Source organism: Trichoderma ghanense (genome assembly GCF_004382785.1).
Source record: "Trichoderma ghanense strain CCMA-1212 chromosome Unknown scaffold_5, whole genome shotgun sequence".
Taxonomy (NCBI): domain Eukaryota; kingdom Fungi; phylum Ascomycota; class Sordariomycetes; order Hypocreales; family Hypocreaceae; genus Trichoderma; species Trichoderma ghanense.
The window spans coordinates 1,385,560-1,451,712 of record NW_027395668.1 but is presented as its reverse complement, the minus strand read 5'-3'; the positions used below and the strand labels follow the sequence as shown (position 1 = coordinate 1,451,712).

The 66,153-nt window shown below is 54.9% G+C and overlaps 22 protein-coding genes across 22 annotated transcripts in view; 9 read left to right on the top strand and 13 right to left on the bottom strand.

Moving 5' to 3' along the window:
- Positions 1–1,180, bottom strand: part of CCMA1212_005466 (uncharacterized protein) — a gene marked incomplete at both ends in the record, with an annotated part of 2,484 nt that extends 1,304 nt beyond the window's left edge. The window contains 3 exons of the mRNA XM_073702723.1: positions 1–636; positions 740–923; positions 1,136–1,180. The exon at positions 1–636 is cut by the window's left edge and continues 1,304 nt beyond it. Coding sequence (XP_073558845.1) covers positions 1–636; positions 740–923; positions 1,136–1,180 — 865 coding nt within the window. The remainder of the gene's footprint in view (positions 637–739; positions 924–1,135) is intronic.
- Positions 1,181–9,121: 7,941 nt separating this feature from the next.
- CCMA1212_005464 (uncharacterized protein) lies at positions 9,122–9,565 on the top strand (the record flags this gene model as incomplete). Its single annotated transcript, XM_073702722.1, has 1 exon — positions 9,122–9,565. One exon carries the CDS (start codon positions 9,122–9,124, stop codon positions 9,563–9,565), a length of 444 nt encoding a protein of 147 aa, XP_073558887.1.
- Positions 9,566–13,257: 3,692 nt separating this feature from the next.
- CCMA1212_005463 (uncharacterized protein) lies at positions 13,258–14,715 on the bottom strand (the record flags this gene model as incomplete). The annotated part of the gene is made up of 3 exons (XM_073702721.1): positions 13,258–13,402; positions 14,250–14,506; positions 14,656–14,715. The coding sequence occupies 3 exons, from the start codon at positions 14,713–14,715 to the stop codon at positions 13,258–13,260; spliced, it is 462 nt and encodes a 153-aa protein (XP_073558891.1).
- A 2,593-nt stretch (positions 14,716–17,308) lies between these two features.
- CCMA1212_005462 (Dihydroxyacetone kinase) lies at positions 17,309–19,081 on the bottom strand (the record flags this gene model as incomplete). The annotated part of the gene is made up of 1 exon (XM_073702720.1): positions 17,309–19,081. The coding sequence occupies one exon, from the start codon at positions 19,079–19,081 to the stop codon at positions 17,309–17,311; it is 1,773 nt and encodes a 590-aa protein (XP_073558892.1).
- An 823-nt stretch (positions 19,082–19,904) lies between these two features.
- On the top strand, positions 19,905–20,535 carry CCMA1212_005461 (D-erythrulose-4-phosphate isomerase 1; the record flags this gene model as incomplete). The annotated part of the gene is made up of 2 exons (XM_073702719.1): positions 19,905–19,940; positions 20,110–20,535. The coding sequence occupies 2 exons, from the start codon at positions 19,905–19,907 to the stop codon at positions 20,533–20,535; spliced, it is 462 nt and encodes a 153-aa protein (XP_073558889.1).
- Positions 20,536–21,267: 732 nt separating this feature from the next.
- On the top strand, positions 21,268–22,041 carry CCMA1212_005460 (Putative triosephosphate isomerase; the record flags this gene model as incomplete). The annotated part of the gene is made up of 1 exon (XM_073702718.1): positions 21,268–22,041. One exon carries the CDS (start codon positions 21,268–21,270, stop codon positions 22,039–22,041), a length of 774 nt encoding a protein of 257 aa, XP_073558890.1.
- A 756-nt stretch (positions 22,042–22,797) lies between these two features.
- On the top strand, positions 22,798–24,140 carry CCMA1212_005459 (Thiamine thiazole synthase; the record flags this gene model as incomplete). Its single annotated transcript, XM_073702717.1, has 3 exons — positions 22,798–22,802; positions 23,091–23,977; positions 24,046–24,140. The coding sequence occupies 3 exons, from the start codon at positions 22,798–22,800 to the stop codon at positions 24,138–24,140; spliced, it is 987 nt and encodes a 328-aa protein (XP_073559204.1).
- A 259-nt stretch (positions 24,141–24,399) lies between these two features.
- Positions 24,400–24,813, bottom strand: CCMA1212_005458 (uncharacterized protein; the record flags this gene model as incomplete). The annotated part of the gene is made up of 1 exon (XM_073702716.1): positions 24,400–24,813. One exon carries the CDS (start codon positions 24,811–24,813, stop codon positions 24,400–24,402), a length of 414 nt encoding a protein of 137 aa, XP_073559203.1.
- Positions 24,814–26,318: 1,505 nt separating this feature from the next.
- CCMA1212_005457 (Allantoin permease) lies at positions 26,319–32,588 on the top strand (the record flags this gene model as incomplete). Its single annotated transcript, XM_073702715.1, is given in 12 exon segments — positions 26,319–26,487; positions 26,630–26,696; positions 26,803–26,889; positions 26,952–27,023; positions 27,104–27,168; positions 27,240–28,274; positions 28,362–28,622; positions 29,328–29,452; positions 30,403–31,761; positions 31,833–32,052; positions 32,069–32,234; positions 32,323–32,588. 12 exon segments carry the CDS (start codon positions 26,419–26,421, stop codon positions 32,586–32,588), a joined length of 3,792 nt encoding a protein of 1,263 aa, XP_073559202.1. The 5' UTR covers positions 26,319–26,418.
- On the bottom strand, positions 32,373–32,809 carry CCMA1212_005456 (uncharacterized protein; the record flags this gene model as incomplete). The annotated part of the gene is made up of 2 exons (XM_073702714.1): positions 32,373–32,568; positions 32,805–32,809. The coding sequence occupies 2 exons, from the start codon at positions 32,807–32,809 to the stop codon at positions 32,373–32,375; spliced, it is 201 nt and encodes a 66-aa protein (XP_073559201.1).
- Positions 32,810–33,104: 295 nt separating this feature from the next.
- On the bottom strand, positions 33,105–35,698 carry CCMA1212_005455 (uncharacterized protein; the record flags this gene model as incomplete). Its single annotated transcript, XM_073702713.1, has 5 exons — positions 33,105–34,239; positions 34,296–34,459; positions 34,521–34,610; positions 34,678–35,389; positions 35,559–35,698. The coding sequence occupies 5 exons, from the start codon at positions 35,696–35,698 to the stop codon at positions 33,105–33,107; spliced, it is 2,241 nt and encodes a 746-aa protein (XP_073559200.1).
- Positions 35,699–37,324: 1,626 nt separating this feature from the next.
- CCMA1212_005454 (Isoflavone reductase-like protein P3) lies at positions 37,325–38,233 on the top strand (the record flags this gene model as incomplete). Its single annotated transcript, XM_073702712.1, has 1 exon — positions 37,325–38,233. One exon carries the CDS (start codon positions 37,325–37,327, stop codon positions 38,231–38,233), a length of 909 nt encoding a protein of 302 aa, XP_073559199.1.
- A 396-nt stretch (positions 38,234–38,629) lies between these two features.
- CCMA1212_005453 (uncharacterized protein) lies at positions 38,630–39,431 on the top strand (the record flags this gene model as incomplete). The annotated part of the gene is made up of 2 exons (XM_073702711.1): positions 38,630–38,755; positions 38,811–39,431. The coding sequence occupies 2 exons, from the start codon at positions 38,630–38,632 to the stop codon at positions 39,429–39,431; spliced, it is 747 nt and encodes a 248-aa protein (XP_073559198.1).
- Positions 39,432–39,690: 259 nt separating this feature from the next.
- On the bottom strand, positions 39,691–40,044 carry CCMA1212_005452 (uncharacterized protein; the record flags this gene model as incomplete). Its single annotated transcript, XM_073702710.1, has 1 exon — positions 39,691–40,044. The coding sequence occupies one exon, from the start codon at positions 40,042–40,044 to the stop codon at positions 39,691–39,693; it is 354 nt and encodes a 117-aa protein (XP_073559197.1).
- A 515-nt stretch (positions 40,045–40,559) lies between these two features.
- CCMA1212_005451 (uncharacterized protein) lies at positions 40,560–41,231 on the bottom strand (the record flags this gene model as incomplete). Its single annotated transcript, XM_073702709.1, has 1 exon — positions 40,560–41,231. The coding sequence occupies one exon, from the start codon at positions 41,229–41,231 to the stop codon at positions 40,560–40,562; it is 672 nt and encodes a 223-aa protein (XP_073559196.1).
- A 700-nt stretch (positions 41,232–41,931) lies between these two features.
- On the bottom strand, positions 41,932–43,494 carry CCMA1212_005450 (Aspartic protease pep1; the record flags this gene model as incomplete). The annotated part of the gene is made up of 2 exons (XM_073702708.1): positions 41,932–42,059; positions 42,126–43,494. The coding sequence occupies 2 exons, from the start codon at positions 43,492–43,494 to the stop codon at positions 41,932–41,934; spliced, it is 1,497 nt and encodes a 498-aa protein (XP_073559195.1).
- A 2,178-nt stretch (positions 43,495–45,672) lies between these two features.
- CCMA1212_005449 (uncharacterized protein) lies at positions 45,673–47,103 on the bottom strand (the record flags this gene model as incomplete). Its single annotated transcript, XM_073702707.1, has 2 exons — positions 45,673–46,922; positions 46,974–47,103. The coding sequence occupies 2 exons, from the start codon at positions 47,101–47,103 to the stop codon at positions 45,673–45,675; spliced, it is 1,380 nt and encodes a 459-aa protein (XP_073558865.1).
- A 1,112-nt stretch (positions 47,104–48,215) lies between these two features.
- On the bottom strand, positions 48,216–54,019 carry CCMA1212_005448 (Tripeptidyl-peptidase sed2; the record flags this gene model as incomplete). The annotated part of the gene is made up of 3 exons (XM_073702706.1): positions 52,289–54,019; positions 51,074–51,239; positions 48,216–51,014 (listed from the first exon to the last, which is right to left on the bottom strand). The coding sequence occupies exons 1-3, from the start codon at positions 54,007–54,009 to the stop codon at positions 48,216–48,218; spliced, it is 4,686 nt and encodes a 1,561-aa protein (XP_073558866.1). The 5' UTR covers positions 54,010–54,019.
- A 1,747-nt stretch (positions 54,020–55,766) lies between these two features.
- CCMA1212_005447 (uncharacterized protein) lies at positions 55,767–56,495 on the bottom strand (the record flags this gene model as incomplete). Its single annotated transcript, XM_073702705.1, has 1 exon — positions 55,767–56,495. The coding sequence occupies one exon, from the start codon at positions 56,493–56,495 to the stop codon at positions 55,767–55,769; it is 729 nt and encodes a 242-aa protein (XP_073558861.1).
- A 2,237-nt stretch (positions 56,496–58,732) lies between these two features.
- Positions 58,733–59,868, bottom strand: CCMA1212_005446 (uncharacterized protein; the record flags this gene model as incomplete). The annotated part of the gene is made up of 3 exons (XM_073702704.1): positions 58,733–58,938; positions 59,007–59,736; positions 59,863–59,868. The coding sequence occupies 3 exons, from the start codon at positions 59,866–59,868 to the stop codon at positions 58,733–58,735; spliced, it is 942 nt and encodes a 313-aa protein (XP_073558862.1).
- Positions 59,869–61,185: 1,317 nt separating this feature from the next.
- CCMA1212_005445 (uncharacterized protein) lies at positions 61,186–61,823 on the top strand (the record flags this gene model as incomplete). The annotated part of the gene is made up of 2 exons (XM_073702703.1): positions 61,186–61,236; positions 61,311–61,823. The coding sequence occupies 2 exons, from the start codon at positions 61,186–61,188 to the stop codon at positions 61,821–61,823; spliced, it is 564 nt and encodes a 187-aa protein (XP_073558863.1).
- A 3,951-nt stretch (positions 61,824–65,774) lies between these two features.
- CCMA1212_005444 (uncharacterized protein) overlaps positions 65,775–66,153 on the top strand; it is a gene marked incomplete at both ends in the record, with an annotated part of 1,359 nt that continues 980 nt past the window's right edge. Inside the window, 2 exons of the mRNA XM_073702702.1 lie at positions 65,775–65,782; positions 65,976–66,121. Of these exons, the coding sequence (XP_073558864.1) occupies positions 65,775–65,782; positions 65,976–66,121 (154 nt within the window). The remainder of the gene's footprint in view (positions 65,783–65,975; positions 66,122–66,153) is intronic.

Here is a 66,153-nt window from a genome sequence, read left to right as displayed (position 1 = left end):
GAGAGAATGCGTTGCCGTACTGGCTCTGCTGCTGCGGATACTCATATGTATTTGTAGCCGCTGAAGACGCCGCCTCGGTCTTCGGTGAGGGACTCACCTGATCCAGGTCGGCAGCAGGTGTCGTAGTGTCATCCTTGGGTAGCTTGTCTGTCCGCGTGATGTCGTCCTCGGACCCTTCCAGGTACTGGAAAGTCCCTACAAACGTCGTCCGCGACATGTCGCCTCCCGCAAGGGCTTCGACGACAAATGACAGTGGCACGCTGTGGTTGCTGCCTGTGACCACCGGCTGCGGCGCGTCCACACTGCACGAGTATACAAACCCGCTGCTGTCCAGCGGATCGCGGGTCAGGCTAACAGGGCACTTCATCGTCCCGAACAGCATAAAGGGCTGCGTGGAAGAGAGACTGAAGAGATCCTCAGACGACGAGATCTTCAAGTGGACCTTGGTACCTGGGATGCCTGCCAGGGGTTCGCAAGAGACAACGCTGAGGCCGGGCGGCATGTACTGAGCGACACCGTTGTTGCTAGCATATGCCTGCTGGTTCATCTGGGCGAACTTTTCCGTCTGCTGAGCTGAGAAGGACTGGGTAGAGTACGGTCCATAGCTGGCGTCTTGATATCGCGTAGTATCATAGCCTATCCAGATGCCATGGTGGCGGACTTGTCAGCTCGTGCTCACCAGCGTTCCTTGCACCCTTTTCGCATTGCCTTGGGGGAGAAAACATCACTGAGCACTCACCATTCATGGAAGGTAGCTGAGCTTTGCTATAGGCAGCCATGTTGAACTCGCTCGGCGGGGTGTCCCGGTTTAGACCCCCCCTTTGTGCTGCCTGAACAGCTTCCTCGTACCTAAGAGTCAGGGTTTCTGGCGACCCAAACTCGTCGTCAACGTCGACAATGATGGGTTTGTTTACGAAGCCCGGCTTTGGATTCGTCTGCTGTTAGCCTCGTTCTTCTCCTCTTGTGTCAAGAACAGTCTCAACAAATGGACTTTGCCTGTTTCTCGGTGCGTACAACCCAACACAGACAAGAGTAGCGGGATCGAGTTGAGTCAAAAGACAATCAATTTCTCGTCTTCTTTGTTTTCTGGAAAGGAAACGGTTGATATTGGAACAAGGTCTAGGACGCGACTCACCTCGAAGAGTCTGTAGGATGGAGACTGGAACTTGGTAGTAGACATGAAGTTGAAAGAGGGAGCAAAAGGCGGTTGAAGAGGGATTGATTAAAGAAAGAAATAGAAACCGCAGGCCCTCTTGTCTTAGCTAAGGGACGCGTGGGAGTAGAGCAATGTTTTAAACCAGGTCTTGACGAGGAGGTATCGGCGAGGACCACGGCAGCCCCTTCCTTCGCGTAGCTTGGGGTCGGAGATTTGATATGCGACAACACGCAGAGGCAAGGTTGAAGTAAGGGCCTATGCCTCTTGACTGAACGTGACTTGTAGATTAAAGCTGCCTCGTGAGTGACTTGTTGTTTTTTCTCCGGTCCAAGGGGGTGGAGTGCAAGTGAGACAGTCGCTGGGTCCGAAATTCTTACTGGAATATCAGGAGATGTGAGCAATGGCGGAGAGGTCGTCCGATCCTACACAGCACCAGTCGCATTCCAAAAAAGAAAAGAAGAAGGTGGATCAGGTATGCTGCGAGGGAGAAGGTTGCCTTCCCTTTCCCGCGGTATGCCTGCAAGGTCCAAGGGCTAATGATCGAGAGGCTGGGTGGCCGTGACCAGGGTGTTGTCAAATCCCGAGGAGAGCGATGACCAAACTTGCAGACGCAACAAGAGAGGTTTCTCCTTGATACGAAGAGCTGATGGTAGCCTCCGTTCGTTCCTAGTGGAGGCTGTTGGCGTGCAAGCCGTTGAGCAAATTGCAGGTGACGAACAGGACCTCGTCATGAGTTTCACTAGAGTTCGATCGAAACGAGTCAGCATTCTTCGCATCCAGTGGTAGGGCGATTCCTGGCATTGGCGATCAACGTGAGCTGGGACATGCATAGCGATGCGCCAACGCAAGGGAGAATGACACCGAGACTGGCCATCGGAACGATCAAACATACAGGCGGCAGCGTGTGAGTTGACGGGGCTTTGGAAGAGTATGAATGACAGGCACCGATGCGAGCCTCCAGCAACAGTGGAACCACCGTAGCCAGGCTATCGGAGCTGGTTTGCGGCCGAGGGGATGAGAACTCTCAGTGGTATTCAACTGCGAAGTTCAGACTTGCCGAGCAGTCGCAGCGATAAGAACAGAGGGAGGTGTGAGCATAAGCGTGATGGAGCCAGTAGAGGCCAAGGCGGGCGAGAGTGGTATGCAAAGAAGGGCGAGGTGCACATGCAGGTAAGATTCGAGAGAGTCAAGGTCTCAGGCTTCAACATAAATACTGCTGTCAAGTGGGAGAGAGGGGGTGGGGGGGGGGGGGGGACGCGAGAGGAGTGTCTTTTGAAGACCAGATGGTGTCTGCTAGTCGTCTTCTCCACGGCACTCGATCGGGCTCCAGACAAGCAAGATGATCAGGGCGACGTGAAGGTGAACAGGGGACAACGGAAGGGGAGATGGGGGACTTTGCGAGGCTGATTAGTCAATCAAGGACGGGTTGCAGGGCCAGGTTGTTCCCACAGAGGACAGTCTCCCTTGGGCGGGCACGTCAGAGCGAGGTGCCACTCCAGGGAGAGGGGAGAGAGACTGACGGGGCTGTAATCTCTTCGTTCTGATCCCTTGGGAACGCCCGTTATCGCCAAGCCCAGCGTCAGAGCGGCCTGACAGCAGCAGCGGCAAGGGCAGGCCACTTTGAGCGGAGATGGCACTGACGCCAGCGGACCAGGCCTGTCCGAAGAGGGACAGAGCAGCTCGGATCGGATCTGACAACCATCGCATCTGGGCAGGGCGTCATGAACGGCGGCCGACCGCGGCCTCTGTGGGCCCGAGCGAGAGAAAGAAGAAGCACGCGCATCCGGGGATGGCAGGGATGGAGGAGAGCCCTGGCCGAAAGGGACCATAGCCGCGCCTCTCAGTCCTGGGCCCTTGGTATGCCAGATTTGCATGTCCAAGAGGGCGAAGCCGACAAGGATGAAGGAGCAATAGACCAAAGCGGGCGGGCAAGGGAGAGGGGGTGTAGTGCAAATATGCCAGATGGGAGAAGCGGAGCTCGGCGATGATGGCGAAGAGGAGGGGGGCCCATACAAGCACAGTACCCATATGCCGACAAAAGGCCAAGGAGAAGACGGCTAACTGTGGGAGTGCCCCAAACGGGGGTTCGGCACTGGTTTTCTTCTCTCCCCGGTGCTGCTGGCTTCTGGTGCTGTAACTGAACACTTCAGATGCCGCAGCCCGCAATTTGCTTACTTCCTCTTCCACTGTAATAAGGCATTGTAGTATCCGATCATATGCCAAGGCCATGATGTTGGAGGTCGGGAGGGTATTACGCAGCAGGACTCGGGCCACCCGGGCCAAGGCCGCGGCATTGCCGCCCCTTGCTGAACAACAGCAACAAAGCACAAAAAGCAATGTAGAAGGATAGCAGCAAGAATAAAAGTAGCCAGCTCACCTCACGATGTGCGGATGCCAGGAGTTCTCTCTAGCACTCTCTCGCTCTTTTCCCTTGCTCCCCCTCTAGCTCTGAAAGTGGCCCTGTATCGTATCAGCCGTCGAGTGAGTTGAGCTGCGTGTAAGTGCCCGGCAGCCAATGCCAATCCCAATGCCGTGAACTTCAATTAAGCTACCACCGGTACGGGTATACACTGCGGGCTCGCCCTCTGGCGTCGTCTCGTCTGAGTCTCGTCTCGTCTTGCCCCTGCGGGTGTGGCTGTATCCGTCTATCTTAGCTCTTGTCCTGGCCCTTGACGTGGTCAGCACGAGCCAGTGATTGGGTGCTCCTCGTGCTACTCCGCGAGAGCAACACGACCGCTTGGTCGGGCTTTGGCGGCGGCGGGCCACCGGTAAGTGGTGGGCCTCGGCTGCACCGCAGGGGGCCTTGCATCGCAGCATTGCAGCACCGGCTGGCAATGAAGGGGATCAGCAGTCGGGAGATCCACTGAGATCAGAGCCAGGGGGTGTGTCGAGGCCAGGCCAAGCTTAGCGCCCAAATGCCACCTGAAGACCGGCGCAGCGGGTGACAAGGACAGGGGCCCCGAGAGGGTTCAAGCGCCTCAGCTGGCTAGGGAAGTCCCCTGACGGCTCATGCTAGGAGACGGCCCCGTAGGTACCGTACCTGTACCTTCTTGGACACGGCAGCCACCGGGAGGCTGAGTTGGACTCTCCCCATCGAGGGCCTGCTGCTTGTGCGCTCAACAAGGGAGGCATGGGGGGGCAAAAGGGGAGACCGGAGGAGGTTCCGGGTCTCTTGGAAACAACCAAAAAGGAAATAAAAAGAAAACAAAGCAGCAACAACACTACCACTTACCCGTCTGTAAGGTGCTATTACTCCAGACTCCCTTGCAGGCTCGAGTCACCGTTCGCAAGGACAAAGTAAACAATCCCCTGACTGATGCTCCCCGGAATTGAGGTAATCTGGATGTCGGCCTGAGCTAGGCAGAGCGGTCGGCAGCGTGCAAGGAGCTTGCAATATTCGGACAGGGAATCGAGCAATATCGACGTGGCGTGTAATTGCAGCGATCGGAGACTGTCTAGGGCAGATCAAAGCCAGCTCAGGGCTTGGGGAGATTTCGTATGCCAAGGTCGGCGATCTTTGCGGCAACAGGCTTCAGCCGCCTGCTTTCTGGTATCGCCGTCGTCGGCTGACGATAATTGCTTCTTTCCCTGGTCGTATCCATTCCAGTCAGCGGCTCATCACGACGTGCGGACGTGCGGGTGAGATCTGTCATCGTGAAATCTCCATCGCTTCAGCGGCAACAGCAGGGGTCAGTGGACAGTGACAGACATGGGTGCACGCACCCCCACCGCCAGCATGACATCCGTCCAGAAAATCGCTGCCTGCTTCCACTGCATTTTCTACAACTTGTTTCAAACAGCACAGACCAAATCAGACGATAGAGGCGGGGGAGGGCGACCGGTCAGGACCAGGTGCATGATGCCCCATCAGATACCCCAGCCAGAAAGAAGGGCAAAAGATTACTAGTAAATGAAGAATGTGAGGGGCAGCCCAGAAGGCAAGGCTGATTGTCGTCCCTGTCCTCATGAGGCTTTGGTCATCTCCTCATGATACCGCAAATGCATTGGTTGGGCAGCTCGCCCGCTCTCATGGTTCGTTTCTCCCGCCCTTATCACCGACGCGGCGGTGGAAGGTCCATCAGCGGGCCAACGTAGCGTCGCAGTGGTTGAAATGGTAGAAAAGCTTGAGAGAAAAGATCGAGAATAAGGATTCTGATTTGCTTGAGACAACGAAGGAGGGAAGAAGCACACCCACTGTCTCTCAAGGAGAAGAGCTAAGAGAAAAGAAAAAAAAAGAGGTTACCTTTTAGACGTAGTATACAGCTAAGAACACTATCCCTGTGGGTTCGATGGCCGTTCGTCCTCGAGGTCGTATCTACTCCAGCAGTCTTGACTGATATCTGGCGAATATGATCCCTCTAGAGTATCATGTGGTTCCCTTGCTGTCCCTTTATCATCATATCAATAATATTAGTATGATGCGTTGTAGTATCAATCATCTTCGCCGACGGTCATGTCTCACCTCTCTCTTGCTCGTTGAAGCCGTGTCTCCTTGCTGAAGCCTTCAGATGTATGGTCGCCTAATTACACGACTTAGAAGCACATCAAGAGTCGGTATGATTGTAGCATTAGAGAGACGTAGATGATCGTCAGAATGAGAGAAGCACTTCCAGATGCAATTTTGAGATTGTCCGGCAACGAACTTCTTATACTCGCAGCTCTCTTGACCTTGCGGCACCAGATCTAACCGCGAACAAAGGAAAACGAGCGTGTGGTATAAGCTAGGCGGTTCCCCACAGGTTGATTCAGGTACGTCTAAGCCATTAGTATCGACGACTGACGATGATACAGAGTATGAGATACACCGTCCATACATGATCTCCAACGCCGGGGGCCGTCAGATCCAGCAGGAGGTGGGATGGGTGCAACGCGGCGGCAGACTTTGTCCATCGTGTACCTACCGTGTGCGATGTACAAACCGAGAGGACGACTCTTCCGCGAGAGGCGTGGCAGCGTTTACCTGTTGTTCTGAGCCCGCACTCCAACGAGAGCAATGGTAGCGGACTCTAAACCACCGCTGTGAGAGTGTGTGCAGAGCGTAGTCGGCTTTGACTACTGGTGCTGCGACCCATGGTGGAGGGGTGGCAAGCGGATTGGCATCCGAGAAAATGAGGCCGCGGCAGGGATCAGATAAGGTTCGGTCCCGCGCGACGACGGTCTCGCGCTCCCGTGGAGAGCAGTCGGTGAAGAATCTCCCGAGGAAGACATCGTATAGCAACTGTGAAGGGGAGGCGCCCAGGCACAGCGCATGTATTGCTGAGCACAAGTATGCGCCACCTCGGCTCTTGAGGACGGGTTAGCAGGTGGCATTTTGGGGTAATTCCGGACGAATGGCAGACGGATCTGGGGGAGAACAGAGCTGGCCATGCTGAGTGCTTAGCTGCTTGAGGAATTGGCAGCAGAATTCGATGTCGGATTTCGGTCAGCCTCTAGAGCGTGAACCCGGGTCAAAGTCCGAGGACACTCGCCCTATCAGTCAGTCAGTCAGTCAGATCATCTTAGAAGTTCAGCCGTGAGCCAGTGGTTCTCCTCAGGGCGGCAGTTGGAGCTCGAGCCGTCTCTCCACCCAGTTAGTTAGGGGGAGTGCGTGAAAGCAGCGCTGCATTAAGGAGGGGTGTCTGCGCAACACAGAGATCGACACAGGGGGGGCCGGGGACTCGGGCACCTCCAGTTACAGGGGTTTTCTCTTACTGTACAGCAGGCCGTCGTCTTCACCTAGCCGAACGGACGGCGCAAGGCTTGCATGGCTTGTCCTTGGTCGCGACTTTTGTGGTTGAACAGCGCTGGCGGAGAAAAGAGGAATTGACATAGAACTGATGAGGAATGGCAGAAGTGAGGAGAGAACAGAGAGGAGGCAAAGAGTCGCAGGGTTTTTCCGTTTTCGGAAGATGACAGGTAGGCAAGGGCGGCTTGTAACAGGCACCCAGCGCTTACAGCGAGGAGACTCCAGGTTAGCAGCGTGGTGATGGGGGATGGCAGGTACCGTGCTGGTACCGCACTACTTGCACCTTCGGAACATCTTGAAAGCTGGCAAGATGCCGACAAACTGAGGGCAATTCATTAACCAGTACCTCCCGACATGTATATCATCGTGATGATGTACATGTATCTACTAAGTAGAAAGGTGCAATCTCCAACATCATCATGATGTGTTGAAGATGTCTCACGGTGATGGTATCATGTGTGTACACACGAGTCCTTTCGCGGTGAATGAGATGCCACGCGTCTGTGTAAGTACCTAGTAAATGCTCCATCCTTCCCGCAATAATGTTCACAGCTTCACAAGGATCCTCATCATGGCGAGTGCCCCGTATAAGTGGCCTGTACAGGCATGAGCATGCTTGGGACATGAGCCCAAAGTGGCGGCTTTGCATCCGCGTCCACCACTCAACCCAGACACGACCACAATTCCGAGTACGACACCCCCCTCCCCCCCCCCTTTCTTCCCCTCTCAAGCAGACGGCCGCGACGATGAAGCAGATACCCGAAAGAGGCGGGGGCTACAGGCCTCTCGGTCTCTGGCGCCTGTCCTCTCAACCATGCCTCAATCTGGTAAAAACCTCGCCGTCTGACACTCTCTGCTTCTGATCGCGCCTTGTGTATCCCCAGAGGGTGCGCCAACCCCCTCCCAGAACCGCTCCCTGATGCTACGACGACTGCTCCTTTCACGATCTCATTGGTATGCCCCGACTCACTTGCAGGACGCCTTGCTTGGAGCAGAAGTAAGGATGTGGCACCTGGATGCTCCCGAGGCCCATCCTCACGACTTCTCCACTCCTCCCGAAAAACCTCCCGCGACAGAAGAAAAGACATACGTTTGCTGCCAATCATGCCCACCCAGTTCCTATCTCACAACGTCCATTTGTCTAACCCTCCACGAGGCAGTGCGAGCAGTTACAGCGGCCTTCTCTGTCCCGCCATGGCACAGGAGAAGTCGTTTGGGTGGGCGGCCTCAGCTGGGAACTGCTCGCTCTCCATGGTGAAAAAGGAACGTCATGCTTGAGAGCGTAACACACTGCTGCGTGGCCATGCGAGGTATCTCTTGCTAACCCCGAATCTCTCTGAGGATGTCTGATAGTGAATGTGTGTACCGAGAGTGTGGTGCGCTAGCACTCCCGTCAGTTACTATACCGAGGAGAAGACTATTCAAGTCTATTCGACGGTGAAAGGATCGAAATTTCACATACATTCCATGAAATAGAACGCATGAGGCTGAGAAGCTCGACGGGCTCATTCCTGCAAAACTGATCTGTGTTTGACCTTGGTTGGGCGGCCCAAATTGATGTGCTAAAGGACGGGGTTGCTCAGCTGGGAGCGTGCTAGCATATGCTCTATTGCCCGGTAGCCCCATGCCTGCAGCCATCGCATTACACCTGAAATACATTTGTTCTGGCCAACTCGCCATTAAAGAAAGCAGCATTATGCCGCATGTAGACTGCCCCAAGCTGGCAATTATGCCACTACTAAGCTCCCAAAACCGTGAACCGGCCTATGACACTGTCGAAACTCTCCATCTGCCGGAGCATATTGACGAGCTATATCATAGAGTCGTGTAGGTGTGATTCAGAGCAACTAATGACACTGTCGCCGGCCATTGAACTTGTCGTCACAGCTCGTATGCGCTTGATATTCTATACCAGTCGTTTACACCGATAGCTACCTATGTGCGTGTAAACCATAGTGGGTTCAGATCATTCTTGGATGGCCTTCATCTCAGATAGCATTCTCTCTACCGTTCTTCCTTCTTTTTTTTTTTCCTGGATTCTCACTCTCCAAATTTTCAATCCATATGAAATTTCAGAAAAAGTCTTCTGTAGGACCCTCCCAACACATACTGCGGTGACAGAACGAATCCCAGCTCCCTCGTATCACCACCCTTCCCCTTCAGCGACCACAGCATGGGCCCCAGAACAGGCTTGCTATTCATATCACGGCAGCCAAACCCAAAGTCCTCGAGGCGAAGGCATGGATGAGGAAATCTCAACATGGATGAGGCTCTTCCCCCTTCTACAGATCATGCACATTGAAGTCGTACGCACATCTTTGTACGCAGATCTCGCGCGTTCCCTAGCGCTTCACTGTCTTATTGGCACGCTGGCCGTCCTGCCGTGGCACCTTGGCCGTGGGCTCCGTCGTCCCTCCAGCGGTGCGCTCCCAATGGGATGGGCAAGCTGGTGTCGTACCGGCGCGCCGGGTCGGACAGTGCCTGTTGCTGTTCGGCGCTGGGGGGAGCGGATCGCTAGGGAGCTGAAAAGGGGCGTTGCTGGTACTAGTATTATGGAAGAGGGCGATGGTGGTAGCACTGGATCGCGAGAGGCGGGCCAGTCTGAACCAGCGCGAGTGAACCGTCACACCCGAGAGATGATTTACAATGTCGCCTCCACGCCAGGCTGGAGGGTGTCGTCGTGAGCTTGGGGGCGTTTACACTAGCCGGCTGAGGACACAAACCTCGTCGGCAACTTCTCAATCGCCGTGCGCGACTTGTCCTCGTTCAGAGAATTGCATGTGCTTTGTTTCTCAGCTCCAGCTGCGATTCAGAAGGAAAACATGGGGATTGCTTGCGCTACTGACCACGCCTAGGAAGAATCGAGATTTGCGGTAGGATTCGCCTGATCCCTGCCGCCGTAATTCCAGTTTCGAGGACCCTTGCATCGATATGATGGGGATTATCGCTGTGGTGGGTGGTCAACCAGGGTATATTAGTCAATGGTTCAGGGGGTGGATGCTTTGTCCATAGCTGTTCAGGTCCTGCCCAAGCTGAAGTCAAGGGAGCTGAACAGAACGGCTTGGAGAGAGCATGCATGGACAAGTGAGCATTTGCTAGCCACGAGGCAACGATCAATGGAAAGATGCAACCCCTGTTAGTCATACCTGACTCGACGACCCCCGGGTTCTAGCTGAAGAGGAGGAAGAGTTCCGAAACGCGCGATGAGGGAAGCAACTGCCTGTTGACGTGTGAATGGCACACGGCCTGATGGAGATGACGCCCCGAAGCCGCATGTGCATGTACATAACGGTATGAATCCACTACCCTTCTCAAGCTCAATGACAAATTCTAGCATTCGTCATGTGCCGCTGGCCTCATTTCTCTACTACTGAGGAGATACCTCTAGCCTAGTATTCTGCCAGGGGATACCTCTGTCTCTCTTCACTTTCTCTGCTCACACGCTCCACAACCTTCAATCAACCACCGGTTTCCCTATTAGGAAATCTCTTCACGGGCGTACTCGTATCATCAAAATCCTCCGTGTCTGAAACCACAGACGAGAGCGACTAAATAGTTGATTCAAACTGTCGCAGCCCCAACCGAACAGCCGGGGAGAAATGGCTTCTAAAGGGGGGGGCAGAGGCGCAGCCTACACATCTTGCAACCTCACATTACTAGTTCTAGATTAAGGAACCGCAGAGAGAAAAAGTGGCAGAGTATGAAGAGACAAAACGAGTCACAACAACAAAAACAGTCATCGTCATACGGCATAGTGGTCGTCTTTGGCGATGAACAAGCTGGTGGTGGTGACCCCGATGCTTCGACTCGCTCTTTTAACCGAAGACCCGTTCGGCGACCAAAATGCAGATAGACGGAGCACCCATGAAGCATGCCCTGTTGTCAGCTGTGGTCTTCGCAGCGACTTGTCGCGATTCGGCCTTCCCACGTGCCGGCGCGAGAGAAAGATTGCGCTTAGATCAAAGGTGCTAGTCATGATCCCGGTACCTTGCCGGGGGGGAGTGTCCCGTCTACTGGACACGAGGTTACTCGTAACATGGCTTACCTTGTACGCAGCAACTCGTTCGTGTCTACTTCGCTCTCGCTCTCTCTCTCTGTCGTCCGGGTGTTCAGTCGCATGCAGGCCCAAGTTCCTGCGGCCTCACGAAAGTCTTGCCCAACCCAAACTTCGCTTTCATACATCATCTCCTGCACCCGTGGCTTTTGCCTCGATCCTGCAGCATCGCTCCCGTAGCCAAAACAGGTTCAACAACCTTACATTGCATCCCGCTTCACCCGCTCCCTTTCACTCTATTTGGCGAGGCTCTATCGATACAGCGACGAGACACTCGTGGCCCTCGCTTGCAATACTTCGTCAGACTTTGAGCGTGCGTTGTGGTGGCTGGAGGCTGTGTGACGGTAACCCTGCCTGTAGTTGTAAAGAATTATTGGCTGAGCAGCAGATGCCACCGCTCCCGTTGGTTTGCATCAACCGCATCTTACAGGCATTTGGTGCTTGGTGCCCAGAGTAATTTGCTAGGCTTATATAGAGAATATCATGATTTTTCAGCATCGTATGTCTATGGAGTCTGGGCTTTTTCTACCTTTGAAATATGTTGTCGCTCGTTGTCGACGATCCCGTCACTTACATGATAATGGTAAGACGAAGCCTAGGTCTGGCCAAGTACGAGAAGCTCGTTCCATTATACGCAGACTCTACAGCAGTAAACTACCGTAATGCCGTCCAACATCTTGCTCGCTTCGAATGTCGCATCGTGACGAGAGGCTTGCAGGCTTTAACCGATGGCGCAGAGGGGGAGAGGGCGCAACCCACACCAAACCAAGGCAGACACCACCAGCCCTCCTCTTCTATGCATCCGCTCCTTCAAACCCGGCTACGTGTACCTACATGGGAGATGAAGTGATATGGAAACGATCCTGCTGCGTCCCGTCTGGAGGTTGAAACGGCGGCCACGATTTGCTTCCTCGCTCCATGCATCGTTCCTATTGGCAACGCCCGGCTGGCTAACGCAGCCTAGGCCTGGCCCCCTGCGGCCCTAGACGCAGGATGTGTGCGCAACCAGACGCTCGGAAAGGCTTATAGCCGGTAAGATTGATGGTGTCGACGTACGAAGCACGGATGGAGTCTATGCATTGGACGAGGTGCTGGTGGATGCAAGCCATGGGGGGCGAGATATACGAAGCAGCAGGCGGAACGGTTCTGCTCGAGGTATGTGGGGAATGGCAGGGCTGCTACCAGGTATCCGGGCGGAATCCGAGACCCAAGGTGCCTTTTGATATCAGCATTGAGAGTAATCAAGTTGATTGGAAGCTGTTCTTGACTGTACGTATGTGCATGTACGACGAATGCCGAAGCGGCTCTGGTCCGAGTCTGGGGATGGCGAAAGCTGGGTATATGTGGTAGATTATGAGAGCCACTCCCTATCTTGTACCTGCACTTCACTCTATATTACATTTCAGATTGTATACCTATCAGTATGAACACGTTCTTAGGCTCAATGGCTCATTACCTGCTGCTACCAACAAACGTTTTGACGAGTTACCTTACTCAAGCCAACCTCGCATGTATATTAACCCTAAAACGGTCACATCGCTTACTTCTTCGTCAGAACCAGGATAGTGGATCATGAGAACTTCCCGCTACTTCAGGGTAGCCCGGAGGCAACTTGAGGGCCGATATGCCTGCCATCACGTCCAGGTTGACCGCCCACTACTCCGTAGTTGGAGTTAGGACGACATTTTCCTTCGCAGTAACAACTTGTCCAAGAGAGACAGCCATCTAACCTGACCATTGACACTCCCCCGAGCCAGGAATTGGTGCAAAATGGCAATTCACGCCTCACGCTCCCCTCCTACAGTGTTGTTGCTTGTGAACAGGGTAGGCACTTTGAATCTCATCCGCAATCATCTGCGATACGCGAGAACATTAGACTCATGGGCTTATTCTGGACTAGTTCTTATCCCAGGTATCTTGTTCATCGTTCTCTTCGAGTAGAGACCATCCAATGCCCCTGACGAGGACAAGCTCTATACCCTCCATAATCGGCCAACACTGCGACGAAGGATTCCTACGCACAAATCATGGCTAATAAGGCAGTTGTCCTCAGCATCCATAAATCATCCGCCTGTACAAGGAGATGGAACCCCACAAAGTATGCTGGAATGAGTCCAGGAGGGGTGCGAACGGCCACAGCAAAAGGCTGCGAATGAACTGCTGCGAATGACATTCGTCATATATCACATCGAGGTAAACGAGAAGTGACATTTGAAAGAACAAGGTACGGAAGATATCGATTCGTGCCGGCCTTTTGCACACTCCCGGTCCAGCATCGGCCGCAGCCGCGATGCCCGCTTGCTCGATCATCTCAAGGCAATCTCACCCGCCGACCAAGATCGCCGCTGCAACAGTGACGGTGAAGGCATCGGCACCTGTGATGGACCGCCTCTTGGAGGCATCCCGGTTGAAGAAGAGGGATCGGATCGTGATTGACGGAGCATGGGTAGTGAAGCGTGACTGCATTCTGCAGGGTAATATTGCACACATAGGTACATATCAATCCAACCCATGATCTTCCGCACTACATCTCGTCAACTATGAGCCCTGATATTACTACATACCACAGAAGAGGCTATGATTGGCATCGCTGCAAGTATCATCCATTACCGTTATGAACAGGCACGGATACCTAGTAGACGCGCACACATTGGCCCAGAAGTAATGCAGGGAGAGAGAGAGAGGGCGCGACTGTGCCCATTCTTTTCTGCAGGGAGACGACAGATAGTCCAAAGTACCATCGGAGCAGTTTGGGCACGGATCTGCTGTAGGGTTTCGGTCACACACATGCAGATACAGAGATGTCCGCGGAGCCCAAGCCGCGAGAGCCGAGATGCCCTGGCTGTATGATCTCAAGAGTAGGACAGAGTGGGCATCTCATGTAGGGAGCAAACAATGAGATGCGGGTATGTAGAAGATGAAGACGGAGACGAAGATGTTCGGAAGGCTCCGCCAGATTTACGTGTGGCACAAGTCGAAAGGAAATACCTACTTCCAGCGATCAGGGTATCGTCCGGATATCGGCGAAAGTACAGGCTGTCCCTCATGCAGTCCTGACCACGGGGCGAGTGTCATCTACCTTACCTTGTCAGTCAGTCCCCTCCGAATGGACAGTTCAGCCGCCCCGGTGATAGCCTTGGATCCAATCATGGGATCTCTTCCCATTTGCGCCAACCAAGCATCCCGGATTCCATTCCGGAGGAGAGTGATTGGACACCGTACATGGGGGCGTGGGAAGACAGGATCTGGGTGGTATTTGTCATCGCTCTTCTTCCATATGCCTTGGTATAACCTACAAGCGCGAGCACCATCACCGGATGCACTTGGACGAGAATGGGTGCTCTGCAGGGACGAGGGTAGGATTCTCTGCGTCATTGGCACGACTTGCCAGTACCTGGAAACAATCTACAGGGCAGTTGAAGAGCATGACGAGCACCAAGAGTGCTTGTTCCGGAGCGCATATCGCCCCCAAATATCGGCGGTAGGCAAGGAAAGGGGGGCAAAGCTGTCGGCCGCCGCTCGTCGGCCGTGGGAAGAAGCAGAGGTAAAGGATGCCTGATGGTACCATCAACTGCGCATTTTGCGGATATGGAGTGCTTTAACGCCGATGCAAAATAGGGCTTTCGCTGTCCCGAGCTTTCATTGCTTCCCACGCTGGACCCTTGGCATCGCTGGCTTTTGAGACGGAATCGCGGAGAAGAACTGCCAGGGTAAACGTACGATGCGAAAGGGAACCTTTGCAGGAGGCGGCACAGAGCATGATCGCCTGTACTGGTACATCTTGCCGTGTCAAGATTGTCTACGTCAAGATTGTATCGCTACACATGATTCCCCGTTCGAGTACACTTGACAGGGGGGCCTCTCCGGTGAGGCGCGGACACGCGCACGATCTTTCTCGCCGTGATCTGTGGGAAAGCTGGGCCGGCTGACGCTCGTGGCGGCAGAGAGGCTTGCGCAATCCCTGCCGACCTGCGGATGACGACAAGGGGAGCCGGCTATACAGTAGCGCAGGTTGCTCTTCGATGTTGGGACCAGGCCATTGGTATCCGGGCTGGATACGATGGATGACTTTTCCGCATCTCTGCCGGGGCCTGATGATATTGAACTAGCAGGGGTGGACAAGGCCAGATGAATGAATGGGCAAGGGGGGAAGAGGGGGCGTGTTATTTGATCCACTTCAGCGGCTGGGGGATGAGGGGGGGCGTGTAACAATCGGCACTCTTAATTTCTCTGCTTTTCACCTTGACCCCCCTTTAGATGAAGGGAGGGAGAGTATAGAGGAAGAGATGAAGAGGGTCCGGAGGGTATCCAAGGCCGAGCCTCAAGGGGAAAAGCGATAGTTGACTCGTACTAGTGCTAGTAATGTCTTGCCCTACGGCGGCAGAGGCCGCGTCTGAGTGAGACACGGAACTGTCAAACAAGGCAGCCGGACGAAGGGACTTTGTCTCAGAGCCGCGGGCGTATACGGCTCTTACAGACGGCGGCTGAGGGGGGGAGAATCAGTTGGGAAATGCTGAGACTGTTGAGTTGAGGAACATCCCGAATTGGCTCTTGAGCGTCCGTGTTTGGAACGTCCAGCCAGACACTAAGCCCGGGGTAGGCTGTTGACAATCCTTCTTTTTGTCCTTTGGGACAGCCTCTCCTCTGCCTGTTTCGCCTGCCATGGCTTGAGGGGGGACAGAGTCAGATAGAGGGGACAATCTTGCATGCTGTGAAGAGCAATCCGGCGGTGAATGAACGTACGAATAGCATGCGGTGATCTGAGCTACCAATGAAGTCCCAACTTGCATGCCATTTGATCGGAAGAAGCAGTGCGGATACGTCGGTGCGGCCCGGGGGATTCTGGACATGCTTGCTAGGACGCGGACAAGGTGACATTTCACAAAGGGAGCAACCATGACCATGTGACTATGCTACTCAATGACAACAGAGCAGATCCAATGCTGTCACTATCACATACAGGCACTTTTCATGGTTCGGCTGCAGCCTAGCCTGCGGCAAGGAAGAATCAATCTCTTGCCTTGCACTCGCAACGAGCGATGACGGGATTAGCAAAAGAAGCGGCTCAACCCCCCGTCAGCTATTGCCACCTGGCCAGGACCTTTTGATACCTTGTCTGATTAGGAGAGATTGACGAAAAGGAATATGAAGCATTCCGAATTGGCTGCCACCGATGGTATACCTCAATTTATGCTCGCACGGACGTCTAGATGACCAGGAAAATGGCTCCTCTCGGAGAAGAGAAGGGTATTCAAACCCCTCTTCTTCTGATGTGACATATTAAGCCAAGAAGCTGTCGGGATCACTGCGAATCAGTTGAACTCACAGCCCCCCCCCCCCCCGAGTGTCCAAGAAAGTTTGTCAGCGAATACAGGCCCTTCCGGTCAAGCCTGATCTAGCAAAGCCAGGACACGAAGAGGGAGCGTTGCAACGGATGGCATTCGATGTAAACAAGACTTCCAAGACGACGAAAAAGAACCGCTCTCAGCTATGCCACGTCAGGCAAAGGCAGGGCGAGGCATGTAGGGCGCCTCGTTAGCGGGCATGGCAACTCCGGCCATGCTTTCGTTGGCCGCCGAGGCACAGACGACTTGGGATAGTGTTCATGTTACATGATGACAAGACCCCATCAATTGGGGCCTCGGCTATAGCGAAGCGTGGGCTTGTATCACCGGCTTCGGGTGATGAGGAGGACTTCGGATTGAGTCGAGATTCGGTCATGGATCGGTGGCGCCGTCTATGGCCTGTTCGTTGTGTTACGTAGGCTTGGGTTGGCCCATTCGATAGCCAGTGGAGGCAAAGGGTTCTGGCATGCGCAGTTGCACGTAAGCCACTCTTTGTAACCGTCGAGAGAGCAAACTGGAGTGGCCAACGGGTGGGTTCATATGCGGAGTAGAGAGGATCATGAAGCGAGCCATTACGCTCTAAGCCGCGTGCCTTTGTGTGCTGGGAGTGGTTTGCAAGTTTTGTAACAGGAATATTGGTTCAGTCTTTAAGAGTCTGAACAGCGATGGTAAGGGGCGACTAGCTATATGATAGTCAACTCGAGAGTCATTTGGTTGCGTGTAATGAGCCATGGACAAATGGAAAAGTTACTGCTAGTGTGCCTCATTGTATGTTATTGAGTTAGCCAACATGACTGAGGTGCTATAGAGTTGACAGACAGCTACCATGGATCAACATACACTGGTTATCCGTTCGTGTATGACATCAACTTCATCATTTTTCATTAATCAGGGACACAGAGCACCAGCAGAATCACCTTTAATATGCCTGATCCGACACTTGTGGTCATTCTGTATTTACGTAGTATTAGTTACCAAGTTTCCACCGCAAAGCAGTAATCCATCCAAGGCATATCTCGACTCTCCAACTAGATTGCTTCCACCAGTCCTTGTCGCAAACCGCGAATGGCCACCATAGCACCCCAAGCACCCGGATCAGGAGGCAAATCCTTGTTCTCACTCGACACACCAACATACGTTGCCCTTCCCAGCCTCGGCTTCATCGTCTTTGTTGCATCCGCTCCATCCTGTGCCGCCCTGACGCCGTGATCAAATCCCGACTCGCCCATGGCGGTAGCAAATGGAATCAGAGTATCCATGACGGTGCGGTCTCCAACCTTGGCTGGCGTATACCTCCTGAGATTGTCAAGAGCTGTTGCAAGAGCTGTTCCCCAGAGCAAGACGGGATTCTGGGCCAGTCCAACGTTCTTCTCGACAGCTGCACGTAAGGAGACGAAGAAGATGCCCAAGATGCCGCCTAAAGTGCCACCCATCTTGCTCTCCACAATGTCCTCGAGCTCCAGCAGAACCTTGACGACTGACCCGGATCTTGCTAGCCCTGAATCAAGGGCCGTAAGCAAAGACATGGCGCCAGTCTTGAGCGTCTCTCCGCAATCTCCATCACCCATGACTGTGTCCCATTTGGTGAGATCTGGCTCAGCCTTGATGAGGGCTTCACAAGCATTTCTCAGCATCTTCTCCAGAAGTACAGGATCAATCGTCAGATCTCTATACTTATCAACTGCCTTGATCGCCTCCTCCGGTGGCTGAACAATCTGCTGCTGTCTCGTCCTCCGCCGCGCCTGTGATCCAGCCATGGACTCCCAGAACGTCGTCGTCCGGACATCAAAGAAAGACTTGATCTCCTCGACAGAGTAGTTGCAGTTCTCTGCGGCGGCGGTGACATTGATGACGGAGACGGAGAAGGCGGGAGCATTGAGGGATGTCTCGAGAAAGCCGGCGGCTATCCGTACTGGCTCAATCTTCCAGTATCTTGCCAGCTGCTCCAGTATCTCGTCCACTAGAGCGCCGAACTCGAGGTGCGAGATGCCGCCGAAATTGCTGACGAGCAGTATTGTTTCATCGCCAGGGGCAAAGCGAACAAAGCCGCGTTCGGGATCTCTTTCATCCAGACAGTGCTGCAGCATCTGCGAGACAAGTTCAGATGCAGATGGCACCGGACATAGTTTCTTGTATCCAGGCTCATTGTGAGGGCCAGTGCCAAGTTCAACCTCGTCCTCTCGAAGCATGCCATGCTCAGCGCGTCCAGGAACATGGCAATGATCCAAAGTTGCCGCAATGGACACAATCTGCTGTGAGAATGCGACCCCAAGATTGTATACTTCGTCCAGCGAGCCTCCCGCACCAGCAGCTCCGCCCATGACCTTGAGAACACCAATCTGGCCAGCCAAGCCACGGCGACCAACCAAGCTCCCGTTCTTGCCGACGGAAACATCGTCGCCGCAGATGATGGCCCGGCAGTTGTGGCCCTTGGCATTGGCTTTTTCGCTGGCTAGTCCAAAGTGTAGACAGTCGCCGGTGTAGTTTGTGATGACCAGAATGGTGCCTTTGTCACTTGGAACAGCGTCCACTGCTGCAACGATCTGCTTCGTGCTGGGACTGGCAAAGATATCTCCTTGTACAGAAGCTGCGAGCATGTTCTTGCCTACATAGCCGGTCCATGCAGGTTCATGCCCGGAGCCGCCTCCGCTTATGATGACGACCTTGGACTTGTCGTATGTGGTGTCGTAGACGACCCGGTTGGTTTCGTCAAAGCTGAGAGAAGGGTTGTAGGTAATGATGCCTCGAATGGCCTTGTTGACGAGGCCGTCGGATGACGTAAAGAGATGTCTGGTTGACATTGTTCTATTTTGCAGAATGTGTCAGGGGATAGAGTAAAACTGCCGTCTGTTTGCTACTGCGTTTGAGCAAGGGCAAAAAGCAGAGCATATAAGCAGGATGCAGACCAACGCAACCAATTCTTTCCCACATCGGGGCTGCCCGACCACGGAAGTACAAAACGAGGCTTCCATATCATCCTGATCTCATCCAAGGTCTTGTGCCACCATCCAAAAGTCATCTTCTCATGGCCTAGAACCACGGAACTTGATAGTGCCCCCTAGCTGCTCCGCCACTGTAACTCATGAGCTGTGCTCCGGATTTACTGTAAATCGATTAATGCAGGTAATTCTAATGATTAACCGATTTCTCCGCATTTCTACCATTTTCTTTTCCCGGACAGACACTGCGATTCCATCCTGTTGGACTGGCGTGTTCAAGCGTCCTGGCGTTGTCTGATGCTTGCCGGATTTCCCAATGGGGAAATACCGAACGTGTAAGCCATGGTGATGTTTGCCTCTGTCCAACCTGAACGGTCACGAACCCCGCAAACAAATTATTCCTATGAAGCCGGAGGTGATCTCGTGGAAGAGCAGACTTCCGATTCGTGATTCCATCGGGAAGTGCGGGGGATGGTGGTAGATGGGTTGTGGGAAGGAGACGAGAAGATGATGCATGCCTTTAGATCAAATCCCGGATCTGGCTTGAAGCCATAAGACTTGGCTGAAGGTTCTCTTACATATATCACTGTCTCTCAAAATGCAGAGAATACGAATCCCATTACTTGAATCTGCATTCAATACTATCTGATTGTGATTTGAAAGCTACATACTTGATTAACATACGATGGCACCGAAATGGAGAATCGCCATGGGCTGCGATGTAAGTGCACGGTTTTCTCCGCTAGAACCAGGACGTCTCAAACCAGGGCGAGATAAAAGCATCAAATTCATACAGCTCCATCACTCTGAGTCTTCTCGCCGTTGAGAATACATTCGTTAGGTCATCAAGACAAACAGTCACAAACAAGAGCTCACTCACGCACCCGCAGGACGCCGGCGTAAGCTACAAAAACACCATCAAGAAAGACTTTGAAGGCGACTCCCGCGTAGACGAGGTCATCGACGTAGGATCCGACGAACCCTCCGACAAGACGCCCTATCCCCTGCGCGCCGCCGCCGCCGCCCGCCTCGTCGCCGAGGGCAAAGCGGACCGGGCTCTGCTCATCTGCGGCACAGGTCTAGGCGTCGCTATTTCTGCCAACAAGGTCAAGGGCATACGGGCGGTCACGGCGCACGATAGCTTCAGTGTGGAGCGCAGTGTAAAGAGCAATAATGCGCAGGTGCTGTGCATGGGGGAGAGGGTTGTCGGGCTGGAAGTTGCGAGGAGGTTGGCTACTGAGTGGTTGGGGTATGAGTTTGATCCGGCGAGTGCGAGTGCGAAGAAGGTGGAGGAAATTGGGCAGCTGGAGGCATGATGATTTGATGATTCTGTAGACAAGCGAGTCAAATGTTTGCTGTTTAGTTCTTTCATTCTCCCCGAGTGTCGGTTGAGGTGTGATACTGGGCGTGGCCGACGCAGGCACACGCAAAGAACAGCTCGTATTTGGCAAACCGCTACCTTAGTATGAAGAGCTATATGTAACAATTGGTGGCATTCAAATCACACATGCTAGCAAATACGAAGGAATGTGTTTGGTAAACGGAGCTGCCGTGGCTCGTAGACCACCAAGAATAGTGTAATAATGGATCGGCTGCTTTGGTGTATCAGACCAACCGCTCACGAGACCACCTCGGATGCGCGGGTCATCATGACTCCGAAGACGAAGTCAATATCGCATAACCTTCGTTTCAATATAGACCCCGATATTAGGCGGAATAGTAGCATACAGGCCCGGAGAGGCCGCAATTGGCCATCATGGGCAGCATAGCGGCCGCTATGCCGGCATCCCAGAAGTGGAATGGGCGGATCGAAGCTGGTGCGCGGGGGAACAAAGTTGGGTGGCAGGCATCCGGATAGGTGGGAGGAGTAATAGTTCTCAAGGGCTAGGAGAGCTTAGCTATAGCTCTTCACATTTGATCGTTGTCTTGCTCCTGGGTTTGGTCAGAAAGATATCATCCATCCATCACCACTTACATGGACGAGCGCTTCGTGTGAATCAAGCGCGCATCATCCATATCCTTCATCTTCATCTTCTTCAGCAGCCAACATGGACGACACAGCGCCCCGACGGCGCCTCATCGGCCTCTCGACCAAAATGTACTTTTCTCTCCAGCGAACAAGGGAATTCACGAATAGCTTCTTGGCCAAGCTGGCAGACGTCCCGGCAGAGCGCCTTTCCCACATAGACATCTTCGTCATCCCCGACTTCATCTCCCTCACCACCACAATCGCTCAATTGGAATCCAGCTCCGTTCCCATATGGGCCGGCGCCCAAAACTGCCACTGGGAAGACCAAGGCGCATTCACCGGCGAAGTCAGTCCCTCGGTGTTGCGCAGCGCAGGCGTCAAGCTCGTGGAAGTCGGACATGCAGAGCGGAGAAGGATCTTTGGCGAGGACGACGCCAAGATTGCGAAGAAGGCTGCGGCTGTGAGTCGCAATGGCATGATGCCGCTGGTGTGCATCGGAGAAGAGACTCGAGGCGACGTGCATGTTGCGGTTGATGAGTGTCGGGTGCAGGTTGATGCTGTCATGAGTGCTGTGCCCGATGAGCAAGAGGTCATTTTGGCCTATGAGCCTGTATGGGCGATTGGTGCCAGTCAACCTGCTGGAGAGAAGCACATTCTTGATGTTGTGGCTGGGATCAGAGAGCTGGAGTCCGTCAGGAGAAGGACGGGGATGACGAGGGTTTTATATGGGGGAAGTGCTGGGCCGGGACTCTACGAGAGATTGAAGAGCGGGTTGGACGGTTTGTTCCTCGGGCGGTTCGGACACGATCCGGAGCAGTTTGTCAGGACGATACAGGAAGTAGCTGGAGCATGAGGAAGAGAAGGGATAATCTTTCGGGTAGCTGTAGCTAAGGTACGAGGACAGTCGGCTCCGTATCTACTATGAATGATTACACTTTGCTCGAAGCTTGGATGCTGCTTACACAAGGGTTATTGATTCAAAGCAGCCTGCCCTTCCAGCGTGAGTCTTTGCTTAAACAAGAAATGAAAAAGATCAACATTCGTCTCAACTAAAGCATCCAGTCAAAAGCTCCCAACAAGTGGCACATGGCCCAATCAGTCCAAGTTTCTAGGGTCCTCATCAACTATACGAGTCCACCACAACTTTCTTAGCAAATGATATCCTCACGATAACACACACACACACACAGCCCTAAATTCTCTCATGGCTAAAATCATACGCCCGGATACACACCGGACCATTTCCCGCCCCGGCTTTTTGGTTGTGGACGTTTTTGCTTGCAACTGCCGACATCGCCGTCACTATGATAGTATCGAGAGCCGATCAATGGTTCTTACCCCTCCTTTTTATGTGACGGTTGGTGAGAATTTGGTCGACTATAAATTGGGATGAAAATCACGCAGAGCTCCAATTGATTTTCCTTTCCTTTTCACATCACAAGTCATCGTTCTTCATCAAGAGACAATCAGAACCGATTCAATTGTAACCTATCAAACAAAAGTATTCAGTGATATAGTTCACACCCCCTCCAACCCCTCTCTCCAATGCATCTAACACACAGCAGGCCAAACACCACACACACCTGTCGGTACAACCTCGTCCGTCGCCATGGCGTCCTTCGGTGGTAGTCCGTCCAGACGGGATTCTGTCTCTTCATCTTCAGGTAATGTGTATCGCATGAGCCGGTGCCCGGGCTTCCCCCTTCCTCTTCCACGTCACTTCTCTCCCCTCGTCTCTTGTCCTTTACTACAAGAATAAAGCGATAAAAGAAAGTGATTCGTGGGAAAGGAAGGGGGAGTTCGGGCTGAGAATATACGGCCCTGAACTTGATCTGGATAATACCAGCGAAAGGATCATGCTCCCTCCCCCCTCCAATCCCTTCAAATCCCTAACCCTCGTAGGCCCATCATGAGCCCTCCCGCCGCCGTCTCGCCCCCCCAGCGCACCGCTGAACTCGTCACTCCTTCAAAGCTGGCCGTGTCCCAGCCGCAGCAGCACCTCGAGGCCCAGGCAAAGTCCGTCTCCGACATGTTCGGCCAGTGGGACTCCTTCACCTTCTCGCCCATCCGCGAGTCCCAGGTCTCGCGCGCCATGACCCGCCGCTACTTCGAGGACCTCGACCGCTACGCCGAGTCCGACATCGTCATCATCGGCGCCGGCTCCTGCGGCCTCAGCACCGCCTACGTCCTCGGCACCCAGCGCCCGGACCTCAAGATTGCCATCATCGAGGCGTCCGTCTCCCCTGGTGGCGGTGCCTGGCTGGGCGGCCAGCTCTTCTCCGCCATGGTCATGCGCAAGCCTGCCGACGCCTTCCTCCGCGAGATTGGCGTCCCGTATGAGGACGAGGGCAACTACGTCGTCGTCAAGCACGCCGCGCTCTTCACCTCCACCATCATGGCCAAGGTGCTGCAGCTGCCCAACGTGAAGCTCTTCAACGCCACCTGCGTCGAGGACCTCATCACCCGTCCCTCTGCCGAGGGCGTCCGCATCGCCGGTGTCGTCACCAACTGGACCCTCGTCTCCATGCACCACGACGACCAGTCCTGCATGGACCCCAACACCATCAACGCGCCCCTGGTCATCTCCACCACCGGCCACGACGGCCCCATGGGTGCCTTCTGCGTCAAGCGCCTCGTCAGCATGGGCCGCATCGAGAAGCTCGGCGGCATGCGTGGCCTTGACATGAGCAGGGCTGAGGACGCCATTGTCAAGAACACCCGTGAGGTTGTTCCCGGCTTGATCGTCGGAGGAATGGAGCTGTCTGAGATTGACGGAGCCAACCGCATGGGTATGTCCACTCTTGAACAGAAGGCCTTTTCAGTCGAGAATCATGTATTAACTCGTGTGTTTGTACAGGTCCTACCTTTGGTGCCATGGCCCTCAGCGGTGTCAAGGCTGCCGAGGAGGCCCTCAGGGTCTTTGAGGCCCGTCGCAAGGAGAATGCTCAGTAAATGAGATTTGTGGCTATCTACCGTCATTCATTTGATAGTACCTGCATGACTGGTCACTCATTTGATGTAAAGCAGTAAAAGTACAAAAGACCAAAAACAATATCTCGCTGCGAACCAGATTGAATACACTGCAGCCATCTTCAAAATATCCGTTCTCGTTCCATATGTGATATTCGATTCTGACTTTCGTAACTGAGTAGATACAGAAGGCATACTCTCTCAAATTAAGGTAGAAACAATGCAAAATCTAGGATGCCTTTCATCTCTCCTCAATATCGTGTTGTATACTCCAGGCAGTAGCCAACAAGCCATTGCTCATTGATCCATCTTCTCCGCGGACATCGACAGCTTCACCACTGAAGAGAAGCTCTCCAGTGCTTTTTGCAGACTCCTCGGGACGAGGCAACTGAGAGAGCATTTCACTTACAATGGCGTCTACGTAGCTCGTCCTCCGCCCTTCTCGCCTGAGGATCGCGCGGCCTTTTCGAATTGACATGCTGCTTGAAAACCGAGTCAGGCGGTAAGAGTAGAGCAAGCGGCACAGCTCAGTCCTAGCTCGACGGCCGTTGTCCGCAGTATCGCTTCCAGCCTCTCGGAAAGAAGAAACACCCAAAATCTCGAGGGTCTCTGCAGGCCAAGTCCAACGGCGAACAACGCAGTGAGAGGGAGCCATCCTGGAAGCGCTCTGAGGGACCCGATAATAATTCAGTGAGGCTACAAATTCTATCTTCTCTTTCTCCAAGACGACAAGTGTTGGATTGATAAAGCGGCAGAAGCAGGACGAAACCCGATTTGAAACACGAATGGCTTTACAGTTCGGATTGCAGCCAACTCAATCTGCGCCTTCTCCTTACCAGGAGGGTAGGGCGAAAGCTGAAAGATTCCGGCTCTCAATGTCCCTGCCGTCGCGCTTAGTGGAATCAAGTCTGGGCATATATTGGGCACATCATTCACTGCAGATGCATCCGTGGCCACGGAGAAGCCCTTTGAGCACGCCCACACCACCTGGAAGCAGTACTCCGTAGCATCAGAGAAGTTTCCATATCAGCCCATCGTGATGCAGAAGACAACTTGCAGGGGGCCACCAAGTAGATGGCCGAGTCACCAGCAACGAAAGTCTGAGCGACTCGAGATGTTGTCTCAAGACGAGCCATTTGATATGGCATCAGGGACTGATGATGTAGAGTGAGAGTCGAGTTCATAGGACGCGTTATGAACAGAGCAGCACCAGCTGGAGAGCGACGGGAGTCGTGTGCCGCAATGAGACGAAATAAGCATGCAGCCAACACCCGCCCAATTGCATGCCCGTGCATGGTTCGATCCACGCCCTTTGAGAACACTCGGAGTCCACCCCTCGAAGCCATCTAGCGGACCGAATCGCCGGGTCAGTGAGTGGGCTGTCGATGAAGTAATGCGCATCAAAGGGCATCAGTCAGGGCTCAGTCGACTGGATGTTTCAGGGCAAGAGGCTGTCGCTTGTTGATTCTGCTGGACACGTTCTTGTCCAAACTGTTTGCCGTTTTCTTGCTGACCGCGCCAGGTTGCGGTGAACCCGCGCTGACTAAAAGCGGGAGCGGAATGCTCCCTGTCGATGGCTTGAAACCAGAGACTTGACTGGTAAAAGAAGCCACCGGATTTCTTCGTCCTCGTGCTTCGTTACACTAGCGAAGGCGCGATTACCCTCGCACACGTCCTTTGTAATTCTCTCCTTATCTTTTAGTCGGACTTACCTCGTGGACTGGCAAACTACTAAGCCTTGGCGCAGGGCCAGCAGAGCGGACTGGTTGGACACGGAGCTCGTCAAAGGTCTGCTGGGCTCCCCCGAGGCCCCCCTTTTCTCCATTTCAACCTCCTCAAGGGCGGTTTTGCTGTCTTACGGAGCTTGCACCAGTCGATTCGCCCAGCCAGACAAAGTTCGAGGGTGACAAAGTTCAACGGCCGACGGCTCCTCCCGATCGTGCCGCTTCCGCTGCCTGTTGAACCGATCTGCTTGAGTCGCATCGCGTTGGTTCACATCTCCTCTTGTCCGGATCTCGCCCCACTGCTGGAGTCTCGGACCCTGTGACGGTTTCGGCGCCGGTCCTCATCGCCGGCACAAGGGGTTTCGGTGTGCACGCGCGTGTATGGTGGTCCACCCGGGGACGGATACAAGCAGCAGCGCCGGCTATACCATCGCGTCTCGAGCTGTGAGCCGAGCATAGTCTGAGAGTCTGACACGAGCCTCGGATCTGAGCGCGCCAGTCTTGGTCAGGTCTGTGTGGGTGACACGCGCGTTCAGATGACCGCGGCAATGGGGCTAGGCGAACTCATTGAGCGCGCCAGGCTGCCTTGCGTCTCACAATGGATCGTAAGTGATGTGTGCGAACGCCGCTCGGTTGAGAAGGCCACCGTCAACCATCATATGCGCTGCCGCTCATGTTATCGACAGGCCCACCCGCGTGAGACTCTATGCAGCTGGCTAACTGACAACCTCCCCCCGCGTGTTATAGAATGAGGACATCCGACCCATAGAGTCGGCCAGGCGGACATGGACGTTCTGGACTTTCCACAATTTTTGTGAGTGGCCCCGGATGGAGATTGACGTCGAACCCGGGTGATAGGCGAAGTAATAGCGAGCAAGGTTGCTGACGAAGAGCGATCCTCCTGGTTCCCCGTCTTCCAGGGTTGCTGATCAACTGCAACATTGCGACCTTCCTGACTGGGAGCGCGCTGATACCGTTGGGTCTGAACTGGTGGCAAGCCATCATTGGTACGTCCATTATCCCGATTCAACAGAAGCCGTTGCATCAATTGGCTGACGGCTGTGTGTAGCAATTGTGGTGGGAAACATTGTAGCCACCGCGGCAATTGTGGCCAGCTCGCTTGCAGGTGCCTACTATCACAGTGAGCCTCCTTTTCTCTTACATGACAGAAAGATGGCGTACTGAAGATGGTCCCTCTATAGTTGGCTTTTCCGTCTATAGTCGTGCCGTATGGGGCATGTGGGGATCCCACTTTGCCGTTTGGAACCGCATATTCTTGTCTCTCGGTATGGCGCCTTTCTGTATAACGTTGTATGGTGTTCTGGCTAATGCTTGAGTGCGCAGTTTGGTGCGTTAGATATTCAACACTCCGCTGTACCACTGGCAGTTTGTGCTGATAGCTGTTGTCCATAGGTACGGGTTCCAGACATGGGTTGGTGGACAGTGCTTCGAGCTTATCCTGCTGTCGTGGGATCCCAAGTATGCATCCCGCATTCCCAACCACATGCCCAAGAGCACGGGCATGACAACCGCCGAGTTCGTGTCGTACATCATCTTCTTCGTCATCAGTCTTCCGTTCCTGTGGATCCAGCCTCATCGTCTGCACAAGCTGTTCCTGTTTTCCAGCGTCGTGACCATAGTCTTCTTCGTGGTTGTCCTGATCTGGGCCCTGGCAACCATGGGCGAGGGGGGCTTTGGTGGCACCATGGACTCGTCAACCTCCATCCCCGAAGTCGGCGGACCGGGAAGTGTTGCATGGCTGATGGTGTACGGGGTAATGTGCACCATTGGCGCGATTGCTGCCGGCATCTTGAACCAGAACGACTTTGCGCGTCTGGCACGGACGCCGACGGACGCCGTCTGGGGCCAGCTTATCCCCTACGGCGCCTACAGCATCCTCACGTCCGTCATTGGGATCCTGGTCGTATCCGCCACCCAAGAGCGGTTTGGTGGGGAGGCCGTCTGGAACCCGCCGACCATCTTTGTTCGCCTGCTGGACAAGGACGACAGCCCCGGAACGAGGGCTGCGGTCTTCTTTGCCGGTGTTGCCTTGTGCATCTCTCAGATCGGCAGTAATGTGCCCGGGAATGCGCTGGCGGGCGGCATAGACCTGTCGTCCGTGTTCCCGCGGTACATCAACATCCGCAGAGGAGCCTACATCACGGCCCTGCTCAGCCCGGTTGTCAACCCCTGGCAGCTGGTGTGCAGGGCGACAACGTTCCTCTCCGTCTTGTCCAGCTACAGCGTCTTCCTCGCGCCGATGGCGGGCATGATGTTTGCCAGCTATGTCGTGGTGAACAGGCGCAAGATTAAGGTCGACGACTTGTACCAGGGCCACAGCGGCAGCATATACTGGTACACGTACGGCGTCAATTTCCGTGCGCCGATTGCGGTGAGTTCATGGAATCCTTTCGGATGGTGTATTCCCCAGGTCGATGCGAGTGAGGGCAAATGAACTGACTTCCGTTTCTTCTGCCAGTGGGCGGTGGGAGTTGTGCCTTGTTTGCCCGGTTTTATCGGGGCGGTGAATCGGTCCGTGTCGCTCCCTGAGGGCATGACGGAGCTCTTCTACCTCAATTATCTGTATGGATTCCTGGCGAGTGCCGGCGTCTACGTACTTCTTCACTGGATCTTCCCTGCCAGGAACGTCGACAGGTTTGTCAGGACGTCGCCGAGTCCGAAGGAAGTGCAGCAATTTTACTCGGACCGCTGGGAGGTGGCTCTGCATCAGGCGGCCCAGGTGCTATCAGACGACGATGGCTCGGGGATCATTCATATAACAGACGTGAACACCAAGTCGGAGCCTGCCGTGATGTTTTGATGAGCGTTTTTCTCTTATTCTGATGTCTGGAGCCTCTCTTTACCTAGAGAGGTACGGTTCACTGTCGGTCGACTTGAAACTTGTCTAAGTAGGTATCTCAGGTGGTGATATGCCGCCATGTTTGGGAGTTCAGGACGGGCTGATAGTATATGGGTAAAAGGGTCTACTTGGAAGCGCCATGCGAGCGAGTAATTGCAGACGAAAGCGATGTCCGATCTCTGTCGCTTGGGTATGGGATCCTTGTACTCGTACCTGACGGGCCTGATAATACGAAGTTGTGAAAGTATTCAGGTTACCGCCGCACTCGCCTTGCCATGCTCCTACATGACTAAGGTACTATACATATCCACCCTGCTCCTCGTCAACCACCTGGATATCAGTCAACTACAAATTCTGTCCCTGCTGTCGCAGAGTCTCGCATTCCGAGTGGCACATTAGAACATGGCTAGCGGGCACGGAAAAGAAGGCTTGCTGATCGTGTTCATTGAACGTTGTGATGGTGAGTGCGATTCCCGTTTCTCATGCGGTCATGCTACAGCACTTACAGGGCTCGCCCTCCACTAACGCTAGCCCGCGGCCCCTGACCGCCTCTCGGCTGTCGGCCCTTGTGCCTGAAAGCGCTAGCTGCCGGACCCCATAGGCGAACCGGCCAGCCCCAAGCCCCGTGCTGGTCACGTTACTGGCCCGCCAGGCTGCTATTGGCGGCGTCTGGTGATGGCCTCCCACATGTCTCGCTCGTTCCCCGCCCTGTCGGCCAACTTGGACGACGAGAGACGCTGCGTTGGACAGGCGCTGGGGCTGCTTCGCCGACGGACTCGACCCGAAACTGACCAGGCGCTGCCTCTCCGTCGCACACCTCCACCAGCCACGGCGCCGCGGACAAAGGGAGACCGACTGGCCGACCAGCCAGCCAGCCAACCAGCCACCAGCCCAACCCCCGAGGCCAGGCCCGGGACGGCCACCCAACGCAAAGTCACCTCGCCAGATCTGTTCCGTACCCCCGGGACACTGACGCCGCCCGAGACCATGCTGAGCGGCGCCGACGCGGCCCAGGGCCGCCCCCGCAAGTTCACCATTCAGAGCCAGTTCGGCCGGCCTCGACAGCCCCGGAGCCGCAAGAACCGGCCCTGCGACGCCTGCCGGAAGCGAAAGACGGCCTGTGTCATCACCTCGGAGCCTCCGTGTAAGTCCCGTCGCCCTTCGGCTGCCCCAATCTCTCGCCTTGCTGCGTGTGTGCCCTTGCATCTGTCGCGCTGTTGCCAAGTGGACGTCGATACAAGCCGAGCCGCTGAGCCTCAGGCGTGGAACAAAGTATGTTGTGCGTGTCTGCTGCGCGTCAGTGTGGGTTGATGTCGACAAGCCATCCATCGCCTCCCGCTCGATGCTACGCAGGCTTTCTGGCTGGGGTCGCACGTGTCCGCCTGCCGCCCGACCACAGATGGTTGGCACTGTTGTTGGCCGGCTCCCTCGTGGGCACCATCGTCTGTCTTGGGCAGCTATGTACTATATGGAGCTCGAGCTGCGTCACTGGCACCGTGGAGGTGTGCGCTGCTTTTCCAAGTGGGAGCGCGCTGGAGCGTCCCCTCTCCAGTCTGATGGTCCATACTCCACACACACGCTGCTGTATTCAGCCCTCCAGAGCTTCCGTTTCGTCCCATCGTGCTACATACATCTAAACATCTCAATCCCCGTCTCGCAGCGCCCCGAGTGCTAAACCTGTGGCTGCAGGTCTCTTTTGTAGGAACAGGGGGCTGCTCTGCAAATCTACGCCGGCCCCCGATGAGCTGTCTGCTCAGCATGAGAGTGCCGGTGAAAGTGCCACTGACAATGGCGCCTCCGATGCTGAACTTGTCACGCCTCCAGCCGTGGGCTCTTCGCCGGGCCAAGCGCGTCGCAGCGTCTCGCACTCTAGTCCGGCAGACACGGTCCAGTCGTCTGCAGGCCTCAGTGCTGCTGGGGAGCTGAGTCTGGAGCGGCAGCCGTTCGCGCACTCTGCCATGGTACATCAGGGCTTGATTCGCCAATCTGGACCGCCTGCGGATGGCCTGGATCAGCCCTCACGTGGCGTCTCTCCGCCGGTCCCTCCGGCATCCAACCTTCCTCTCCATACGCTTGAGGACAACTTCAACAGGACCGCGCACTCCATGGGACCGTCGGCTGAGCAAGACACGTATCTCTTGGATGCCTTCAGATGTCTCATCATCAGCGAAAAGGATGAGATCGATGCCAATATCATCCAGGTGTATCCTGGTGGCCACTCGGCGGACGATCGTCCAGTCCACTTCCTGCTCTTGGAGAATGAGAACCCCGAGTTCACCAACGAGGCAAAACAAGCGGCCTCGGACGGGACGGAGAGGCTTGTGTGGCCCTATGGCGAACGCTTGATACGTCTATACTTCAAGCACGTCCACCCCATATACCCCGTGGTCACCAAGACGCGGTTCCTTCGTCAGTACAAGACAAACAGGATGAAGATCCCCGCCTCGCTGCGTGGTGCCATCTACGGTTTGGCATGCGTTTTCTGGGACCGTGACCCGGCCATCAAGGAGCCATGCCCCTTCCAGCAGCATCAATGCATAGACCACGCCCACGAGGCTTTGAGGCGCGAGCATGAGAATCCCAATCTCTTCAGCCTTCAGGCAGGCCTTTTGCTCCATCACATCACGCCTCCTGACGTCGACAGTGTCGAGACACCGAGCATGTGGACCCTGACGGCGCAAACCACTGCATGTGCCCAAACGATGGGCCTTCACCAAGATCCAACGCACTGGAGCATTGAGCCGTGGGAGAAGCGGGTGAGGAAGAAGCTCTGGTGGGCGGTGTACGCCTCGGATTGCTGGTCTGCGGTCTGCCACGGGAATCCTCCGCACATCAGCCTCGACTCTTTCAGCACCATTCCACCCGACATGGACGACATTCGAGCCGACGAGACCGTGCCTGAAGACTTGCGATATCTGGTTGAGCCTGAGGATCCCGTTTCTCAGTCTACGGTGGCAACTCGATTCTTGCAGTTTGTCAACCTGACTATTGTCTTGAGAGAGGTGCTGGATTGCAGCTTGTAAGTCAAGATGAGTACTGTACAACAGCTTATTGTCGAGGGTGCCTGCTCACACGGCATCGTTGATGCAGCCAGGTTCGACCCAACCCGTCAAGTCTCACCGACAGGGAAACACAACTGGTCGTCTTGAGTGGAAAATTCAAAGATTGGCATAGCCTTCTCCCGCAATGCCTTGCCGTTGACCCCGAGAGGCGCCAGGATCCAGTCAGCAACTGTGAGACTATCGCCAACCTGATGGCCAAGAATCGGAAGCGAGTGCTAATCTGCTCGCCAAGGCCCTCTGCATCTCACGTATTACGCGACCCAGGCACTATTGTATCGAGGCTTGATGTACCCTGTCACTAGAGCGGCCAAGGCCAATCCCGAGTCGAGTCTTCGCAGGTGGTTCGCATCCGCTCTCAGCGAGTTTCAAAGCTTTGTGTGCTTTTTCAACTGCATTGCGGAGGAGGATTTGCGTGGCTTTTGGTGTCGTCGTAGGACTTTCCTCTTTTCTCTTCTCTCCTGGTTTCACCTTCTGGGCCTGGGAATTGATCGCACGTTGCAATGGCTAACAGGAACCAGATGCTCGGTCCCAGCTGATCTTGTGCGGAAACTTTCTCATCTACCTCTTTCTACTGGCCACTGACCAGCCTCACATCGAGGCTGCGTATCAGCTCCTGCAAGAGTTCCATCATTCTCTGAAGCGACTTGGCGAGACCACTCATAAGCCGGGGCGGCTTCTTCTCCGACCGGTCAGGCTCAGGCTGGATTCCTTCTTTCGCCAGGCTGCCACGATTTTGCGAGGGAATGAGGCGCCCGTTATGTCGCCTATAAACGGAACAGGCTAGACGCTGTGAGCGAAGAACCACTTACGCAGATTTAGTTCTTCCGTTTGGAATATAGATGTATCAGTCGAATATAATCAGCAGGACAGATTGTACATAGACATGTACACAGCATTGTCTCGGCATTTGCACGGCGTATCGGTTAGCCTTGGATACTTTGGACAAAGATGATAGACAGAATCAACCGCAAGCAAGGATATCGCACGCTTCCTAGGTTACCTCATGACACGAAATCCAGTCGGCATCCATTATCAAGACCATCACTACTTTGCTTTAGCATATGTACCGAGGCGCAGAGGAAAGAAAACAGCTTGTTCCGATAAGCTGGCCCCTTTAACGGATTGCTACTATGGAGGTATGTGAAAGATAAATTATCTTGGTATAAGCTGCCTCACTTGAACACGCTAATCTATCAGACATTGACATATACAGGTCATGCATGCAAACCTGGAAAGCTTCTTGAAACAGATGACGATAACCCGGTACCCCACGAAACCAATATATCCGCGAAATGATCAATCATACAGACCTCTGCAGCCCGAGCTGCGACCACAACTTCTGCGCAAACACGTTGCCAACCTCCCACTTCTTGGCCCCATGCGACAGAATGGCCGCAAAAGGGGACAGCCACACATCCACATTGCACTTGCACAGATGCACCCCATGCAGCCACACGTTGCCCCCCGTCAATATCCAATGGTCCACCTCGGGGCTCTGTCCCGCCCCCAGCGGCACGAACCCAAAGTCCAGCTCGCCCGCGAGCGGCATCGCGCTCATGCACGTGCACGCGGACGTCGTGTTCTGAATCCACGTCCAGAGGATGGCGGCGCCAGCGGCGATGGTCATGTGGGCTATCGGGTCGACGACTTCTGCTTTGAGATCGGAGGGGGAGGACGTCGTTGAGCCGTAGACGCGGTAGGCGAAGAGCGCGTGGGAGACGGCGACGCGGCCGTCTGGCGAGGAGGCCCATTCTCGGACCTGAGCGTTGCTGACGGCCGCTGTTGTCAACGAGGAGAGGTTGGCGGTGGGTGCGCCCGTGGGGGAGAGGACGGGCAGGTTCTGCATGTAGCTGTGGACGTCGGCGTAGATGTGCATGTTGAGGAGGTGGTACAGCATACTGGCGCTGAAGACGAAGGACGAGAAGCGGTTCCTGGCGGCCTGTTCCCAGCCTTCGTGGAAGGGCTCCTCCTTGGCAGAATATGCTCTCAGGAGGAAATCAATGTGCATCTTGTGCTGCTCCGGTTCTTTCCACAGGGACGTCATGCTGTCGAGCTGCAGCTTGCAGCGCTTCAAACGAGCCGATATCAGCTCCTTTTGGTCGGGAGAGACGCAGAGCGCTGGGTTGGGGCTGCCTCGCATCTTGTTGAGGATCCAGACGTAGTTCGTCACGCCCATCATGCGGATCTGGAGGTCTTCGACGAGGATGACTGGCGGAATGGGTTGCTGCGAGCCCATCGCGAGATCGCATATACGATACTGTGTGCGCTCGAGGGGTTCGGAGGGCCATCTCCGGAAGAAGACGTCCAGGCCGTAGGCGTTCCATTGGCCAAAGGTGGATGTCAGGCTCAGGCTCAATTCCTCGCGCTGTAGTAAGGGAGGTTGCTGGGTAAGGAGGGATATGTATGAATCGATCTTGAACATGTTTGTGCAGAGTCTGAGAAGTCAGTACTAACTCTCTAATAGCTCCAAATGATATAGCGCTTGAGTCACCTTTTCCATTTCTCCTTCATGGAAAACACCCAGGGGGGGAAATCGCCGCTGAAATGGATCCTGATTTGACGGTCGATGGCATCGGCGCTGAAGATTCCGAGATGTCGGAACACGGTGACGAGGAGGCTGAAGAGGAGAGGGGCCTTTTTCATGTGCTTTTCACGCTGCAGAGATGGGTTAGTCGGCAAAGTTTGAATGAATCTCGCCGGGCAGGTTGGTACGTACTCCGCTTTCAAAGGCGAAAATGATATTCAGAAGGGAGCTCTGCAGTGTCCGTAGCGGCCAGACGGCGGCTGGATCGTAGATTGTTTCTGTCTACGAGCAACATGTAAGTCAGCATCTCAGAACCCCTACCCCCTTATACTCAAGCACAACGACTTACCATTTCGTCCAGGAGGCGTTTGACCAGAACGCTATGAATGTCGAACAAGAGGTGGTTGTTCCCCTCGTTCTCGTGCCGCAACCAAGACCCTATCAAGAGGACGGTGCTCCGCAACCTGGCAGATTCCACCTCCTTCTCAAAGGTGGGAGCATGCAGCACCGGCCAGCGGTCGTGGAAGCGGCCAAAGTACGCATCGATGCACGCCGCGGACCACTTCTTCACTTCAGGGGGCGGTTGGCGCTGAGTTCTCGACGACGTTGATTTTGGTCTCGAGACGGCTTCGAGAACGAGTTGTAGGCCCTCGAGGGAGGCGGAAGACGGGTCTTGTTGCTGGAGCGACTCCTGGCTCACGGGTGCACTGTCTACATAAGTCACGGGCACGGCCTGATTTACACCAGACTGTGAGCCGCCAGAAGAGACTGAAGCTTCCGTGGAAGATCTTGGACCGTCTGGCGAGCGTGATCCATGGCTCGAGCGCAAGGAAGAAGCTGTACCTTGCCGGATGTTGGATGCGAGAACAGCGCCAGGCCCTCTGGTGAAGGCGCAGTTGATGCCTCTCTTTGTGCACAGACTGCATCGGGTGCCGCCATCGCAACGGATCTTGCTTGCGTGACAGGCATCACAGGCGCGGACTCGTTTCGGATCTGAGGGGGCAGAGCCATCGTGAAGTGTCAGATGGCGACGGAGGAGATCACTGCGACGACGGAGTTTTCTAACATTTAGCGTGTGTCTCTTTGGTTGTCCCATCAGGAGTTTGCAGCTTCTTCTTCTTATTCTTCCTCTTTGATTTCAACTATACACAGAGGGGGGGTGGGAAATGCACGTCAAACAAAAGGAAAGGATTATAGGAGGGCTGTTGTTCCTCCCAGTTTTCCACTCACCTGCGGCTGAACGACCGGGAACACACATGGCACGTGAAGGACGGACTGCCATGGACCGCCTGATGTCGCCGGAGATGCTCCTTTCTGAGAAAGCCTCTCCCGCAGTGGCACAGGTGACGCTCTCTCGGAGGGGGGCCCATTTCTCCTAAACCTGAACCCCGAACTCGAGAGGCGATTTAATATCTCCCACTTCCCGTCCGAAGGGGGGGAGGGGTGGTGGACTCGCTTTTTGATTTTGCTGTTACCTAAGAGCGAGGGAGAACAGGGAAAACGCTGCCGGGGGTTTCGTTGCAGATGAGAGATGTGGCGCGGGAAGATCCGGTGATGATTGGGGAGGGGCCGTATTAGGCAAATGCTGGTATCTTGCTGAATGTGCGACTCTGGGGATGTTGGTGTGCTTCTCCCACCGGAGCCGAGACCGATGGGTCGAGATGCAGCCGGAAAGCGGACTACAGCGCAAGATTCTCAAAAGTACTTTGAGGTTGAAAAGAATTGACGAGATACAGTGGCGGTAATTTGATGGCAACTAGAGAGCAATGCAACCCACAGCCGCAAGTCGACCGTTTGGCGATGCAGCCGTGCAAGTGCAGTTGGTTGGCGAGATGCCACTACAATCGGGATCGAGCTTGGTGGTGAGGCGGGATCGGAGCCGTGGTGGGATGCGAGGATGGGGATTAGAGAACTTGGATCGTTTGGTCAGGGGCCGATGATGCACGCCCAACGGAATTAAAGACGAAACATTACCGAATGACTCAGGATGCGAGTAAGAAGAGACACCAGGAAGAAAAAGAAAAAAAGAAGAAAGGTGAAAGAAAGAAGCCACCGGACTGTCAGTGGGATGACAGGTCAAGGATCCTCGGGAGGCCGATGGGGGATGATAAATCTGCACCCCCGGCAAACCACTGACGGCTTACACGCTTCAGCGACTTTCATGCAGCGAAGAGAGCCAAGAGCCTCGGCCATCCCACTTTCTGGGGGTTCTGACGGCAGCGCCTTCGGTGAGGGCTGGCATTCCTCGGCGTCTCCCACTCCCGATCGAGGCTAGTCGGGGCCTGTCTCAGCTGCTTCTTCTCTTTAGTAGCAGGACTAGACTGCAGTACTTCATTCTCAGCTTTGGGCCGTCAGCTCACAATGAGCACTGGAGAAAGGCCTGGGGGTTGGTCCAGGTGCTAGAATTACTTGTAGCATGTAGTGGCTGGCGGACGGGCTCGGGAAGTGATCCGAAGTGTCCACACTCTAAGTAGCCAGGGGGAGAGAGTTGCTGCTGATGACGGTGTAGTTCGCAGATGGTGGGCTCATAAGAAGGGGAGGAAGATGATGAAACGGAAGCTGCATATCAGTTTCCCCCACAATCGAAAGCGCGCGGCTGTGGTGTAGCAGGAGGATCGATTGGATTAACCGAGGCAAGGCGGCGAGATGAACGGAACAATCTTGATCATGCGATTGTGTCGACGGCGATGGGGATTGCATAATCGCGGGGATATGGCCAAGCAGATTGGAGCATCGACGTAGTGATGCGAGGCTGCTTGGAAATCAGTGTGGGAGAGGCAAAGATGGCTCTTTTGCCTCGATGGGGGGAAGACGAAGTTGATGCTACGGTTCATGGATAGGGTGCCAGGTTCAAGATATAAAGACGGCCAGGATGCCTTGATCCAAGTTGCTTTCGACTCCGGTCGACAACTCTCGAGCATCTGTGCAACCATTCACAGCATTCACTTACACACTCTTCACTTACACACAACAACATCATCATCACCACCCAAGCAATGGCCACCGCCCTAAAGAACATCGCCCTCGTCGGCGCCAGCGGCAACGTCGGCAAGGTCCTCCTCCCCGCCCTCCTCGCCTCCAACTTCACCGTCACCGTCCTCCGCCGCGCCTCCTCCTCCCCCTCCACGATCCCCGACGGCGTGCGCACCGTCGACGTCGACTTCACCTCGGTCGACTCCCTAACCGCCGCCCTCGCCGGCCAGGACGCCGTCGTGTCCACCGTCGGCAGCGCCGCCCTCGGCGCCGAGCAAAAGAAGCTCGTCGACGCCGCCGTTGCCGCCGGCGTCAAGCGCTTCCTGCCCTCCGAGTTCGGCTGCGACCTGGCCAACCCGCTCGCCGCCAAGCTGCCCGTCTTCGCGCCCAAGGTCGAGGTCGCGCGGTACCTCGAGGAGAAGGCCCAGGCGACGCCGCTCACGTACACGTTTGTCTACACCGGGCCGTTTTTCGACTGGGGCCTGCAGTACGACTTCATCTTCCGCAGCGCCGGCGCCCGCCCGCTGCTGTACGACGGGGGCAACGCCGTCTTTAGCACGTCGACGCTCGACGCTGTTGCCCAGGCCGTCGTCGCCGTCTTGTCTAAGCCTGAGGAGACCAAGAACCGGGCCGTCAAGTTCCAGAGCGCGGCTATTTCGCAGGCGCAGCTGCTGGAGATTGCAAAGGAGGTTGCGCCGGAGAGGGACTGGCAGCCGGAGGTTGTTAAGCTGGATGATCTCACCAAGGCTGCTGACGAGAGGCTTGCAAAGGGACTCTTTGACGGCGAGACGTTTGCGCCTTATATCTTGCGTGCGATCAATGATGAGCGGTACGGACCCAAGTTTGAGGAGCTGGATAATGAGCTGTTGGGGATTAAGCAGTTGACTGAGGAGGAGATCAAGGCGATTGTCAAGGAGAAGCTTAACAACTAGGTTTGTTGCACGCGGATGGCTCTGAATGTATTGTAGCGTGATATGCCTTGTCCTGCAATAGATGAAATTTGTGTCTTGTACATTTAATTGACTCTGAGTGTAAGTCATTGGTGACATGCCTATCCTAAACGAAGCTATAGTCACTGCATTTAATGAGCCCTTATAACACGATTGGTCGATGGTCACTCCCAATGAACGAGGTGACTGAAATCGCCCGCTTAACCATGGTAAGGAAGCATAAAAGGCGCATTGAATGACAGGAGTCGAGTAAATAGATCTCTCAATGTTATAACTAGCCTCTCCGATCTCCATCTCACCTTCAGCATATCCCAAACAACTCTCAAGCCTCAAGTGTGGACGTGATTCATCACACCCATAGTCTCCCCGACATTAGACATGGAAGACTCCCTGTACGGCTTCAGATTCAAATCCCAGACTTCTCTCCTCGTCTCAGACCAGCACGAGATCGACGATGCGGAAATAGAGCCCATGCAATGGCAGAAGAAGTGTCGGCAACACGAGGTATGACTTCGCAAGCATACCGTTGATAGCCAACTGTCTCTGCTAACGAATCGAGGGATACCATCTGCAGCCGCGTCACAACTATTACGACGAAGCAACCCAGACGCCGAATTGGGAGTATCGAGACCAGCGTGTCGATGCTCCTTTTACCCTGACGCCCCGAAGATACGAAGCAGATGGAGGCCAAAGCAAACCCACAGCTTGGACCGGGGGAGGTGCTGTAACTGTCCAAATCGACGGTGACTCAGACAGATGGAAACGCCAGCTCCTGTGGCATCAGACCGAATCTCCAGGTCATCGTCCCAGCTGTCCAACACCTCAGCCCATCAGGATGGAAAAGCAAGTCTCCGACGAGAGCATGCAGATGTTCGCAGAGGCCGAACCATTCGAGACAGGAGATGTCTCCTACGACGATATCAAGAACTCAATTGCTCATCAGCATATCAAATGCGAGGGCGGCTCTGACGTTTCATCGGTCACGATGGAGGACGTGTGCGTAGATGATCAGGTCGCGGAACGTCGGACGGCTGTTCATCCTGATGACCGGTGGCTGATGGATCTATTTTTCATCGAGGACGGTTCTCTCTCTGACGAGTCTGGTGGGGATGTAGTCGACGCAGGGATTCGACAGCAACTGCATGAGGCGAACGGCGAAACCGAGGACATGTGGCAATAGATTGGTTCGATGGGTGACGGAGGAAAGGAATTCGACTCGGAACAGGGTGATGGAGAAGAAGACGAGGCATTCAGTCGTGTGTATCATAATGAGGTCTGTAGACAATATAAAGACATGCTCGCTCGCTGCTCCCCCTTCGCAACTTTCCACCCTCCCCAAGAGATGCCGAGATGGACACGTATAGCCAAACAAATCTTGAGAAAGAGTAACAACCCAGACGCAGGACACCAAGCGTCCAACATCCACCCCATCAACCCCCCTACTCATCATCCGACTCATCCACACTCTTCACAGCCGCCTGCTCCGGCGGAAACTTCATCTTCCTCGTCCCCTCGGCCCCCCATCCGCCCAGCCCCCCTCCTGCGCCCGCGCCCACGAACCCCGACGCCGGCCCGACGCTGATCTTGCCCGCGGGCTGGTTCTTGCCCACGCCGGGCTGCGTCTCGGCCCAGGCGTTGAGCTGGTCGCGCGTCTTGCCGGTGTGCTTGAGGATGTCTTCGTCCGTGAGGCCCGGGCCGCGCTTCTTGTCTTCGTAGCGGCGGTAGACGCTCTTTTTCTTGTCTGTGGTGTTGGGCGAGTCTGAGGAAGAGGGGGAGGAGGAGGAGTTGCCCATTGTTGCTGCTGTTTGCTCTTGATGATGTTTGTAGTTGGGTTGAATTATACAATTGTGCTTGTCGTCATGCCCAGATCGGCATCGTTGCGTATATGACGACCAAAAAGCATCCGCAGAGAATGGCAGATCAATGGCCGACATAGATTTTGTCTGCACGTCCCACAGCCTCACGCTAGACGCGGTCAGCCATCCAGCTGAACCCCAGACACTCTCTCCTCTTTATTAAGCATATCCGGATTATGCTTCCCAGAGCAGTTGGATCTGCCCCCGTCCAACACAATTTCGCCTCGCCCAGCTCCTTCAAGGCAGATCAAAGGAATGCGGGGTTAACGGTCAGAACGGGCCGAAGGGAAAAGGCGTCTGTGACACGTTCAGCCTCACGGATGGTGGGAGGGGGATCAGCCGAGGCTCGACGCGTCTTCTCGGGACTGTGTGTAAACGTGGTGCATCAGATATTCCTGCTGTTGGCCAGAGGCGAGGCAAGATTGAGTTGCTACACCCGTCACCAGCTCGAGTCACGGGTCGCCTCCTCCTTGTTCAGCTTCAGCTTCAGCCTCATCACCGGGTCCGGCAGCAGGTTCCGGCCCGGGCCCCGGAGTAGCGGATGGAGGAGCTGATGAAGTAGCAGTATTTGGCGAAGCAGTCGCCGAAGCAGCTGAAGAAGCAGCACCAGCACCATCGCCAACAGCGGACGCAGACGCAGATGCATGCTCGGGCACATGCACGGACACAGAGTTGGACGCCTCCCCCGTCCTCTTCTTCTTGATGCTCTGCACCCCAGACGACGTCCTCCGCCCTCCCCCCGCCGGCCTCTTATACCCCAGCTTCCGCAGCGCGTGCCGGATGCAGTACTCGCCGACGTCCCAGCCCAGCGCCTGCGGGATCTTGGCGTACGGCATCCGCTCGTTGGCCGGGGACGCGGCCATGAAGGCCTTGAGCTGCTCGACCTGGGCCTCGCTCAGCTTGCTCGGCCGGCCGGGCCGCGTGATGGGCGTCTCGGCGTGCGAGAGGGCGTACTGCACCTGGCCCAGCGACAGGCCCAGCTCGCGGCTGATGGCCGACTGCGTGTAGCCCAGGCGGCGCATGAGCTGGCAGTCGCGTCGCTGGTCGCGCGTCGTGTCGGGGCGCCTGGAGAGCTCTGGCTCTGGAGCTTGCTCTGGCTCTGGAGCTTGCTCTGGCTCTGGCATGCTGGCGGATGATGGGTGAGCAACTCGAGGAGAGAGCGATGTGATGATGACATGTGCTCTGGAGCAGTAGTCAGGTTGAGTGTCTCTTATAACAGAGAACAACTGACAAAGGGTAAAATTGGTTGACGACAACCCTACCGGTTTGTGTGTGGGGAAGCAATTTACTTATACTGTGGTAATAACCCTCCTCCTCCTCCTCCCCGTCCACCTGCAGTCGGTCCCTGTAAGTGGAATGCCGTTGGCTTATCACATCAACCCAGCAGTTCCGCTCATCTCAAACAATTGATAGCGTGTATGTACTATCGCTCTGCGCCTATCGAGTTCATCTGCATGCATTATTCATGTCTTGCCCCTTGTGGCGTAACGTACTGTAGAGCAAAGGGGGGTGGGAATACGAAGACGACCACGCAAAAGATTTCAAATTATCCGTCGGTATGTATACGCAGTTGGAAGAAGTTCCACAACAACGAACAAGGCCCATGGCAAGCCTCAACTCTACAGCAAATGCTCACTTTTCAATGCATATAGAATTCATGCAGGATTCTTCATACGATTTTACCGCAATCACGAAGCATTCAGAATCATTAGGTTTCTGTTTTTTAGACAAAGTCTTTTTTTTTTCATCATTCCCTTTCTATGCTTGTTTCTATCCTCCTCTTTTGCTTCCAGTGTCTCTTGCTCATCTCGCCTTTTTCTTGTCTTACGCATGAGGAGCCAGGCCCAGCGTGTTGTTGCCAATGTTGAACGCCACAAACTGCGACTTGAAGAAGATGTCGCCGTAGACACCCAGGCCGCCCTGCGTCGTTGCCTGAAGACCACCAAAGCAAGCTGTCGAAACATTGTCAGCCATCGAGACCTCTTGAACATACAAACATGACGGGGTTAGCAACTTACTGTTTCCCTGAACCGGCGCAAAGTTGAGGTCCGAACCGCTGATCCGGGCCACATACTTTCCGCCAACGTCCAGATCCAAGTCGGGCAGCTGTGCATCGCACGGGACGGTAAAGCCACCAGCCTGCGAGTCGTTCTGCGCGCCCTGGACCTTTGAGTAGTAGCCCTGGACGATGATGGGATCGGCCAGCAGGAGAGTCGTGCCAGTGTCGGCAATGGCCTGGCCGCCGGCCGTGGCCTGCTGCGTCGCGCCGCCGTCGACGGCAAACGACTCGCTGCTAAACTGCCAGAAGCCCTGCGAGTTGTCGACGTCGACCCAGGTCAGGTCGCCCTGGAAGGCCGAGGCGTCGACGGCGCCAAACGTGTACGTGCCGGGCTGGCCCTTCTTGAGGTCGGCGGTGAAGACGGGCTCGGCGAGGGAGCTCTGGACGTTGTCGAGGAACGTCTTCTGCTGCTGCGGCTGGACGGTGTTGAGCTTGGAGAAGGCCAGGCCCATGAGCCCGTCGTTCTGCTGGTCGTCGACAAACTGCTGCGTGACGGCCGTGGCGATTTCGACGGCCTGGGCATCAAAGACGGCGCCGCCCACGTCGACAACGTCGGTGCCGACGACGCCCTCGGCGCCGGAGCCGTCGCCGTACTGGACGAGGAACTGCGCGCCCTGGATCTGCTTGAACGTCTTGCTCTTGGTGGGATCGTACAGCGTGTGGCCGGCCGTCAGCGAGGGGTCCATGGCCGTGTTGAAGACCCAGAGGTCAGACGAGCCCGTGTCGAAGTCGAGGTTGAGCGTCTGGCCGCCGATCTTGACGGGGGACAGGAACTCGACGTCGTTGCCCTCGGGGGTGTTTGTGACGCTTCCGACCTGGCCGGAGGCGGGCTGGGTTGGGGCTGGGGCTGGGGCAGCCTGAGTCTGGTTTCCTCCGGCAGCTTGGCCCTGACCTTGACCTTGACCTTGACCGTTGCCGTTTCCATTGCCGTGGTGATGTCTTCCGCTGCCGGCATTGGCATTGGCATCATCGTTTCCTCCGTTCCCACCATTGCCCCCAAGCAAGCCAAGCTCACCCAAGAGATCCAACAACGACCGCCTGCTCTTCGTCTTCGCAGCAGCAGCAGCAGCCTCCTGCGCAGCCGCCGCTCTCCGGGCCACGACGGCCGCCTCGCGCACCGCCAGCGCGTCCTTGAGGTCCTGGGGCATGGTCCAGCCGAACTTGCGGTACGCCTTGGCCATGGCCTTGAGGCCGTCGTTGCCGGTGAAGTTGGGGTTGGCCCTCCGCTCGACCTTGAAGGAGCCGCGTTTCTGGATGGGGATGGCCGAGGCCGAGACCAGGGCGATGAGGCCCAGGAAGAGGGCCGTTATGAGGAGTCGTGAGTGCATTTTGGATGGCTCTGTCTTGTACTTTTGTATGGGATATACAAAAAAAAGAATCGCGGCAATGGATTGGGAAAAGGAGAGTTGATTTGATGTGTATATACAAGAAAAGGGATATAAAAAACCACACCAGGTGGTTGTTGAAGAGAACGGAAGAAGAAAGGAAGAAGGAAAAGGGAAACGAAGAAAAAAAAAAAGACTTTGTTGTTTCGGTCCCTCACAGAGGTCTGGCCAAGAAAAGAAGAAAAAGAAGAGACGCAAACGAAGAGAGAGATTAGTATATATATATATATATATATGCTCTCCTATAGATGTTTACTTGGCGATACTTGGCGATGGCCGATCGGAACCAGGGGAGGCACCACAACAGGAGGAGACGCGGACAGTCTCAGCATCAACCAGCATCCGTTCCCCTGTCCACCACTAACAAGCCTCGATTTGCCCATGTTCCCAGCTTCATCCCGTAGCCTCTCGTCGCCTCATTTCCTCGCATGAACGGCCCATAAGGCCGTATCGCCATGTAAGTCGCCGACGGCCACAGTTGGAGAAGCTGCCTGTCCGGGGAGAGCCAAGCTTCAGACAAAGGACGCCTCACAATGGGTGGGGCCGCGAGGGCCCTGGACCGGCAACTGGCTGGGCTTGGAGAATCCTGGTCCGTTAGCCTGGGGGGGACGGAGTCATGGGCCCGGTTGCTGCTGTGCCGCGGATCCGGAGGAGGTTTGGTTGTGAGGCTGGGGAGCAGACGGGATGATATGGTGAGTGTAATACTATTCTGTAGTTGTGTCGTGGATGATGTGAGGCAGTCTGTGATCGATATTGATGAGGCTGCCATTACTATACTGAGGGGCGTGTAAGTGTGTTTAAGCAGAGCAGCAGAGATGTAAAAGGGAGCTCGTTCATCATACCAATTTCCGGCTGTTCATGCTCAATTTCGGGCCAATATGGAATACAGGGCAAATCCAAACAGCAACAAGCATCGCAACTCCTCAAATCCTCAGCAAATCTCTAACACAAGTTAACCCGAAATCGTACTTCGTACGCATCCACGAGACGCCTCATCACTCTCAACCAACTGCTCCCCTCCCTTCCCAAGTGGACGTTTCAAAGCCAAGCGATTCAAACCCCCCAGCGAGAATAATATCCCCGAAATGCCTCCCCAGCCAACCATCCGAACCCGCTTTCCACAGAGGTCATTCGTTCCCCTTCAATGCTAATGTTTCAGAGAGGCTGAAACAGCGCCTAAAAAATGTGCGGAATCCCGGCGCTTCGCGGCTCGACAGGATCCCCGTCGTTCTGAAACAGGCAACGTAGCGCCCACTTGGAATATTACATCCACCATCATCAAAAAGCCTCTGTCTTCATCTCCGTAGAATGCTTAAAGTGATGTGATCGGCCTTCTCTCGCTAGTGAAGCATTTATCGAAAAGAGGCAGCTTGGAAGAAAATGGCTGTTTTGAGTCCGGTACAACCTTCTTAGAAGGGCCCTTGAAGCCGGCGATCCTGTCATGCATCGTTCAAATTTTCGTCTGTTGTTGCGATCCAGACTGCCGAGGCAAGTAAGCTTGTTCATGCGACGGCTCGATTGATTGCTGCTTAATCTCGTCGGTTTCTGTTCCGGATGAATTGATGATGCCGAGGGGACGAAAGGCCTCCGTATGAACCGGAACAGGAGGGTGGTGATGCTATGAACCAGTCTTGGCTGGCCGTGAAGCCATGCCAATAAAGCAAAGCTATCGGATCAACGACTTGCTCTCTCTAGGGAATGAGGCAGATGTTGGCCATGATTCCACATGCCCCTATTGTAGTGCAAACACTCCGTTTCCACAGGTCTGGCGTTCGCTTCCCTATTATCCATGGATTGTGTCATAATACAGGGTAATGATTCCGGGCAAGCCTGACGACCCTGACAAGCTTGACGAGAAACATGAACCTATATAAGCGCAGAGAGCGATGCTTATACATGTTATACTTGTATCCCTGTATATATAGTTCCTTTAACACAAACCAGTAGTCTGTTTCCAAGTCGAGAAACCGAGTCAGAAGGTTCCAGCATTCTTCACATCTCTTATTCACACTCCAGCATGCTCCATCCCAGCCATCCCAGCGTCTGACAGGCAAGCCAAACATCATACCCTTCAAACTTATTCCATACTCCCAGATCTCCAACCTCCATCCTTCAACCATCCTAAACACCCTTATACTCCCCCCTCCCAACCCTCTCAACCAACTTCCCCAACACCTCCGCCCCATACTCATAATCCTTCAAATCCAAATACACCTGCGCACTCATCCTCACCCAAAACCTCCCCCCCAGCCAAAACATGGGCACAATCGTACTGTAATCCCTCGCCATCGTGCTCATCATCCAAACAACCACCCTATCCCCATCCTCCTCAGGCACAACCACATCCCCCTCCTTTCCCTCCTCACCCTTCCACAAAGGCAACGCAATATTCGCCATCGCGCAGTTCGTCAACGTCCCCTTCCCATTCTCCAAAACCTCCGTCCCCAGCCTCTCCGCAACAAGCCTACTCCCCTTCTTGTTCAAATCCCAAAGATACTCCAAAATCCTCTCCTCACCGCCCAACACATCCCTCCGATACGCAACCGCATCCTTGACGCAAAAAATCGGCGAATAGTCCCTCGTCCCCGTAAACTCAAAGTTACTCACAAAGGCGCTCTTGGCCGCATCCGCCTTCGCCGGCGCGCCGCTCCTCTTCCCCGTCAACGAAGCATACCCATGGCTCGTCGCCAGCGTCGACGGCAGCAAATGCTGATTCCGCACAGGCACATAAAACACCGCGCACCCCCTCGGCACGAACAACCACTTGTGACAATTCGACACGAAGAAGTCCGGGTCCGCGGCGCCCAAGTCCAGCCTCACCATGCCTATCCCCTGCGCGCCATCCACAAGACTCAACACCCCCAGCTCGCGACACGCAGCCACCATGCGCTCCCACGGAAACACAACCCCCGGCCGCGAAGACACCACGTCAAAGATGCAAATCTTGGCACGCTTGCCCTCGCTCTCAACCTGTCGCACAGCCTCCCTGAAGCGCCGCAATATCTCGTCGTCCTCAATCGGATACGCAATCTCAATCTCGCGGCTCGACAGCCGGTCCTCCCCGTGATAGTCGTACAGGAAATCAATCACCTTGCCGCACGACTCGTACACGGTCGAAAAGTAGAGCGCCACGTCCTTGCCGTCGGCGTCCCACTTGATGTTGCGGAAGACGGTGTTGACGCCCTCGGTCGCGTTGTTGACGAAGACGACGGCCTCGACGGGGGCATTGAGCACGCCCGCGACGGCGGAGCGCGATTCGTCCGTCAGCCGGGCGTGCTCGAAGCGGATGAAGGGGTCGGGCCGGGCCTCGATGTCGTCCTGGTAGCTGCGCAGTTTTGCTTGGATGGCCCGGGGGATGGAGCCGTACGAGCCTTTGTAGAGCGTCAGCAAGAGTAGGTCGATGTTGTAGGGAGGGCACTCACCCTGGTTGAGGTTGGTCCAGCCGGGAGCAAAACAAAAGTCCTTCTTCATCTCGCCGCCAAACACCTTGAAGCCATCCTCGCCAACCTTCGCCTCTCCATCTTCTCGCTGACGAACCGGCAAAGACGCCATGTTTTGGCCAAAGTAATCAGTCCTGTCAAGCACAGATTCTCGAAGCACTGCCTGCTTTCTCCTCTGGTTCCAGTCAAGTAAGTGCCTGCAGCAGCGTCAGTATTTATCACTTGCAGTCTCACTCCATGCATCAAACTCACCCTCTTCAAACCTCTCCGGCGAAAAGACTCACTCCCTTCCGGAACCGGTGTCTCAATTAACAATGAACGAATCACTGTATAAACAAGCGAACCATATCACGCCAATAAAACAATGACAGGTCAAGCTTCACCTCTCAACTGCATGCATTGACACGTCTGACTCTTCATCTCTCACGCATGTTCATCGTCTTCTGCCCCGCCTCCAAAGGAGCGGCTTCGGCCTTACATCCAGCCCCCCCCCCCCACCAGAGCTTAAAAGCACTACCAATGGGATTAGGTCAAGTAGTGAGATCACGCAGATTCACGCCCACTGGCCTCTTGTGGCACTTTGTTTGGTGAATTACGGACACGGGGAGCAAATCCATGCCGCGTATGACCCGTCATCCGTCAAGGCTAAGGCCTAAAGAGACAAGCATCTGCGCCCTTTGGTGAGGGGGAACGACTGAATCCTCTTGGCTGGAGTCATGGCCCGCCACTAACCGATTGTATGCTACCAGCACGAGGAAAAGGCACATCGGACACGTGAAGAGTGAGACCAGATGGTGAGTCTGCCGAGTCTATCTCATCTGTAAACAACACCTATAAGCAGGTAAAAAAGAAGGAGAAAGAAAAAGTGCAAAAATGCACCACGCTCAACCCTCGTCTAAGACAGCTCATGACTTCCCGGCTGTGTGCCCCGTGAACACGAGAAAGACGAAGAAGAAAAAGGCACAATGTCCTGTATCCCTAACCCTGTCCTGTCAAACATCATGATAACCGCCAACACCGGTGTAAATGCTCATCACATGTCGGCTTCCTATGGTACCGCTGTCCGTCCGCTGTGGATGTCTATCAAAGCCACAATCCCTATCAAAAGAGAAAAGCCAAAAGTAAAAAAAAAAAAAGAAGAACTTTGGCGTAAAATGAGGAAAATAAGGAGGAAAGGAAGACCAAAAGTCACCACCGGTTGAAGCACCAACACGACCTGCAACCCTATTTCTTGCAGCTCCAAGTGGCCGCCCAGCTGGCCAGCTCCGGAAAGCCGCCGCCAGGCACCGAATGAGCAACGTCGGCCATCATGGGGCTGTTCGTCTTCAGGCCCGCCAGTGCGAGTGCCGCGTTTGCCTCAGCCTGCGCCTTGGTCTCCATCTGCATCGGGAGGAATCTCTTAGATACGCGCCGCTTGCTGCGCTTCGCCTCGCCCTGCTTCGCGTCCAGCGTCCTCCACTGCGGTGCCTTTTCCAGCAGGGTCACCAGCGGATCTTGGATGTAAAAGGCCTCCGGCCGCGCAAATGTCGTCGCTGCCCGCACGTTGACCGAAATCGACGCCAGAGGCTCCTCCACGGAACCCTCTGCTTCCAGGGGCAAGGTTGCCACCGGTGATGCGGACATCGGCTCCGGCATGGGGCGCAGAGGCGGCAGCTCCTTCGTGTCGTCCCCGGTACCTTTGTACAGGCTGTCCACCGCGCCGCGCTTCTTACCAACCGCGGGAAACACGAACTCTTCTCCGTCAATCATCTTCCTCTTCCGGATGCGTGGGTTGGACTTGACCGAGTGCAGGATCGAGCTGAACTCTTCCACCGTGCTGGAGGGCGGCTGGCTAGGCGTCTCAGGCACCTCCTGCTGCTGTTCCTGTTGGGCTTCTGCCACAGGCTTCTTGGACCGGCCATGATTTGGATTCAGTGTCGATGGCGTCCGCTTAGGCCTGTCCGTGGCTCCTGGTGCAGACCTACGCGATCGCCTGGCCTTGCCCCGGGGCGTGCTGATGCTCGGAGGATCCAAGACGGCAGCTCGAGGAACCGCCTCCATGGTAGTCGACGGCTCGGGTGCGGTGGTTTTGGGGCGCGTGGTGGCGGCAGAGCCACGACTCAATGGCGGCTGAGTGACTGACGGAGATGAAGAGGGCGGCGCGCCTGCAAGGGCGAGAGCAGGGGAAAGGGAAGAAGGAGGCGGAAGGGACGTGTGCGTGATCCTGCGTAGCTCTTTCAGGATTTTCAGCGTGCAGTACGCGCCATTCACCTTGGTGTCGCGCAAGGCAACCGGGTTCTGTGCAGGCGGTCTCTTCTTCTCCTCGCGACTGTCGTCGGCGGCCCCTCCCGAGTCGCGCTTCTTCTTGGGCTTTGGCGGCTCCGGATCTTGCCAGAGCTTTGGGATGCGCGCCTGGAGATCAGTCACCCACGCGTCGCAGTCCCACTGAATCCAGTAGTCGATGATGTCGCCCCAGGAGCTCTCCGGCGGCTTGGTGAAGTTGACAAAGACCACCCGGCCGCCCCGGCTGTGCACCGTCTTCGCAAACTCCCTGACCAAGACCTTGAGCCCGTGGACGCGCAGGCTGGTCCCCAGGATCAGGAGCATGTCCGGGTACAGGCCGAGATCGTGCGTGACGATGGGGCTGATGAGGTGGGCGCTGGGGTGCTCCTCGCCATAGAGCACAATGTCGGGACGCAGCTTGCCCACGCCCAGCGCTCGCTTGCCCCTTTCCTGGCGCGCCTCCGTGGCGCCAACGCAGTGAGGACATTCGGGCTGCAGGCCAGACAGCGTCTCCACCTCGCGATCGCCGTCGTCCCAAGAGCACACCTGCCCGCAGAGGAAGCATCGCAGAAGCTGCAGCGAGCCATGCAGGAAGACGCACTCCACACCAGACTGCGGCGGCTCCTTTCTCGGGGCCGGCTTGGGTTGGTCTGGCGGTGTGGTGCTGCTGCTGCCACTCTCTTCCTCTTGCGTCTTATCATTGGGCTGTGATGACTCTGCTGGTGGCTGCTCACTCGAGCCGTTCGATGATTGGCTGGACGCGTTGGCATGGCCAGATGCGCCGCCCTCACCGCTGGATACTTCTTCCACCATTTTGTTGAGCTGCGAAGCGTTCGCCGTCGCTTTGCGCGAGAAGCGTCCTCGACTGCCCGGCCCGTCCTCCAAAGACGTTGAGAGGCCGACTTTTTCCTCAATTTGGTCAATGTTTTGCGTGTAGCATCGCACCAGCTTGCCTCGATCCCTCAGGTGGCTGATGAACTTGTGGGAGCTTGTAGGTTCAGCATCGCGGACCTTTTGCCGTAGAGACGTTGCGAACTGGTAGAAGACGGAGGTTCTCGTAGGATCCGACCATATCGAGGCGTCGAAGAGGTCCTTGCCCTTCATGTTGGGCAGGGTCGCCTTTCCGAAGTTGGATGTCTGAGAAGCGGGCATCGCATTGGGAGGGTTCTCTTCCGCTTCGGACGCCGTGGTGCTGCTGCGGCGACTCATGTTTTCGTCTGACGGAGAGGATGGTTGGAAGGGATCGAAGAGGACCGGCGGCGGCGAGGAGAGAGGAGACGAAACGACATTGTGGGAGGCATCGGTGATGCGCTTACGATGTTGGGTTCGCAGGTTCGATGATGACGACCATGACGGCAAGGGAAGCATAAAGTCCTCTCGGGGAGGAGAAGAGAGGGGAGACGTCGTCGGCTGGGGCGTGGAGAGAAGCGCGGGCTTGAGGCGGGGAGTGCTCAAGCAAACGCCCTCTGACGCGTTTGCATCCGAGGCGGCCACGGCTGGCTGCGTGCCGGCGGCTCGACTGGACGCAGCGGGTATCTCGGACTCGGCGCGCGCTTCAATGTCCTCTTTCAGCTGTCGAGTAACCTCGTCCAGGTCTGGGGAAGCCTCCCGCGACGTCATCCTACGTTTCATCTGGCGAGGCTCCTCTCCGCCGTTGCCGGTGCCGTCAGCCTTGCTTCGGTCGGTCGGCCGCGTAGGCTGGCTCGCAGCGTCGAACTGAGCCTGGATGAGCGAGTAGAGGCCATTCTCGGAGCGGAAATCCTGATGAGCAGTCAGCATGCGCCAGATCTCAAGCACCTCAGCCTGGTCCAAGGACGAACCGGAATGCCCGAGTTGGTGCTGATGCCCGCGCCGGTAACGACGACCACCTTTCGCGCCTTGAGCAGAGCGTTTGCGACATCCTGCAGCAGAGCGTGAGACTCGGGCTCGACGTGCTGCGTGGGCATCTTGGAACGGGCGAAGCCAGTCGCCAGGAGTGGAAGATTGCTATCAGGAGAAGAGAGAAACGAAATGAAGGCAGAAGCGGGAGCTTCAGCCAAGGCAGTATCACAGCGCCAGGGGTTCCAAGGCTGTCCGAGCAATAGAGCCCGGCACCGCGCCCTGAAGCTGTATCTCTCGAAGCGTTAGACTTGTGTCGAGTTGATCCAGCGCACAGCAGGAATCGGCATCGTGGTGATGGCGGCTGCGAGAGTGCGGAGAGGAGGCGGTTGGCGGCTGTGCGAGACCCTTGCAGCTGCGCCCGGCCAGATTGTTCGGGTAAGGCGTTAATCCGAGGGACTCTGGATTCTGGAAAAGGATCCCCAGCTTCGGCTGCAGAATTGATTGAAGACGAGTCGAGGATCTGATATGCAGGCAAGGAAATTGGCCGAAAGTGATGTTTTGTTTTGGGGCGCGCGAACGACGAGGCGTGGGATGTCGTTGGCGAGAATCTCGTATATTCGGTGCAGAGTCGTTTGTAACGGAAAGAAAGAAAACTTGGACCGATGCAGAAACGATGCAGAAGCTATGCAGAAACGAGCGCGGAGTCACTCAAGACACGGGATGCCAGAGAAACGCGCGAATCTGAGGTCGAGCTGAGCCCCGGTCGATGTCGGTGAGAAGCATCAGACGCGCCAGTGATTTCGAGGTTCGAAGGTCGCGGGTGGTGTCCATTGCCGAGGCGGGCTTAGCGGCGCCGGCGGTTAGTGGCCCGCAGGCGCCGTCAGTGGCCGTCCGGCGCCCTGCAGCGCGTGGCTAGCGACCCTCAGCGGGCCTGGGCTGCTAAGGTGCGCCAGCCTTGGCGGGGGGGAAGCCCTGTGGGCACCGCTGGAGCTCTGAATAGCGGTTCAATGACACTGGAGCGCTAGAACAGTTAGGGCATGGCTGGGGTTGCCCATCTGATATCAGATCTTGACGCCTCACATTCACTCGACATGATCTGTCGTACAAGTCATTGATCTCTCTCACACTATTCTCTACAGTACATATCTTTCTCTTCATTTAACCAAAGACCAACAAATCATACATTTACCAGCACCTCCATCAGCTTGTCGAACCGCTTGGGCACGCCCAGCCCCGTAATGGCATCCCAGCCCTCCGCCGCCGGCCAGCCTCCCGGAATGTCCGTCTCGTTGAAGATGCAAGACGCGCTCTGTCCCGCCGTGATGTCCTGCAGCACGGCTCTGACCTTGCTCGAGTACAGGTGCTGGTTCAGGAAGCCCAGCGACTTCTTGCCGGCGCGCATGCGGGCGTCGTTGATCAGGGCAATCATGGAGGCAAACACGGGGGCGCTGGCGCTGGTGCCCTGAAGAGAGCGCGGGTAGCCGCCGGCGATGATGCTGAAGGCGGTGCCGACGGCTGAGACGTCGGGGATGGCTCGCATCGACTCGTTGTAGTAGCCGTCCAGGTGCCCGTCAAGCGCCTTGATGTAGCCCTCGACGGCGTCGTTCTGCCACCGGGGCCGGGCAAAGTACTGCGAGAAGCCGCCGGTGCTGAACCTGGCGCCGTTGGGAGGCTCTGCAATGTTGGTGACGGCGCCAATCGACGTCACCCACGGACAGGTGGGAGGGAAGGTCGCCATGGTGACGGGACGCTTCGTGCCATCGTTGGTCATGCAGCTCGAGGCCCGGCCGCCGCGAGCACCGCCGTCGCCGGACGAGAAGATGATGGAGGTTCCGCGGGCCGTGAGCAGGCCAAAGAGGCTGCAGACGCGCTTCGCATAGTCGCGGGGCACGGACAGCTCGTCGTCAGAGTACGACAGCGAGAGGACGTGCGGCACCTGGCCGTCGGGCTTGGCCAGCAGGTACTGGAAGAACTCCAGGTACGGCTCATTGTCGTCGTCTTCGCCCTCGATGGGCTGTCCGTCATCGTTGAGCTTGACCCCGCGGCCTCCCGTGGAATAAAAGGTGACGTTGGTGGGGAAGCCCAAGGATACGGCATAGTCGACGTCCAGGGCCGCTTCATTGCCAGACTCGCTCAGCTCCTGGGAGTTGATGCCGCCGTTGACCAGCTCAACGTTGATGGTGCGTCCCGTCTTGGCCACGTGCGGCGCCGACTGGTTGAGGAATTGCCGGAGGTCCTGGAGGTTGGCGTTCTCCTCGAGGAAGCCAGCCACGCCAAAGATGACGGGGGAGCTGGTGTTGGCGGGCGAGTAGTTGATGTTGTAGAGCTTGGAGATGCACGACGGGGTCACGCTGCCGTCGCAATAGGCCGTCGTGTTCCATGGGAGAACAGCGCCCTTTGACGGAGGAAGTCGGAAAGTCAGGCCTCGCTCCCGATGGCGCGCCGACATGAAGTTGGTGATGGGGTTGATGAAGCTGATGGAGTCGGCAACGGAGTCGGGGATGGTGTACTTGGTCGTTCGCAGCACCGACGGCTTGCCTTCGTACGAGAAGCGGCTGAGCTTCATCTTGAGCAACGGCTCGGCTTTGGCGACGGTCGTCCAGACTCGAATAAAGTCCTTTTCGACAACGCCATAGAGATTGTTCTGCGCGAGCCAGTGCAGCACATTGTCGATGTCCTCTTTGGCTGGAGTCTGCAGCTCGCGGACTTCTTCCATTGACAGACGGTTGCCCTTCTCTGCCATCTTGGCCTCCAGGTTGTCAATGTAGGGCTGCTTCACGGCAATCGACAGCCGTATGTGGTGCGAGGGATTGACGGTATCGTTCAGTTGCGTCCATCCTTCCGGGACGTCCAGGACCTCGTCAAAGCTTTTCCCACAGGCACCGAGGCCCGCGAGCAGCGAGAGGGGAGCCGCCCAGAGCAATGCCGACTTCATCTTTGCTTTGCTTTACGAATCAGTGCTGGAGGAGCGAGACGAAGATGCGGTAGGGGGGAACAGGTATATAACGGCAACCTCTGGAGACCAGACCACATGGTGGCATTGCTCGGTTCGAAACTTGCCCCCTCCCCCTCCCCCTTCGTCTTTCCTGCCTTTACTAGGGAATGCGAGATTGGCAGCCTGTGTTCCGTGCAATGACTAGCAGTCCTCCTAGTTCACATATGCCTGTGTGCCCGCGTTATGTGAGACATCCACAAGGGCAGGTCGTGATGAGGGCCATGTTTGCCAAGAGAGACGGGCAGCGCGATAGCAAATGCTAGCCATGCCGAGCTTGGCCATTCACAGGCATAGCAAACGCCTTGGAGGGCAAGCGATCCGGGGGTACGAAGGAGCAGAATGTCGAGATCCAAGCCGATGGCGCCCTACCTTGCCTTGCTGAGATACGGGCTGGACAAGCCAATGGAGGAGGAGCAAGCTTGTGTGCTCCGATGGTGCATCTCACGGGACGATGCAAACATCCCTCGGCTACGACCCTGGAAGGGACGCCATGTTACCCTGATATCCGCAATAGACGGGCCCCGAGTGTAAGGCACGGAGTATGAATAGTATTTCTCCTTGGGACACTCGAGACATGCTAGTAGAGCACCAAAAGTGCATATCTCGAGGTCATGCCGCGATTGGTTCCCAGGCGAGAAGCCATTTCCGAGCTGCCCGGCTGGGTTACGCCGGAGCCTTTTCTCAAATTACCCCAGGAAGCACGTCTCCGCGATAGTGGCCCTACTATATCATAGGTCGGACTGGCAAAGCTGGGCGTTGGATGCACGGACAATCGCGATAGAGAGCGGACGACAGAGGGGAGAAGAGATCGGCAGGGCCCGATGATATGAAAGCTGCCTATTCTGGAGGATTTCCTTAAATAGCGTCGCCGCGAAATGAATTGTGGGCTCGCCGAGTTTGGACGTTTTCTGTCAATAGGAGGAGAAGAATAGAAAGGATGGCGTTATTGAGGGATATTCAACATGGACTATACATAGCGTCTATACTCTGTATTCGTATCGATACTGCAACCCATTGTTCTATTCGTCATTCCAAGCATTCACCAATGGCACCTCAGCAGACGGAGTCTCCCGCCCGGTCATGGACAAGGTAGATGAGTAAGGAGAGACAAATTGTTGGCTGCCGTTGTTCCACGCGCCAAATTGTCTCTCGTAAAATCCACGACTTTCTGAGACAGGCAGGCGGGCTGAGCGGTTGAGCTAGTAATCGGAGATGCAGGCCAGGAAAAGGAGGTCGAGAGGGGGGGGGCCTTTAAACCCTCGTTTCTTGGCTTTTAAGCTTCATTTGACACTCCGGCTAGTACTGCTTTCTTGGCTTTGATTGCGGATCGACAGGGGATGGATGTGGCTTGTGGTTGATGGATGGAGATGATAGAAATGGAGATGGACGGTTCAGGAATTCAAGGAAGATGTACGTAAGGGGATAGTGTGCAGACAGTCTATTACTTGGTCATATCTTGGAGAAGAATATCGATAAAGGAAAGTGTTGTTGATGTGTTGATTAAATCCATTATCCATGCCGATCCAAACGCCTGTGCTGTGTATGTATCTGACGCTGTATTACCCATGCATACCTTACCGAGGCAAAGACATCACGAAGCCTCCATCAGCAACCACATGCCCTCAATCTGGCTAAACCTTCAACCTTACATGCACATCTCCCCATAGGCAAAAGGGAACAAATGGCCTCCTCCCCCATCACCGCCGCATCGCCGCCACAGCCTCATCCCTCGGCGGCTTGATATACTCGGCAAGCCGCTGCCCAAACGACCTCCCCGACAGCTGCTGCTGCCCCTTGGCCCTCGCCGCCCCAGCCGACGACGGCAGAGACGGCGAACAAGGCCTCCGATCGAGATCCAGATCGTGGCGTCCGCCGCCGTTGGACGACGAATAGTACCCGCTATCGCGATATTGGCTGCTGCGCGCCGCCGCCGCCGCTCCTCCCTGCGTCTGGCACGCCGCACGCCGCACCCGCTCCTCGCTCTGCGCGGCGGCGATAAAGGCGGCAAAGTCGGTGGTGTTACTCTCCCGCCCGGTCTGCGATGCGGCCTCTGGCTCGGCGTCGGATTCAGTGTGGACGTACAAGTGGCCTACTGCAAGGTCGCTGACCGATGGTTGCCTTTGGACGTTGATGCTGGTGGCCTTATTGGATGGCGATGGCTCCCTCGACCAGGGCTTTCGTCTGGACTGCTCGCGTGGCGATGATGCTGTTCGCGCGAAGCCAGAGGCCGCGTTCGTGGGGACGTAGGGGCTCTTCTTGACGGGATGGGGCTGGTTCTCGTGGATGACATCGTCCTCGCCGTCGTAGTTTGCGCTGGTCCTTGTCCAGAAGCGTTCTCGGAAGGATGGGCGATGGCGGAGCTGTGTTGATGAGGTGGAGGATTGCGGTACGGCGAGTTGCCGGCTGTTTGGTCGATTGTGTTCCATGATATGCAAGATTGTTGTATGTAGGTAGGTAAGGTATGTATACGGGTCTTTGTCTTGATCTAGATGGAAACAACTCAATGTGATGCTGTGTTGGGGATGGTGGAAGAGAACAACGACGACTATTTAACGAACAAGAAGAGTTCGAAGAAGGAGACAACAAAGATAAAGATGATGAAGCAAAACAAGGGAGAAGGACAGGAGATTGATGCCTCTGCAAGCTGCCGTCACAAACGCCTCCCGCCAAGGAAGATATGCGCCGTCCAAGTCAGCGACCAACAACAGAGACACCGGTTTGATTGCGGACAGGCGTCGGCCGATCAGCCGCCGCCTCTCATCAAAAGACAGTTTCTCTGCCCGCCGAGCTGTGGATAGCGTTCTTCGTCCGCCTCATTGGGCGATTGTCCGCGAGCTGCAGTACAGCCTCCCCAGGCTGGCTAACAAGTAAGAAGAAGCAAAGCCGGAGTCAAAAGACCTGGAGAAAGCTCCCCGTCGTCGTAGTAGATGGCGAGATGCCTGCGATGATTGGGCATCGAAAGAGGCAATAGTCGGAGGCTAACATGTACCGTGAGCCACGCTAATAGTTGCCATACGTGAGCTCGACAGGTGGAAGAGAGGTTATCGCAAGAGAAATCAGATGTCTCTGATGTTGGTTCTGAACATGCCCTTTCCGTCCACTTTCGCGTGCGGGCGTAATTTCAACGTCTCAGACCCAGTCAAGCCACTGCATATACTCCGTACAGGCCAACGAGGCATCCTCAGTTGCAAGACAGGCCGGCGGTCTGGAACTGGGCATCAACGGGGTTAAGAGTCGCAGATGGGAGGTGCGGATGGACACAGTCACGGGCTCCAGCCTTTTGACGAGTAGCTGCATTGCATTTTCGAGCCAAGAGATGGTGTGCAAACTCCATTCTATCTCATAGCACTCGGCAAGGGAAGTACTGTACATGTCAGCTTCGAGTGACTCGTCAACATTCTTGAAAGGATGGCCACATGCGCGGCATCCCAGGACGTTCATAGGCCTTGATATGTGCATGAGGCGAAATTACCAAGCTGACAGGTGACTGCTTCAGCTTCTTCGTGGTGTGGTGTGCAATTTCCATCGAGTTCATCTCTTCTTTTCTTTCTCCCTCGGCCAGCACCGCGATACCATGGGCTATCGGAATGAGTGAGCTTATGCTGCGACAGCTTCTCGGGAATTGTAAGTGGACTTTATATTTCTGCAGCAGTTCTTCACCATTTTTCAGTAGTGCGGCCCCTAGGTCGAAGAAGCGCCGTAAGATGCGAGACTATTCCCACGATCCGCCAATAACCTCAAACGAATGCTATCAAGCTTTCACTGGTGCCCGCCCTAGCCGTTCTTCGCTGGGTTTATCGACTTCAGCCGGCTAAGCCTTTGCCGTACGCCAGCAGTTTGTTCCCTGCAAGGGGGATAGAGGGGGGGGTTAGTTAGACCGCTCTATGTGCTTCTTCTGGTTGGGTTTCCTGTTCACGATACTGGAGATTTGAAGAGAGCCTCTGACATCGCAACTTACGTACCACGGCAGTCAAATCCGACCGCCCTCAACTTTCTCTGGTGTACGCGTACGTGTGGTCACCCACACTTGCCGCTGTGAATGCAGGCAGACACACACGAGGCTATGTCTAAAGGTCCAGTGGCCACTAGTCATCATTTGGATAATCCCTGCCGTCAACTACCCGATAACACATGAGTTGTTGACCATGAGGAACCAGTAAGCTCAAGTCTTCCGGAACGGACGTGGTGTGCAGAGCAAAACTGTGAGTACTTATGCTGCTCAACCAGGGGCCGTCACGTTAAACGAACCTGCACTTGGCGCATCATCACGGCTCGTTCCAGCAGCCAGTGACCAGTTTTGCCCCTTTGCTTGTGCCAAATAGAGAAATCCTTTGCATTGACCCCGTCTTCCAGAAACAAGCCAAATGAATGCGAGTGCTTAAAGCAGGACTTTGGTCTGATAGGCGAGGTTGGCTTGCCTATATACAGCCAAGAGGCGTCAAACCCCAGGACACCGGCAGCAAGCGATGGGGGCCTTTCGTGGTGTAAGCATGTACTTAAAGTAATGACATCCAACCATTCTATCGTCCAACAGCTTCCAGGCGTGCCAGGAATATCTACTGTGTACTCGTGTAAGTGATACGCTATATACTCGCTTCATTCTTGTGTATGCATTTGTACAATGTTTAAATATAGACAGATAAAGAGAAGAGCAAAAGTCGTATCATAGCATCATCAAGGCCCCAATTGTAAAGCTCACCCCTACTATCACGCCTATGCCTGCAAGCCGAGTCGACCGAGAAGCTCCGTTTGCCTTGGTTCCAGCCGTCGGCCTCGTTGCCTTGACCCAGATGTTGCTCGCCAACCTGTCCTTGTCCGGGCTATATTGCTGAGGTGGAAAGCCACACACGGACATGATGACTTCCATGTCTACGTCACACGGTCAACTCCATACAGCAATCACAAGCATACATGAAGTATAGGTCTTGGAGACTTACTGTTCTGCGTATTTGCAACCATCCCAATGCAGCTTGCGCATAGCCCGGCAATCTCGGCCACATCGAAGCTCGTGTTCAGGCATACACATCTCTCCTCTGCGTTTTCTATCTCCTCCCGTCCACCTGTCATGCTTCCATCAGCCTTGGCTGGCATGCTTGACGCCGGATGCGTAGAAGTGCTCGTCGGTGATGCGGTCTTTTCCTTCTCCGTCCTCAGGGTGGGTGGTTGTACGCTCGATGATGGCGTGGTAGAAGGAAGTGCTCCGAGAGATGGTGTCGGTAGCAACGTACCGGGTGTAGTTGGTGAAGCCGGAGCCGCAGCCGGAGTAGATTGAGGCTGAGTCGGAGGGGCGTAATTCTGTGCCGGGGCTGCTGATACTTGCCAAGATGCTGAAGAGGATGCTGGAACATACATGTATGAAGCATCTACCAGATCTGGGGGAAACGTCGTCGGAGCTGGGACAATGACGGAGAATCGCTTCACCCTCTTCTCGTCCTCCTCCACTGGTTTCGCATTGTGCCTCCTAGCATGCCTGGCATGTGCTCTCAGTTCCAGTTGGTGGTCGTCTGATTCGCCCAATGACCTCTTTGGGCTGCACATTGAACTCAGCTCGACAATTGGCCCGCAGATGGCGGCACACATGACGGGAACTGCATCGGGGGGAAGCGCCTCGCCAGCCGCGATAGCAAAGAGGACAAACAAAATGGCCCTCATGGCGCAGCCTTTTGCCTCATCAACTCCGGATTTGCCAATCGCAAGATGTCAAAGGTCGTGGGGTTTATGTAAGATCGTAGAGGTCGTGCATGTGATGGAAAGCCGGAGGAGAGGCAGGATGCCGCTGGGGTGGAGGCTCACGAACATCTTGAGGAAATATGGGATTCGTCCTTTCCAGGGTTTTAGTCTTGATGATGTTGTAAGGTAGAAAATAAGGCACATGATAACAGCTTCATTACTCGTTAGCCTGGCATGAGGCTGTCTCACTGAAACGTGGGAGGCGTGGCTCGACTTGTACAATCAATCTGATACAGCCGTCTTCTCCGGCATGCTCTGCGGGATGAAGAACTTCAGGATTCGAGAACGTGCAGACATCTAAATGACAAATGGAACATTAAAGCCTACCGAACAGACGAAATCATCTTTTGAACGAGTCATGCTGCACCACGTGGAATCGATCAAGAGATCGCTCCTTCGGCGACTGCAGCATCGATGGTAGAACGGCGTGTGGTGATGTATTCCCACTGATCGGACAAAGGGCAGTAGTGAGGCCACCGCAGGGGCTCCTTGACCGGGCTCTGAAACAATCTAGCTGCGAGTGATGAGAGCCGGATAGAGCCGTGACAGGGCGAAACGCCATGCGAAACGAGATCGCGGCGGCCGTTTGCCCGTTTCGGGAAGAGTCGTTCGAGGCTCTTTGCCTTTTGTCGAAAATAACAAAAAGAGGAACAGAATGGCCTTGAAGTGGCACCTGCTGATGAATAGTTGGTCTGCGCTGGTGTCATTGGAGGCCGAGTTGTTGTTTGGCCGGGCCGTACGAAGCTCAAGTACAACAAAAGTCGGCTCAGAGACACAGCCCCCGACACCACGAGAGGAATGACAAAATCTCCAGAATATGAGACCGACAATCAAAAAAGTAGCTCAAGACATGCTCACTGTTATCACCAGCTATATCTTCCAATGCAATAATTGCCTCAGGCAAGTAAAACGCGAATCAGGCGTCGCCTCTGAGCTCTTGACTGGTGAGTAAGGCTGGGAGTGGCTTCATGCAAGCCGAAAATCAAGCACAGACGCTCACTTGCTGTTCAACAACAAACAGGACTGGCTGTATAACCCGCACTTGAAAAGAACAGAACACAGGTTTCTTGCATTGTCATTCTGATTCTCTTCCTCGCATGTCTTGAATCATTCGGTTGCCTGTGTGGCCCGTTGGGATTTTCTCCGGTCCTCCCGAGAGTAGCAAAGCCTCGTGGAAGCGGAACATGCCTGCTCGAGTAGCCCAACTATATAATGTGGCCTTTGGTTTTCCTCCCAGTTGCCTTGGGTGGTCTATCCCATGTCTTGGATGGATTGTTTGGCGGAGACAGCGAGAGTGACAGGCTGAGACGGAGGGTAGCAGAGATGGAAGAACGAAGAGGTGCAGAGGCGGCGCGTACGCGCAAAACCTAGCAGCAGTTCGATGAGATGAGAGAACAATCGCGCGAGATTCAGCGGCGTGAAGCCCGACAGCAAAAGGTCCTTGAAGAACTGTAAAGCCTTGCGTTCCCGGATTCTGTAAATGTCGTGCATAAATTTGACGGACATGCTAGGGGTACAACTCAGACGTGCCAGCCTTTAGGTTCTATCATGAACAACAGCTATTCGGGTTTGACACTGTTGTCCTCGTCCACGATGCAACCTTGACGACGGTAGGTTATGCTCTTGTTATGCTCAGATACATGAACGTTGAACTGACGAATCACCCACGCCAGGGCGACATTTGGGTGCTCCAAATGTGCAGCCTTGCTCAACAGGTCCGAACCAGAGCCTACGCACATATAAAGAACTACGCAGCAGACTTTGAATGCAAACTTGAGGAAGCACGAGAGAGGCATATTGCGAAGGCTCGTCGAGACATTGTTGAAAGCCAAACCGAATCACGGAAAGGTGGCCGGAGCACGGAATCCCGATTCGAGAGCATATTGTCTCTGCCACAGGAGTCCGGAGAACCCTTGAGGGAAGCGGCATCATCCAATGATACGGCCATTGCAAACATTGACGAGTGGGATTTTGCGAGTGCACTGTCGGTTCGTCGTGAAGCTCCAGTGACTACCGCAGGCTAAGAGAAGAGCACCGGCATACAAAAGGCACAGGCAAGGAACCTGGAATGCACCTTTGTTTCCACGGTCGTGATTCTCTAAGCGATGAATAGCATGAGAGTAGGACAGCAGACTTGAAGCTGATTTCACCTTGAGGAGATTATTCACTTCAGACCATGCAACATAACCCCTGCAAATAGAAGTTTATCGCTCACTTTTCTTCTGCTAGTGCTCGTTCATATTGAACTATTAGACTATTGATCATAGACACCATAGCAACAAGAGAGCGGCTGTAGGAACGAAGGTGCGATGACCGTTGTCCAACAGCTTTGCAAGCAATCAAATCAGGAAGACACATTGGATACTACCTGCAGAATGTAACAGTTGTGTAAAGTAGGTTCCAGCCATCCCGGTATGGCAGTCGTATTCAACATGACCGGGCAGGTCAGGTCAACATAAAGGACGACTTTCTTCTTTCACCAAAAGTGGCAAAGTCGAATGATGAAACAAAGAAGAAGAAGAAACACTCCGTTCCTGTTTCTCTTCTCTTCCTTGTTCCCACGTTTTTGCTTGACAAGGCAGACAGACGCATGGCGCCCCTCTGCACCCGGCAGCCTGCAGCCTTTCGTGCCCCAGGGATATATCTTGCACATCCTCTTCCTCTTCCTCTTTCCTCTCTTTTCTCTTCTTCTTTTAAGTTCAGTCTATCTTCTTCTGCCCGGCCCTGCGAGTTGGCGCCATTTCTCTCAGTCTTTGTCGACACGTCGCAGTCAAAGTCTGCCGGAGCGGGTGCCAATCCCCATCAGCTTCTTTACCGCCGTCAATTCATAGTTCTGCAGCTTACGTTCCTGATGTTGCTCCCTGTCGAACCTTTGAGAGCGTTAAGCCAATATTTGGCCGAGCAACACGGTCCATATGTCGCAGCGCTGCCTCTTTGTGGTTATTGGTAAGGTCTTCTCAATCGTGAAACCTCTCTACATTTCATGGATGCTAGCTGATCCTTACTTCCAGTGATTCAAGGCAGAAGGCCGGGAGAAGACTCTGCTAGCACAAAGACTGCCTCTAGGTCACCCCTGATAGCGGCACCTACCGTATCATCAGCAACCCGACTGTCATGTCTGCCATCATTGCCAGGAAGCCGCGCATATGGAACCAGAGGTGAAACCTCAACACTGCTTATCTGAGAATACATCATTCGGGTTGCCCGTGCGTCCGTCAAGGCATGAAAGTCATTGAAGGCTCTGATAAGGCTGTGTCTTTTGGCGGACTTGCCCAAAGCTTACTTGTCTCTTCTCTTTCGCGGTCAGACATGTTTTGGTTACCGGTATGATTTGGGACGGGGCCACATCTTTTCCGTCTCGCCGTGTCCTGGTCCGTCTTGGCGCCGACAAATAGCAGCAGCGAGCAGTATCAAGCCGTCGCCGGCCGGTTATTGGGATGCCTCCTGAAATGCCTGTCGCCATGACGCCAAGTCAGTCGGCGCTTATGCCGTTCAGCTCGACGGCGGGACCATTGCCTGGTCATCCAGGCAGCAGACGACGGCCGCCAAATCCTCCCGTGAAGCTGAGTACATGGCCTGCTCGGACGCAGCCTCACAGCTTCTCTAGGCGCGTCAACTTCTGATGAGTCTCGGCGTCGACGTGTCCCCGAACTCTGAGTTGCCGGTACTTCATTGTGACAACAGCCCGGCCGTCGCATGGTCACACAATGATTGTTCAAGTCTCGACATGTTGCTCCGCATCACCAATTTGTTCGGCAACATCACGGCAATACCCTTGTCATCAGACACATGCAAACTGCTGACTGGGTGTTCCCCAACCTTTTGCCCTTTCGGGGGGGGTGTTGGAGCAGAAAAGTACAACAGGTCGGTGGATCGGCGGCTGTGACCACCAGGCAAAGAAGACAGACTCCAAAGCAACGACGAGCTGCTCAAGCTGTATGCCGAAGCTCTATTGCGATTAGCATCCATAAGAGCAGCGGCTAAAATAGAGTCAGCAGCACCAACAACAACTGCAGCGACAGCAGCACCAACAATAGCAGCTACAACAATGACGACGACGACGGCGACGACAACGACAGAAGCAGCCAGCAGTAGCTACAGCGACGACGGCGGCGCCGACAATGCCATCAAAGTCGGATGATACAATACATGACCTTTGGGCCTTTTGGAGCGGGTGATGTTGATGTCTTCGAATGTCTCGCATACACAAATGAGCTGGATGCGAGCGTCTGCATAGATGTACAAGGCAGACTGGTATCAGTTGCTCTTTTGTAGGGGGTAACACTCAGCGACAAGCCATGTCAGAAAAAGTTGCATGGCTGTCGCTGGTGGCAAGCCGTCGAGACTATTAATCACAACGGACAATAGAGTATCTGTTCTTGGACAACTTTCGACCTCGCAATTCATTCTGCTGCGGATGAAAATGTGAGGGTTCTGGAGAGCAGATATACTGCTTATAGCCCGGCAGTGATAAACAGCAGCAGCAGCAACAACAACAAAAACGACAGCAGCAGCAGCAGCAGCAGCAGCATTGGCAGGATAGAAACGGTGACGATGGCCAGAGTAGCTGCAACAGGTTCGATGAAAGGCGTAACAGCAATAACAGCAGCAGGCATCACGTCTGCCTCCGTCCGCCACACGTGTTGCAGAATATATAGTCTCCCCGCACCATCAGAAAGGAGGTGCCGAAGAAGATGCCTGGAGAGAGGGCAGTTGGAGTGGCAATGGCTACCATGACGGAACTAGACAGGAAGTGTCAGTGGCAGATCTCGGGGAATTATGCGGATTCGACATTTCGGAGTACAGTATATTTGCAATCCAATGATATCACTTATGCTGGAATCATTCATGCATTTGAACGCAATCCACATGATGTCGATCTTATACGCAATCTCTTCCATGTACTTGTCCACAAGATCCCAAGTTGCAATACAACAAGACGGTTTAATGGTTTCAATGAAAACTTGTAGACCTTACTTCATTTTGGTACGCCTGCTTTACCTACTCCATCTTCTACACCACCAATGCATATACAGACCCTCTAGAGGCTTTTTGCATAACTTGGTGTCTCCCTTGAAGAAGCCATCATCCACCGGCTGGAAAAGCAATCATCCATTATGCTCATCTCTGCTTGTCAAACGTGGCTCAAGCACTTGACCAAGTCAGCACGGTACTTGTAGCACGAAGCGCATCGGCTTCACCAACACTCGTATCAAGTCTATAACCCAAGCTCCCGTCCCTTCCTCTCAAACATCTTATACAAAAGTAAAACCATTCAAGCAAGACTGCGTGTCTCGAAACCTCTAAAAGGAGCATCGTCTCGCACACCATCAACTCCCACTCGCAGCTCAAGCGTCCAAGCCAAGCCCACCCGACATGAGAAGAGCATCGAACTACCTAACATGAGCTTGAACGCTCGCACTAGAAGAAGAGTCTCCAGGCACTAGAAGAATCGAAACGTCGAGGTTAAGCCCAAAACGGCTTTATGCCACGAACTCGCCAGCCAGGAACGCCAATCACCATCGAGCCCAAACAACGGTACTAAAACGATACTGGGTCCCCCCTTTCCGAGCTTGAAAAGTGAAGCCCAAGCAGAAGGCTTAAACCCCTTAAGGCATCATGCCACGAGCTGATCGCCAACATCACGCATCCCGAAATACATGCATCGCCTAAACGCAACCGAAACCCCAACACCAGCACCCAGCTGAGCAGAAACAGCCTCCTTCAACGTATCGTGATTCGTCCGTCCCAGGGACCCGGCAGTGCAAAATGCCCCTGTGGAGATCCAAAGGAAGAATACTCCGTAGTCTCAGGGGGATTGTTTGCCCCCCTTCGGACGCAGCCGCAGCGGCAGCCACGAGGCAGGCTTGTTAGATCGAAGTGCATAGTTTGCTTGTATGGTCTTGGTGATTGACGACGGTTGACGGTGGGTTCTTCACTGGCGTGACGAGTTGAGGCTGGGAGTTTCCATCGTAATGGATAAGTATGTAGTTGGCTGTCGAATTTAAAAAGGGCTTGATGCCCTTTTGTTCTGGTGCTATCCGTTGAAAGTTGTAGATACATTCAACCACTCCTCCTTTGTTAAAGCAACGCTCTGCGGCTACTATCAATTCAGTGTCCAACCACCTCCCAAACTCCTTCAGGAATCCTACAAAGCACGAACACCACAACTGAAGACAAATGCTCAACCCCCACGAATCCCTGGGCATAGCCCAAACCATCTTCTACATCCCCATCGTCCCAGCCGCCATCAGGCTCATGCGCCGCAACGGCCAGATCCGTCCTCGACTTGCCTGGTGGCCTCTAATTCCCTTCAGTCTGAGTACGGACCCCTCTCCTCTCTGCATTCGTCCT